We start from the raw sequence: 55,348 nt of genomic DNA on the forward strand, positions 1-55,348 counted from the left end.
TGGCAGACGCTTTTGTCCAAAGCGACTTACAATAGTTGAGTACAATGTAAAATAAGTTTAAAGGTAAAACATCTTTGGATAGGGATAAAAGGAGGACAAAGGGGAATAATAGGATAGAGGAGTGAAGGAGAGGAAGAAGGAAATGAGGATAGAAGTAGTTAGTGTGTTAGAGGTGTTTAAGAGAGTAAGTGCTCTTTGAAGAGCTCGGTCTTCAGGAGTTTCTTAAAGATAGCGAGAGATTCTCCTGATCTGGTAGTGGAAGGTCAGGAGAATCTCTCGCTATCTTTAAGAAACTCCTGAAGACAGAGCTCTTCAAAGAGCACTTACTCTCTTAAACACCTCTAACACACTAACTACTTCTATCCTCATTTCCTTCTTCCTCTCCTTCACTCCTCTATCCTATTATTCCCCTTTATTTATCCTAAGGAAAGCAAGCCACACCCCCACCAGTGACACTTTTACATCAGGGGTTCTCAAACCTTTTGCCGCTGAAAAAATCTACCTAAGGTTAAATAAATATTAATACATTCCAGCTGTTAAACACTCCAGTAATTAAAATGTGTGGGCCAAGGACTGCTGGACCCAATTTAATACCACACCTGGTCCATACAAATTTAAGCTGTTCTCAGTACAAAATAAGAAAATGAAACCCTCACACATGGCAGTCCATTAGTATTGAATTCAGTGTGTAAAACAGCATTAATATTGAAAACTTGAGGTTTTAATTTTAAAGCGTGAATAGTCATTTAGGGACAATAAACACATCTGACTCCTATTAAAACTTTTTGAAACAATTATGACCCAAGGACTGAGTCAAGAACTACATATTTCACATTAAACAACTTTGGTTTTGTTTAATTATGCAGACATTCTATATTCCTATTCAATATTGAACTTTGGTAACAACATTAGTGCAAAAACACAGACGTAAAGCAAGATCTAATTTGATATAACATTTTGGTGCTTTTATTAAAGACTGGAACAGAGAAACAGGATATTACTGTCCTGATTTAAGGACAAAATGCAGCTTTATAGTAACATTGATGGCAAGATTAACAAAATCCATACATTCAACAACAAATGCTAATATGGGTAACACTAAACATGTTACCCAGTGTTTCCTTGGTGATGGAACAAATTACATTTCACTTGCTTAAAGAGGGATTAAATTTACAGAAGTTATGAATATCAGAATATTAGAAAACAAATGATACATGCAGTCAACACTACTGCACTTCCATGTTAGTAGTGCTTAGAGCTGAGTTACAAATATTAGACTAATAAATAAAAAAACATTAAATTAACATAAGTATTCAGCAGTCTAAAATACAAATGTAGGTTTAAAAAATTATTAGCAACAATTCCTTTATAAAAAAATACACATTGGTTCCTTTTATGACTTATACCACATTTGAGGTAATAAAATTAAACATGAAAATCTCAATAAGAAACAAAATTATACAACTTTGGAATGTGTGCCAGTAGATTTTCAACCACCTGCATATTTGTTGACAGTAATGTGAGCTGAAATCACGTTTCATGCTTTACTGCTCCAAACCATGCCTTGAGTATTTCACCACTTACAGTGCCGTAAAAAGAGTCAAAGACTACTCTTTTATTTAATTTCCTTTCAAAACAGCAAGTAAGTGCCTCTTATTTAATTTCAATGTCAACAAAAAAGATAAAGACACCAAAACAACTAAATATAAATTAAATGATTCTGTAATTAAAATGCCCAACTTTTAGCAAAGTGTCCCTTCTATTACAGTGGCTTGCATTTAGTAATAAAAATTTTAAATTCCTAGCACATGGAGTTCTTGGCTGTTTGTTGTGAGAACATAAGCAGGTTCTACAGTGTTAATTTAATCATAAACACCTTCAAAGAAATGAATGAACTTGAATGTTAATGCACGACTAGAAATTAAATAATTCCAGGGTGGTCTCTGACTTTTGCAGAGCCATAAAAAAACCTCTTAATATCTCTCACAAATTCAGGAGTACACAGAGTTAATACATCATTTAGGTTCGTGTTTAAGTGCACAAAAATATTTATTTATAATGACCATGTTTTGTATTTCTTCAGATCTAAAAATTGTGTGCTCTGATTTAAAGAAACCTGGGAGTAAAGTGCTTTTTGCCAGCACTACTTTGTGCTTTCATTTGTTAAATGTCTTTGTCCTGCTGCAGAGTTTGTATTTGCTGCTACATACTGTAATCATTGTCATTATTCTCAGTCTCAGTCATGTTGTCTCCTGATTTCTCATAAAACACAATCCAATATGATTATTTATTATACTAAAAGTGTTCAATGGCAAAACATCCTTAAAATGATGACCGTTTTTGTGCCCCATAAATCAAAAATAAATACATAATCTTGCGAGTAAGGCTGGGTCTCAAAATTATAAACTTTTATAGCATTGCCTCACACACAGGTACTACAATACTACTGATTATAATGATGCAATTTCAATACCTACACAGCAAAAATTAAATGACGTAATGACTACCATTAAAGCTACATGCTTTATAGAAGAATTAAATAATCTTGATTATAAAAATAAATACCTAGATCAGGGTTCTTTAATTCTCGCAATTTTGTGAGTTCTCCCCTGAACCTGTTTTGTTTAGCATGGTTTAAACTACATGGTTAGTCACTGAGTTAGTACAGCTAATGTCATTATGTGATGTAAGTACTCAAAAAAAATTAAGTTTATTAGCAAAATGGAACAAAGCAATCAAACAAAAACAATTTGAACAGCTTAACATACAGAACTAGTGGTTTCTCCAAATTCGACACAAAATGATACTTTTATTGATTACTACAGACTCAGAATTGTCTGAGTGCTGTGCAGAGCACACATTTGCTTGGGGACCTGCTCCTTACATTGTGTAAAGCCAGACACTTGCTTCAGGTAACACTGTTTGACTATATCTTCTTGGGTTCTTGGCCAATTGTCATCTTTAAATCTCAACAGTTTGTTTCACGGCTTTACAGCACATCATTACCTCAGTGGAGTGATAAAATTTAACTGAATGTTCTGGGTATGTATGGATCAGTGTGTTATGTCTGGAAGAAGAAGAAAAATGAAGCATATACTGAAAGGAATAGACTGCTTTCTTAGGAACACTGCCTGAAGTTGGTATCTGCCTGTGCATCACATTTGCAGCAGATTCAGAAGGGTGCTAGATTACATACTAAAGACATGAAGAGGTAAGTAATTCTGAGAATGTAGCAGTCGTTAAAAGTGTTGAATTTGGAGGAACCTTTATTTAAATGTTACATTGTTTGTGTTGAGCTATTTAAACTGCTCTTGTTTGATATATTTACTCCCAAAAGTTCAAAGTTTGGTAAAAACATTTGAGAGCCAGTAAACGCACCCATTACAGCACCTAAGACACATACGCTGCATCACTTTTCAGTTTCTAATTTTCACTTTAGAAAGCCTAGAATCAGTATATGTTTAAAAAAATTATTGATACCCAGCCCTACATATGAGTATACACTACATTGACAAAAATATTCGCTCACCAATCTAAATCATTGAGCTCAGGTTCCAACATCTTCCATGGCCCCAGGTGTATAAAACCAAGCACCTAGCATAGCTGCTTCAACAAATATTAGTGTAGGGATGGGTCGCGCTCAGGAGCTCAGTAAATTCCAGCATGGTACTGTGATAGGCTGCAGCACCTGTACAACAAGTCCAGTTGTAAAATTTCCTCACAACTAAATATTTCACAGTCAAATTTCAGTGATATTATAACAAAGTGTAAGTTACTGGGCACAAAAGCAGCTCTGAAAGCAGGCCTTCAGACTTTATGTGGCCTTTAGATTAGCTTAAGAACAGTGGAGCATAGAGAGCTTTATGGACTGGGTTTCCATGGCCAAGCTGCTCCATCCAAGCCTCAAATCACCAAACACAATGCAGGTGAGGGGATACTTTTGGCAATTTAGTGCACACTGACTGTTAACACTAATTCTCAAACTATCAAAATATTACAACAGGTATGCCCACTATGTACACTATCAGCCTTAAGACACTGTAAAATAAAATTAATATATTAGTTAAAATAAGACTTAGCTATCTATGTAAACTGAACACTCTGCAGAAACTTTTGAACGCATAGTTCCAGTGTATGCGCTAATTTTAAATCCTAGGTTCGGTCCACAAAAAAAATCACAAATCATAGTACAGATTTTCTCTCCTGTCAGCTGTAATATTTCACTGTCCAAACAAGGTTTTGAACAAATTTGACTTCTTATATACATTAGTACTCTACATACTAATGTTCACAGTGTTGTAAACCTTTGTGAGCTAACTGCAATGACTAGTGAATCATTTAACCTATAAATTGTACAGAATGTAGTGTCCAACATCATTATGGGAGTACTGCAATGTGTTGTAAATGTAATTAGCATGTTAATGCAAGGCGGGTTGTCTGCTGATCTAAAAAAAAATGTGTTGAACTTTACTAAGATGTTAACTTCATTATGGGTGTCTTTAAAAACATAGCATGTGCTGAAACCTCATGAATGTCTTATGAAATTACAGTACAGCAAGAAAAATAAATAAAAAGAAACAATTTCAAGTAACCTCAGGAAAGCTTGTGATGGTAGAGGGCTCCTTGCAGTTGTGCTGCAGAGTCACTGCTGTTTAAGTGGGCTTACAGTGATGTCTCACGTGATAAACTTGACGAGGACTCCACCCTTACCCCATTGGTTACCTTCTCAGAAGGGCACTCTGTTGGAACCTTAAAGAGCAAAATTCAAATTATTATTTTTTGTTAAGATCTTACACTCACAAGGTTAAAAGAAGTGTAAATCTAGTGTATAAATATGAACATTTTTAATACTAGGTTACATGAACAGGAGCTGTTACATTCTTATTCCACTAGATGGTGCTAAAAGCCTTAATTTTCCTTTCTGGAGAGACCAATGGATTCTCAAAAAGAACAAAATTGTACTTCTGTGCACATTCATACAAGTGCTTAAAAGTGACATTACTTAAAGAGGCAATGGTTCAACAACATTACATATACAAAATTTATCATGATAGGCCTAAATGTAAAATAGCAAATGAAACAATTAAACACACTCCTTTTCAAATACCACAACAAGGCAATTTTTGGCAAGTATATATACAATAGTTCAATAAGCTGGCAGCCTGCTGTAAACTGTAGACATCAGAGGAGAACGTTAATATTCCAACACCTGCAACTGCCACATTAAACAAACACTCAGGTCTCAATGAGTGTGTGTGTCCTTTTGATTACTAAAGAAAAAGGTCCGTTAAATAATAAAAAAACCTAACCCTGGTGGGACAGACAGTAAGGCTTTAGAACTATTGTATTTGTGGTTTGATAGTGCAACATTTCTGCTATAACTTACAATTAGTTGCCACTGTAAATCATTTTAGAAGAGAGCAATATCATTTGTGGGTATAATACAATTTGCATATGCATGGTAGAATAAGGTTGCTTTGCATACTTTGCAGTTCAATTTTATGAATGTGATATCATAATGCTTAGCATACTATAAATCTTGAAACATTTACAAATTACAACTAAATATAGTTCTGTCATCCTGATTATATTGTATATGTTTGTGATTCTTACAGCAATCAGCTTTCCTGTATTGTTAGGCAGGCTGCTATAGTCTGTTTAAGTAAACTATTCCTCGATCACACTCTACGTGTGTGAATGTCCATGTTACATACATTGGTGTGAACAAATGTTTGCCCTCTTCATGATTTCTTATTTTATTGCATATTTGTCACTCTTAAATGTTTCAGATCATCAAGCTAATTTAAAAATTAGTCAAAGACTAAAACACTTTTTCAAACAGGGCCATGTAGGTATGTTTTTTCTCCCTTAATAATAAAAACCTTTAAAACAGCAGTTTGTGTTTATTTGTGTTGTTTTTTGCTAATATTTACATTTGTTTGATGATCTGAAACATTTAAGAGTGACAAACATGCAAAAAATATAGAAATCATGAAGGGGCAAACACTTTCACACCACTTTATATTACACACACATTTGAGAGCTGAGACATCCTCAATAATGGACAGGGAGCAATTGCAGCATAATAGTGAGTGAGTTTACTTAAACTGCCAACACACTATACATTTGAAAGTGATATCTCTAAAAAAAACTATGATAAATCAAAAGACTTGATGAGATTTTTGTGAAAATATGCATCCTTCATAGAAAAAGAAGAAAAATCACAGAAGAAAAAAAAATATGATTACAGTAATCCTGTTTAGGCAAAGTTATGAATGTAAAGTACCATACGGTTTTTGTTTTAATATAAATGTTATTTACCTTTTAAATATGATTGTTAAAGAAAATTGTAAGTAAATATGGTACTTTTATAAGAAAAAATACCAAATTTGTAACTTTTGAATTTGTGATTTTTGTTGTGTGCCAGTCAGCATACCACAAACACTTTAAAAAAATGGCCTCCCAAATCCAACAAAATATATACTACTGCATTAACCTAAATGTAAGGACTATTCTTACCGGTTGACTTTTGCTGCCCATATTGGCTCCATGTCTTTTAAGCTCTGACTTTATTAATGCTGAAAACAAAAATATAAAGAGTTTATCATACAAAAGTTACATCAGTGTGTGATATATGCTCAACATAATATATTGTACACACAAAAATTGTTTATAGTAGTGAAGGGCATGATGACATTAGGCAACCCGTAGCATTAGGCATTATCACACTCTAAAAAACAGAGGTACGATACGAGTACTTTTTTGTACTCGAAGGTACACTCTTTATAATTGTACCCTCAAAGGTACAATATTGGTCTTTACGGGGTCAGATTTGTTCCCTCTGAAGTACAAAGTCATTTCTAACAGCAATAAGTACAAATTTGTACCATTTAACCAGCCAAAGGGTACATTCAGTATTCTGCATCACTGTACTAATGAACAATATATATTTAAATAGCACATTTTTTATTTGAAAGCCAGACAATTTTGTATCATCAAGTTTTTGAGCCATATTTAGTTGATGATAATGTTTATAATCTTTATAATCTATACTGGCACAAAAACCATGGGTACAAAAAAGGACTTTCACTGAAAGGTACTTTTTTGTGCCTCAATATAAGGTACAGCCCCAGCGACAAGCTTTGTACTCTTTTAAGTACAAATCTGTACTTATATTTCTTACAGTGCACCATAGACTACAGCCCTTGTATTTTCAATTGTCAATGATTCTATATAAGCTTGTGCATTAAAAAAGTTTAATTGTATATTGTATATATTGTATTATAATACATGATCTACAAAAAGGACCAAAAATGCCACAGTAAAGATGAATATTGTCGCATTACCCAGCTATAGTTTAGTTACCTTAAAATATAACAATTTCTCATGAAAAACAAAGAAAAAGTACCTGTTAGAATGATGCCACCAAATATCCAGGCACATATGAAGATGTTTCCAACTAGCGGCTTGTAGTCTGAGGTAAGCTTTCCTTGAATTAAAGTAAAAACAATTCCAAATACCTAAAGTTTGTACAATCAAAAAAACAAACAAACAGTTTAATCCAGCACAGACATCAGTGGCCAATAGAAATCCAGAATCTCTTTATTAAAATAAATGCAAAAACATGCTGCCTAAGAGAGCCATGGCTGTCGGGTACCTGGGTGTGTATGAAAATTTTCCCAGCCAGTTTAAAAAAAAAGTGTGACAGCAACAGATAGGTTGAGTATTTACATAAAGCTACTAAAGGTGCTGTTCATCTTACCTGAGCAAATGCATTAAGAAGACCAGATGAAGTGCCCTCTGATTCAGGATACGTTATTTCCACACCAAATTCAAAGCCAATTGGCAGGTAGCCAGTCATAAAAAAACTTTAAAACAGAATAAAACATTATGATGTCTTCTTCTACAACAAACAGGAATAACAACAGGACAGTGAGTTCAATATATTAGAGATTATTTGTAACATAGATGTGTATATGCATGCGTGTTTGTTAGAAGGGTATTGTTTAAAGTCACCTTTTAAATGTTCTATGCTTATTTAAATAACAACATTTCTCACAGATATAATGACTTTGTTCTCAATCGTGTTTTTGGTGTAGGCTTCATGATTTCTCCTCCATACATACCAATAATCCCTAGGCCCACACAGTTCCAGTTTTTGGTCATCGCTCCACAGAACTGAATTTAAAACCTCTGTGGAGCGATGAATAAAAACTGGAATTTTTATGGTATATTTGGATCTGAGTATGTAATGAAGCTAAGAAAAGTATACAATACAAGTTTTATCATGATTTATCTGATATTTGAACTCTAAAATACAATAAATTTCCTTTAATAACAATGAAAGAATATTTACAAACAATTAATTCAACTCATTGTTTTAAAGTGCTTACAAAAACCAACAACAACATACCCCAGTGCTCCAGCAGTAAAGAAAACCACAAGCAGGTATCCTGAATCTAAAGTGAATGTGAACACCAACATTCCAATAAAGGACAGGACATACACGACCAGCGTAGTCACTCTAAACAGGAAAAAAAAACGCTTATTACCATACATTCCACTGGTACTGATGTCAATACCTAAACTCTTTGACTTCACTTCACTAATTAACATACCACACAAACTAACATTAAAGAAAAAATACAATACTCATTACTATTAATACATCTGAATGGAACCCTTTTAATGGTATTAACTGTAACATAAGTAATCCTCTTTGTGAAGTTAATGAATGCATCATTGGCTTTCTATTCTAACTGGCAAACACTGTGGTCTAATTTGTGTCACCTGCTTAAGATCATTTTTGTAACATATGTAAGATTAACTTGTGATTAGAGACTGCCCAAATGTTACATGAACAAAAAATAGGTTGTACATAAACCTCAATACATATGCATGAAAAAACAGTTCTCGCCAAAATTAAGAATAATAAATAAAAACAACTTATGCACATGATAATGTACCTATTTATTTAATGCAAATTTTAAAATCTATCAATTTTCTTCTGTGAGGAACACAAACATACTTGTAGGTTTTGGTATGATCCAGCCACAGTCCACAAAGAATGGAGCCCACCATTCCAGCCACTACCAGGGTTAGACCTATTCTACCAGCATTCAACTCCTCTCCCTGAAAGAAGAAATTTAGTACTTTATGGGTGATATCTGTTAACATTCGGTTTTACTAATCTAGAGAATCTGGATTTTTATAGATATGCTGGTTTAAAGTAATCTGACTATGCAATATGGTAACAGTATGTAATAGGTATGTGGGTATGTGATGTCACACGGTAAGCACACTTAAGGGTTTTAGGTATGGTGGCATAGCCCTTAAATTTCAGTGTCAGTAAGTCACTTAGTCCAGCAAGACTGTCTGGCCTGCAGATTGCACACAGAGAGCTGTTTGTCTATCAGCTTCTCAACAAACTCTGCCTCTCTCATGAGTACCAGGCATGCGTGAAAAAGTGGCTATTGAACTACAAGTTCAGACAACTGAGTTCAGACAATAAATCTGTGCCCAGACTCATCTACTAATGCCAGCATATATCCCTCAAACAGGACTTCATATCTGAGCTTCTTTAACATGTGTGCATTTACATTTACATTTGCATGATTAGGCACTGAGGTAAGCAAATGTTTACTCACTTCATAATGTGCAATAATCATCTGATTGAGGAGTGTAGACACTGAATAAAATGATCCTGTCATGATGCCTGAAAAAAATAGTCTTCAACATTAATCTTCCAGATGATAGTAAACCACAAGTAAACAACAGCATAGAATTAGTAATAAATATAGTATAACCTAAAGGCATTAATGTCAAGTATCCCATGCAGTGATACTCTTAAAAATCTGTACAATAGTTAGCAAGCACGGCAGCTGATATCTCACCATAACTTAGCAGGAGCAAAATAAAGGGCTTGTTCCTGAAGAGGTTAATGATGGACTTCTTGTATGAATAGTCTTCTGTTGGGCTTGTGGGGAGAATGGCTTGTGCCTGACTGGGTGGCAGTGGAGGTCTGTCCTGAATAACTGAGACAGAGGAAGAACATTATAGAATAGAGCTTGAATATTGCTTAATGGTTTGTCTGTCTGTTAGATCTATGTTACATTTAGAATCACCTGTCAAACCGAGTTTTACTTGAATTATTTATTCAACACCTTGAGAAACAACAAAATGTTTTATTCAGTATTTTGAAAAATGCTGGACGGGTCTATAGTAAATACATTGTAATTATTGTAAATGTTTGTTTTGTCACTACTACAGGATAAGACTGCTTTTTAAATGCCTTGTGGACAGTCATTTCTAAAGAAAGCATTGTTTATCATTCTGGACATTCTGGATACGTTTCATTGTACAAGGATCGTATTGTATGTAATGTCTTTTATAACGTGACAATATGCAAAATGTTATAATATGTTCAGGTGAACCCCATAAATTATGACAGTCTTACTGTCTATAGCTGCTGTCACACAACATTCTCTGAAAGTGTTTGGAATACATCATTTTATATTGACTTCCATTAAAAGTTAAGAATTGTCTGTATCCTTTTGTTGGACATGTTTATCAACACCAATCATATACTTATCTGCAGCCAAATTTGATTTATACAATACCAGTCAAAAGTTTGGACACACCCCTCTCATTTAATATTAATTAATACTGAAGACATGAAAACTACAACACATATGACATTATGAAGTAAACAAAAAAAAATGTTAAACAAGCCACAATATGTTTAATACTTTAGATTCTTTAAAGTAGAACCTATTGCTTTTATGCCAACTTTGCCCAAACTTGACATTAATCTCTGTCAACTTCATAAGGTAGAACCTGGAATGGTTCTCCAACTGTCTTAAAGGTGTTCTAGAGGTGTTATTGATTTTAGTTTTTTAAGCAGTAGTGCACACAGATGTCTCTGCAGCAAGTTAGTTATATTGTTCTCTCCAACAGGTCAGGGCAAATTAAACAGCTCATTTTACAGATTTTAAAACAGGTTTTAAAGAACAGGAAATGATTAGACTGAACTGGGCAAGGTTCCCAATACACTTTCTATCTCACACTGTAACTCCTTGGACTAGAAATGCAACTCACTTCATCATGTTGATATCTATATCTACATGCTTCTGCTACAAATGTTTACATGTTATTACACAAACAGTGCAGGCCTTGGCAAATGTATAATTTTCACATGGTTCTGCAATATCGAATTGCCTCTGCTATTTTGACTACTATTTTAATCACTCTTGCAACATATCGTTACAACTTGTTCAATCTTTAAAGAGCCCTTACCGATGACTGTTAAAATAAAGAGCAGAGTTGAGACAGCTGCTGTTCCATAAAACATGATGCTTATGTTGTGGCTCATGAGCTGTTTATCTTCTGGAGTGTTTGGAACCAGCACAGGTGGAAGCAGGAACCCAATGGCAACACCCAGCTGAGAGAGAGGAAGAGAGAGAGTTTATAAAAGTTCTTAAACTGTGGGAGCTGTCAAGCAGACTCTTATTTACACACACATTACATATCACTGTATCTAACAAAATAACTTCTTATTATCTTCATAACAGTTACAAAGTGATGCATATTAGCTACATGGTGTAGTGAACACATCTTAAGTAATAAGTCTCAACAATACAATAATCAGATTGTGTCAATACTTACAGTTCTTCCATGTTGAAGATGTACTAATCCACTACTGAAGTCTGAAGCAGATGATGTTACTCAGAACAAACATGCTGAGACTTTGAGCACAATAAAAATGCTCCTATTTATTTAAATACGAACTGACATTTTAACATTTTAATTCTTCTATACTAATGAATATGCATTTTTGTCTTGCATGTGGTTTGTGAATGATTCAGCTATTAGTGGTGAGTGCAAGCATTACAACTAAGCCCATAGATTGTGTTTATTCTATCAAATCGGGAGCTTGATTCTATACAATTCAGCAAACATAATTAGGTCAACCAAAATAAATAAAAAAATAATTTTAGTTGACTTAATTATGAAAAAACAGGTGGGAGAATGTTGTGTTAGGAATTTTGCCCAGGACACAGTGGTGTGTTTGACTGGCTGGGAAATTAAACTGTAGTTTGCTTTAAAGTAGGAGGTGTTGTTACCTGACTGTTATACCACAAATAAATGGCCTGAGCTGAGTGATAACATGATTTGCCCTCATACTGCCTAAGAACATGTGTTTCCGTCTGCAGTAAATATAGGACACTGTGTGCATTTTAACTTGATCATGAAATCACATAGGTTCAAAGTCTGTCTAAAGATAACACATTGAATATGACAAGGACATGTGCCCACACGTGTGTTAATTTTCACTGATGAATGATAAATGATCTACAAGCCATCCCAGGTGGCACACAACCGACCTTCAACGTTGAAATGTGTTTGAAATATGGTTAAAGTAATGTTTGTTGTTGTGAAACAAAGTTTAATGTTAAATGGTTGTGTAAACATTAAACTTTTAAATGAATCAACATAATGTCCTTAATATTCAGCCTTTTGAATTAGCACTAAACATTTCATCAGCATACAATTTCAAAAAGACGGTTGGATGGAAGGACGAAGTGGTTTTCCTTCCAAAGTAAACGATTTTTAATTTGGCACCAATTCTTCACCATACCAGGGGAAATGTTCATGTTCTATTGATTTTTCTGTTTTAGTGTTTTTTAAGATCAGATGTTGAATCAGATTGGTAGTGGTGGGTAACTTTCTTTATACTCAGCTTTACTACAGTGATGTAAGTTTATTGTTAACACTCTGTTATCCAGAGGATTTTCTAGTTTTAGCGAGCTATGGTTATTAAAGGTTGAACGTATAACGTTGAAATAACGTTGTCATATCAACGTTGATTTACATTTCAAAAACACCAACTCTAACGCTGATTTAACCATAACATCAACGTTGATTCAACGTTAGGATGCCAGCTGGGATCCTGGATTTCTCGGACAGGTGGGGCCTGGATGGAGTGCAGGAGTGCTGGGAGTGCACCGGGAGGGTCTGCAACCTACCTGGTTTCCCAGCACGGCTGTGGCACAGGCGGTGGACACTTCTTTGGGCCCAAACCACACGGAGGCGATCCTAGAGGGCAGGCCGAGGATGAACACCTGCGCCACGGAGCACACGACCTGGGCCAGCATGGTGACCCAGAAGAGGTGCGGCCCGACGCTGGCGCATTTCATCCAGGCGCCCACGCAGTTCAGTCCGGCACCCAGGAGCGCCGTCACCCGCAGCCCCTTCCAGTCCAGCAGCCAGGTGGCGGGGAAGATGAGCGGCACGTAGGCCACCATGTAGACCACGGACAGCCAGTCGATCATCACGTTGGTCACGCCGTAGTACTGCGCGAAAATGTTGGCGATGATGCTGTACTGGATCCACTGGAAGGCGTTGACGAGGGAGTACAGGCTGAAGATGGTCAGCACGGCGAACCGCCGGTAGTACAGCTTGGTTGTGGGGGGCTCGCCGCGCTCGCTGGGCAGCATCGCCTCCTCCTCGTCCGGCGGGAGCTCACTGTCCGCTGCCCGCTGCCTCGAGTCCGGCGCGGTCACATGGATCACCGCGGTGTTTGTGTCTGAGAGCTCCGTGTAGTGCGTGTCTGCGGTTTTAAGAGCTGAAGCCGCCTCGCAGGCAGCAGCAGGAGCGTGCTCCTGAAGCAGCTCTCCCGCCACCATGATGCAATCAGCCTTCCCTCCCCAACATCCACACGAGGTTCATTCACCAGAAACAGCCTCCTCCTCTAACCCCCTCACACACAGCCGATCCGCTTAAGGTGCTCACTGAGACCCGCGCGCATGATCTTATCCCTGGTGAGTGTCTGCAGTGGAGCAGCGCGGCCCGAAACACCGTGTTTCACAGCGCTTCTCTTAAAATTACACTAACAAAGAGAGCACAGTGTACAGTGTAGGAGTGGCGCCACGGCGTTCAGCGGCACGCTGCTTCCGCGGGCACGACTCAACACTTCAACATCCGACTTCTCGAAGAAGGAGGTGGCGAGGCCGCAGCATCTCAGGCATTTATAGCCCAGCTCACACACACGGCCCAGCTCAGACAGGGGCGGAGCATGTCTGTAAACGAGTGGGGAAAAAAGAAAAACGATACCATGCGCGAGATAACACACTCCCTATCCCCTGACCAGCATAGGGTGCGATCTCTCGGAATGGTCAATTAAAACTGATCTGGATTTTTTAGGGTAGCAAGGACTTATTAAATGTGTTTCAATATCTTGATGAATCAAATAAACAAATGATAATTTTCTTTATTTTCACACGGCTCTGTTCAGCCAGGGGCGGACACGATACGATGCGCTGTCAATGCCTTCCGATACGGACGAGACCAAAAGAGGAAGCAGGAGGGAGGGTTACTTAGATAAATGAATACTGTATATCAGGCTCAGGTTTATGTTTTAATCAGCTATTTCATATATATACATATACATATTTACAGTTATACATATCCAAAATATAACTGATCCACATTCTATAATAGATAAAAAAAATCAATTTAATGAAATCAGCAATACAATCAGTTTAGTCCAACTTAACCTGCAGCTATAGTCATTCTATAGTCAATATAAATGGATTGAGTTGAGCTGTACACACGACCATATGGTACTTCCCTGACACTAATCCTTTTAGACCCACAGATCTCAGGCCTCTGTAAGCCAACTGCTGTTGTTGCTGCTCATGGAAATAAATGATTGTATTGCTTTCTTGAAGTCAAACATTTGTCACACCACTCACATAAATCAGAAATATCTTAACAGCTTAATAGTATTAATAGCTGACTATGCAGCAGCAAGTGTCTTGGAAATAAAACAGTGTGAAGGTTGTGATGTTAATGATATGAAGGCCTCTGAGGATGTCAGGCCTGCTTAAAAATCCAGCTCAGCTGATCATCCAGAGAAAACACACCCAATGCTGGTAGCCTGTTAACTAGCACTTGACCAGTACGTTTTTTCAGAATGACCAGCTGATCTTGAGCTGGATTTGTTAAGTGGACAAGGAATTCTTGGATCTGTTTTAATGAATTGAAAAAAAGAAAAATTGAAATGACTCCTCTTTTTTGTGGACTGAAGTGTAAACTATATAAACTCTAAAAAAAAAAAGCTTCTTTAAAGTGACGGTCCACATTCCTCTCTATGTGTAATGATGTGTTCACTCAGAGAGTGGAGTCTGGAGGAGTACTGTTACTCAGAGTGTGTAGGTTACAGTGAGCCGGTATGAAGGTGGTGTTGGGTTTCAGGGAGCTGAGGTAACCCTGGAGCTGAATGAAGAGTCGGTGTGAGAGCTGGTGGTCTTGGGCAGAGGCTGGATGTCGGGGCGCAGAGCAGGGGAGCTGTATGAGCTGAACATGCGGAGAGAGACGTGGTGCCGTGTGGAGCAAGCGGGCAGCAGCATCGGGGAGCTGCCTCACAGGAGACACTTCAGCTGTCACCTCCGAAACACCTGCGACTTCAGCGCCCTGCTCACCGCCCGGCCCGAGCAGCGGAGCGCCTGGACCGGGACTCCGGACAGATACCGCGAGAGGAGACATTTTGAGGAGAGCTGTAAGTCTGATATAGCCTTCATCTCTTTACCTTCAACAACCTGTCTTCCTCTAAATACTGTCACCATCTGTTTGATAGTGATACCGATAGTTTTACATATGCGGTAACGTTAGATTCCCGCAACTTCCGGGAGACTTGGGACATCGGGTTTTAGTAACAGCTGCACATTAATCCCACATTTAGCTACAGTGGTGTGAAAGTGTTTGCACCCTTCATGGTTTCTGATTTTTGTTTTTTGCATATTTGTCACTCCTAAATGTTTTGGATCATTAAGGAAATGTAAACATTTGTAAAATACAACACAAGTAAACACAAAATACAGTTTTAAATGAAGGTTTTTATTTATAAGGGAGAAAAAAAAAAAACCTAAATGGCCCTGTGTGAAACATGTTTGCCTCTTAAACCAAATAACTGGTTGTTTCACCCTTAGCAGCAACAACTGCAATCAAGCATTTGCTGTAACTAAGTCTTTTACAGCGTTGTGGAGTAATTTGTTTCACTCTTCTTTACAGAATTGTTTCCGGGCCCCAAACTCACAAACCGAATGACGGGCCGATTCTGGCCAAACTCACTTTTGCTGTTCTCTAGGCAAAGGTCACCCAGAATATGGCAGAATAAGCCCCAAAAATTAGCACAAATCGGCCAGATTAGAAACATGTTTATTTAATGTGTACACATTTAAATGAACATGCATCTAGACTCATGTAAATGTGGTCAAGTCTAAACTTAACTGTAAAAGAATACATTAATATGATGTGTCTAAAATGACAACTGTCAAAAAATTTTAAATAAGTACAATATATGTATAAAACAAGAACAATCACATTCAGATAAGATTTTTAATAAATAAATAAAACTAGTATAATATAATAATACTATAGCAATAAAAAAAATATAAAGTTATTGCTAGATTACACCACATTTAGTTCTGACCCTGCAATTTGATTGGCTGAGAGGCGGTCTGAGTGACACTATCAGCTGGTAATGCACTGTAACCAAAGCTCTCTATGTATTACTCTGCCACATACAGGTAACCTAGCAACGATGCAGCTCTTACCAGACAAACAGCACAGCTACAAACAGAAAAACAATGGAATGATTGTAACGCGCAGAGTGTTTATAACCAAAAATTTTCTCTTTTGCTCAAAATCTTTCAATAAACAGTGATAATGGAACTGTGGTATAACCGCAATAATACACTCGAGCTTCGTGCTATAATGTGTAATATATTTAAGCAATAATACACTCGAGCTTCGTGCTATAACGTGTAATATATTACACGTTGTAGCACTCCCTCTCATTTACATTTAGCAACCATTTTGTTCATAACCATGAATTAAAACACTACTATATTTTCACTAGTTCAGGATGAAAATATAAAAGTAATACTTTAAGTAATACATTAAGTACATATTTATACATTTATACAAGTACCCAAAACAGCAAAAGGCAGATTACTACATTAGGGAACAGTGAAGTAATGTTGCAAATCATTATTAAGTTTGTCTTAAATAATGTTAATGAATGAAATCTGAATAAAACATGAAAGCTTTACCATATAACATATTTGCAAATAAAAAAATGTGCATCACAGCAATTTCTCACTGCATAGACACAGATATGTAAAAAAATATATATAAATAGAAATAAATGTGATAGAAAACTGCTGCATTTGGCCCAGTATTGTATGCTATCTGGGTTGTAGTTCCACCACACTGGAGGGTTTTCTAGCATGATCGTTTTTAAATTCATTCCACAGCGTCTCAATAAGATTCAGGTCAGGACTTTGTCTAGGCCACTTCACTTTGTTTTTATTCAGCCATTCAGAGGTGGACTTGCTGCTGTGTTTTGGGCTTTGTCCTGCTGCAGAACCCAAGTTCGTTTCAGCTTGAGGTCACAAACAGATGGTCAGACATTCTCCTTCAGAACTTTTTGGTAGACAGCAGAATTCGTATTTCCATTAATCACAGCAAGTCTTTTAGGTCCTGAAGCAGTAAATCACTCCCACTATCACTCAATCACACTACCACCACCATGTTTTACTGAAGGTATGATTTTATTTTTCTGAAATGCGGTGTTACTTTTACTCCAGATGTAATGGGACACACATTTCAAAAAGTTACAAGTTTGTCTCGTCAGTCCACAGAGTATTTTTTCCCAAAAGTCATAAATGCTGACCTTAACTGAGGACAATAAGGCCTGCAGTTTTCTGGATGTTGTTGTGGGGTCTTTTGTGACCTCTTGGATAAAATGTTGCGGTGCATTTGGTGTTATTTTGGTCGGCTGGCCACTCCTGGGAAGGTTCATCTCTGGTCCACACTTTCGCCATTTGTGGATAATGGCTCTCACTGTGGTTTACTGGAGTCCCAAAACTTAAAATTGGCTTTATAACCTTTTTCAGACTGATAGATCTCAATTACTTTCTTTTAATTTTGTTCCTGATTTCTTTGAATGTTGGCATGATGTGTAGCTTTTGAGTATCTTTTGTTCTGCTAAGCTTTTGTGTGGCTAAAGAAATTGAACTCAGGTGTGATAAACAACATTTAAAGCTATAACTCAAGGGGTTCTCCCTTAATAAAGAAAACTTTTAAAACTTTTGTTTTGTGTTTACTTGTGTTGTCTTTTACTAAAAAATTACTTTAAATTAGTTTGATGATCTAAAACATTTAAGACCAATAAACATGCAAAAAATCAATCACGAAGAGGGCAAACACTTCTTTCCTGTACATGCTGTATTTTTTGTGTACTGCCCTTATTGTCACTAATAATGTATAACAGTGTTTCACTGTAATCACAGTGAAACACTGTTAGCCTTCTATTATAGTATAAAGTAGAGCTAAACAAAAATCGTAAGTCCTTTAAAGTGGTTTGATGTGGAAAAAACGTACATTAAGGGCCCAGTTTCTCAAAAGCATCTTATCTGGTAAAGACAGTATACAGTGTGGTGCTCACTTTACCATTTAAAAGTCACCTTTTGCTAAGATGCTTTGGGGAAATACAGCCCAGCTGATGAGGAAATATTACCCAAATTATTAGGTTCACTGATGTTTATATTAGTATATAAGTAACAATATGTCCAAACCCTGGTTTATATCGCCACTGTTGTAAAGAATTTAAAAGTAAAGTGTAAAGTTTTACTTTTACACTTTTGAATAACAGCTATTCCCTTTTAAATATATATTTTCTTTTGAAAAAGCTCTGGTTGTAGTTTTTTAAGTAGGTCATTACCTGATACATGGAAAAGTTTATTGGTAGTCTTATGGTAAAAAGCCATCAGATAATATTGCAGTTATGGGTACAACTGCACAATTCTATAATCCTCTTGCCTAGATGCAGATTAAATCTAGTCTCATACATTTAAATGTCATTAATGATTGACTTTGTAAACATACAAAATCCACCTTTTGATTTTTCCAAAGTGTCAATCCATAGCAATTGTATATGATTCTGGTAAGTTTAAAACTTTTCACATTAAATCAACCCACTACCTAGTAAAACATTACTTTTTTTTTTTTTTTTTTACTTTTTTTTACAGATAAAGTTCATCTCATGTGAACAGCAGCAATCAAGGTCCAGAAAGCATGCTGAACCATGTGGATAAGCACCATTAAACTGTGTGATTTTAAAATGGTTGTACATTGTTTCTTTTAAAATGCTTTGTCAAAGAACACAAATACAAAAATATCTGTACATTGAGCTCCCAGTTTCATTGACATTATAGTTAAAAAGTAACAGAAATCAAAAACTACAAGTTTAACCTAGAAAATAAACATAGGGCATTTTTTGTGGTGATCTCAGCAACAATCTCTGTAGATATTCCCTTTACTTTTGCAATGTGCTCCAAAGAAATGGTGATATTTTTAGGCTCATTCCTCACCTAGAGGAGTGAACAGAGAATATACACTGTAAATAACAACAATCTAACTAATGAAACATCAAATGATAATGAGGTGATGATAATGTAGTCATGTTATACTTGTTTTTCGGGTCCCAGGGCTGGTGAGTCTGTCTCCAGGCAGATACGTTCCAGTGGAATCTGTTTGATTAGTTTGTCTCTCTGCAGTGATAAAAAACAGCATATAACTCAGCTTTAAGTCAAACATCTTCATATGGCAGTACTTGACTGTGTGTACCTAGTAGGCCTGACCTAGGCCTAGGCCTGATCATTAGCAGAAGAACCACAACATACAGCACTTTTAAAGCACCCTGAGCACAAATTATTCTTTAAAAATGTCTGGGCCAATGACTATACATAAGCATGAACAATGGTTCTATTTCTCCCCGTTCTATAGACATCAGCAAAACAATATCTGCCAGGCTTGCCTATTCATTGAGAAACCCCACCCCACCAGATAGCCTTCACTGGGTTTACAGCACAGCCAAAAGCACCAGAGGTAAAGCAGATTTTTCTGGAAATTCATCAAAGTTTGTCCAGTAAATGTAATATTCCAACAGTAGAAAAAGAAGTTAATGGATTTTATTGTAAAAAAGATAAAATAAAGCTAATCAGTCAAGTTTCTCCACCATGCAAGAGTCAGCATGCACTGGTGATTAATAAAAAAAGAAAGGGTATTTGGACTCAAATAAGACCAGTAAAATTGTATTGCTGTAACAAGCATACAAACAGAGTCCAGCATGTCCCAATACACTAACCTAAAACCAAAAAGTTAAAACAAAAAAAAAATGATCAGTATTACCACAGGAAAAAAAATAGTTGAAACCTGACACTGTCAATAAAAAGATGACAAATGACATTAAAATTGGACTCCTTTTTATTGAAATATGCAGATGAGCAACACATCACACTAACCTGCCAGCAAAGGCACAAGACCTGTGGTGGCTTTACATTTAAGAGCTTTAATAAGTTCCATGCTTATATATAATCACTGATTTGGGCAATGGCACACTTATTAACCAAACCAAGTGATACAAATAACTGGGCTGTCAGGAATCTTGATACAATAGCATTGAATAGAAGGGTTGGTTTATACATGGTAGGCAGCAGTTGAACTGTCAGTTTTTGAAACTGATGTATTAGAAGCAGGAAAAATTGGCAAGCAGAAGAATCTGAAACACTATGACAAGCCAAACTGTCAAACCAAAGGTAGTCAGAGGAAGGACAAAAAGTGAACCAGTGACAGAGTCATGGACACCAATGCTTATCTATGTGATTTATGGGGACCCAAACTGACAGCTTACAGGACTTACAGGGTCTGCTGCTAACTTCTTGTTGCCTGATGCAATAGCATACCTTACAAAGCTTTGTGAAGTCTATGCCTCGACAGATCAGATTTGTTTTGTCAGCAAAGACAAATACATGTTATGGCTGATCGAAGTGAACTACTACTTTTGATATCACAGTTTCAATAAACAAACTTCCTGATTTTTGATCATGATTACACACATATTTGTTTATGTTATTACAGCAATAAAATGATAAAATATAATTTAGAAGCACTGATTTTGGCTTGATAAATTAGTCTCCTAGCCACATAAACAGGCATAGCAGCAGAGGCATTGTCAGTATCAGTACCATATACCTTATATGTCCAAAGGTTTAAAAACACCTGCTGAAACAGTGTTTCTTTGGACTAATAATAATATATAATGGAATGGAATGGAATAATGGCCACCCCCCTACCTATTGTTATAGTAACAGCCTTTACATGGAGGTTTAGCACTGCTGACACAACTGAGAGTGCATTTCTCTATAGAATAATTAGTGAGATTTCATAATTAGGTTTGGATCCCAAACTCAAACTCCATTTAGATGGATTGCAATCAGTTCAAGGAAAACACTTCAACAGTGTTTGTTGGGGGGCTATATACTCCTCTAGGCTGACGCTTGACACTGGGCAAGGTCACTTTAGGTTGTGCACCCTATTCAGAGGCTTTCAATGTAATAGTAAAGGTTTTTTTTTTATTGAAGCTGATGGATGTACACCTAGGCCCAATCCCATTTCACCCTTTGGTCCTACCACCTACACCTAGTTTTCAAGTGTAACCCTTCCCCGTGGAACAGAGTTACAAGGGGAAGGGGTGAAATCCTCCTCCATAAAATACTGTCATCAGGAGCGCTAAAGTTCAGTTACCTAGCTGCTGGTTAACTAGTTAACTTTAGGGCATTGTATGTCTGTAGAAAGAGAGGAGATGGTGCAGAAATTAATTATTATTGTCCATTTCTTAATTTATCTGTGATGGTGAGCTGAAATTAGCTTTGATTGGCTTATATTTAATTTTTTTGTTCCGCCTTGAATGCAGTCAGTTGCACCATTTAAGGTAGAATGGGAAAGTTAGCTAGCTAGCTTTTGAGACAAACTCCTAGTGATATTTTATGCTTGTTATGAAGAATTTGGCCATAAAACATTGGAACTACACATTAAACTATGGTAATATTATGATAATCGTCACTTTTAACAAGGAAAATTCTTATATTTGTTGGTTTCTTACCAGGGATTCTCATACCCCTTCGCTTAAACTGTGCATCTGAAAAATCTTCATTTTTGAAGGGCTAACAAGCCCTATCCCTTCCCCTAACCTACCCCTCCAGCCTAATAAGAATCGGGACACCCGATTCTACCCCACGCACAAAACAGAGGGGTAGGAATAAGGGGTAGGGCCAAGGGGTGAAATGGGATTGGGCCTAAAGTGGCCAAATTCAGCAATTACATGAGATGACTGGATGATTATGGACAAACAGTGCGGGTACACTATGTTGATATAAGAGTAATGACCCATCTGCCACACACATGTAACATATTTTACCTAATTCCTCAACGCATAGTCTATACAACATTTGTATATCAATTGGGTGTACCTAATAAAGTGGCCAGTAAATGAACCTGCAAGGTAACTTAATAAAGTTATACATTTATTAGTGTATATAAGCATATGCTTGCCAGATGAAGCAGTTAAAAAATAAAGCAGTTAAAACATGAAACATACTTCTAACCTGATCATTTCTGCTGACTGCAGGGGGAAAGGAAAAGTAGTATCCAGCCTGAAGCCCCTCCATTGCCACCGATGGCCTCCCGGCAAAATTATGTAACAGTGCATGTCTAATTCCTAAATGTGAAAAAGGCCACAGAAGACTGAACATTGATTTGCAGATGTGCAAATGAAGACACAAAGACACTTGGCTTGTAGTGCTTACCTTGCTCCTTCATTGTGGTCATGGTGACCTTGGCAGCGGAGCGAGAATGCACATTCCTTATAAGATAAGGCAGGAGAAGTTTTATTACACAGCGAACTGTCAAGGTTTAAACAGGCAACAGCAATCTCAAGCTCTCAGCTCTCAACACTGCAGTTACACATTACAGTCTTTTCTACCTAATCAAATTGTTTAAAACTATTTATAATGACAAGATTTTTCTTGTAAAAACTTTATAAGACGCTAAATGCAAACAAACATTAATGATATATATTTATTCTACTTTTACTTAACAGACACTCCTTTTAATTCAATAAAAGTCCAAAAGTTCCACAACTTGACCATTTAGTTAAAAGACTCCAGTAATTTGAGGTAGGTTAATTGGTATCATCAAGTAATATTCAAAACCATGATTAAAAGTAATTTTGGAAAAGCAAGAAAGTTGCACAATTATATTAGCCTGAAAATAATCTAACTCTCTGGGAACCCAGACGACCATACTGAGAGAAGCATAAAGGCTCATCACATATAGTAGGAACATCATACTAACAGTCAAACATGGCAGTAATGGTGGGAATGCTTTGATGTTCTAGCTGTTGAGCAGCATAACTGACAGAACCATGAATTCTGCTCTCTACCAGAAAATCCTGAACGTTTCCTCATGAGTCCTAATGTGAAGATCATGCTTATTTGGATTATGAAGAAAGACAATGATCTAAGGCACAAGCTCACCTCTAAATTGATGAAAAAGAAAAGGTTCTAAAAAGCCTTATTAACAGGCCTGTATTAATAGTCCTGTCTTTCCAAGGTCATATGAATGACTGATGTAAACTTACAAAAAGCTTTTGGCTGCAGTTGCTACCACCATTAATTATATATTCAGTATTTGTTTGCTCTTGTTTTCGTTGGTTCATTTTGTATGATGATCTGAAACCTTAAGTGTGACAAATATGCAAAGAAGGACAACTCAGATAGGGTAAATACTGTATAATAACTCTGTATGCGACATATCAGGGCCAGTCATTTTTTTCAATCCTTAACTTAAATCTGTATGATGACTGAATATTAATGGCTTTCAAACAGGAACACACTCACACAGGTAAATCCAGCTCTTTGGATACTTCCAGTTGCTTTTTAAAGACCGTTAACTGCTCATTGCGTTCCTGAACAGTGGGTGCATACCATGGGGTAAAGTCAAGTCCAATCTGGATAAAGAAAAGATGAAGAAATTGCAACTTGTTATAAAGTTTTGGCTTATTAGAACCCAAACATCCATGTATTTCTACCTACAATAAAGTTCTATGAGATCATTAGAGTTTTGAGAATAAGCATTTTCATATCAACCACTTATCACCTACCACCATACTGTACAAAGTTACTGTGACAGATAAGAGGAGGCACTCATTACTTACTGTGGGTCATAACTTCCCACGTATTATATATTTTTACTAAACAACTTTTTTAGTAAAGGCCACAACAACTCCTCAGTAATTCATATGGGGACACTGTGTACACAACACTGCAGAGTATCCAATTAAATCCTTTCTTACTCACAATGGGCAGGTTCTGCCCAAAACAGGGGTATTCATAATTCTTATCTTTGATGATTCAATTTATGAGTTTATGGTGATTCTGTGTACTCATAAATGGATCTGCCTCAGTGTTTTAGCTAGTAGCTGATCCTACAGTGGGTACGAAAAGTATTCAGACCCTCTTTAAAATGTTCACTCTTTGTTTCACTGCAGCCATTTGCTTAAATAAAAAAAAATAAAAAAAGATTTTCTTTCTCATAAATGTACACTCAGTACCCCATCTTGACAGGAAAAAAACAGAAATGTAGAATTTTTTTGTAGAAAAAAAACACATGATCATAAGTATTCAGACCCTTTGCTGACACTCACATGCTGTTCATTTCTTCTTATCCTTCCTGATCCTGAGATGGATCTACTTCCTCATTGGAGTCCAGCTGTGTTTAATTAACTGATTGGACTTGATTAGGAAAGGCACACACCTGTCTATAAGACATATAGACACATAAAGGACTCACAGAATATGAGAATCAAGATTCTCTGGCTTGATGAGACAACAATTGAACTTCTAAGGGGGATGTGTGGAGAAAACCAGGCACTGCTCATCACCTGTCCAATACAAACCGAACAGTGAAACATGGTGGTGGCAGCATCATGCTATGGGGTGCATCAGCTGCTGGGACAGGACGATTGTTGCAATTGAAGGAAGGATGAATGTGGCCACAGTACAGAGATATCCTCAGACTGGTCCGAAGGTTCAGCTTCCAACAAGACAATGACCCAAAGCACACAGCTAAAATAACAAATGAGGGGCTTTGAAACAACTATGTGATTATTCTTGACTGGCCCATCCAACCCTGACCTATAAACTCAATTTAGCTTCTCTGGAGAGAAATGGCTGTCCACCACCGTTCACCATCCAACCTGACGGATCTGGAGAGGATCTGCAGGGAATTATGGCAGAGGGTCCCTAAATCCAGGTGTAAAAAACGTGTTGCACATTTCCTTAAATGACTCGCACAAAAGGGTGCTTCTACTTAATACTGAGCAAAGGTTCTGAATACTTATGACTTATTTCAGTTTTTTTTTTTATTATACATTTGCAAAAAGTTCTACTTGTTGACATAATGAACCAAGCATAATTAACCAACCAATCCAAAATATGGAGTAACTGCATAGTAAACCTGTTCAAGCACCAGAGCAGTTGGATATTGTAGTTGTAGACAGTCATATGAAAAAGTTTGGGCACCCCTTTTAATCTTAATCATTTTTAGTTCTAAATATTTGTGTGTTTGCAACAGCCATTTCAGTTTGATATATCTAATAACTGATGGACACAGTAATATTTCAGGATTGTAATGAGGTTTATTGTACTAACAGACAATGTGCAATATGCATTAAACCAAAATTTGACTGGTGCAAAGGTTTGGGCACCCTTATCATTTTATTGATTTGAATACTCCTAACTACTTTTTACTGACTTACTGAAGCACAAAATTGGTTTGGTAACCTCACTGAGCTTTGAACTTCATAGCCAAGTGTATCCAATCATGAGAAAAGGTATTTAAGGTGGCCAATTGCAAGTTGTTCTCCTATTTGAATCTCCTCTGAAGAGTGGCATCATGGGCTCATCTAAACAACTCTCAAATGATCTAAAAACAAAGATTGTTCCACATAGTTGTTCAGGGGAAGGATACAAAAAGTTGTCTCAGAGATTTACCTGTCAGTTTCCACTGTGAGGAACATAGTAAGGAAATGGAAGACCACAGGGACAGTTCTTGTTAAGCCCAGAAGTGGCAGGCCAAGAAAAATATCAGAAAGGCAGAGAAGCTGTATGGGAGAGTGATGCGAAAGAAGCCATTTCTGCAAGCACGCCACAAACAGAGTCGCCTGAGGTATGCAAAAGCAAAAGCACACCTCAGGTGACTCTGTTTGTGGTGTGCTATTTTCGCATCACTCACCCATACAGCTTATCCTTGTGCAAAGTGCGCTGTATTGTTGACCGATGCAGCAAAATGATGCTGCAGTTCTTTGGAGGTGGTCTGTGGATTGTCCTTGACTGTTTTCACCATTCTTCTTCTCAGCCTTTCTGATATTTTTCTTGGCCTGCCACTTCTGGGCTTAACAAGAACTGTCCCTGTGGTCTTCCATTTCCTTACTATGTTCCTCACAGTGGAAACTGACAGGTAAATCTCTGAGACAACTTTTTGTATCATTCTCCTGAACAACTATGTTAAACAATCTTTGTTTTTAGATCATTTGAGAGTTGTTTAGATGAGCCCATGATTCAAATAGGAGAACTTGCAATTGGCCACCTTAAATACCTTTTCTCATGATAGGATACACCTGACTATAAAGTTCAAAGCTCAATGAGGTTACCAAACCAATTTTGTGCTTCAGTAAGTCAGTAAAAAGTAGTTAGGAGTATTCAAATCAACAAAATGATAAGGGTGCCCATACTTTTGCATCGGTCAAATTTTGGTTTAATGCATATTGCACATTTTCTGTTAGTACAATAAACCTCATTTAAATCCTGAAATATTACTGTGTCCATCAGTTACTAGATATATCAAACTGAAATGGCTGTTGCAAACACCCAAATATTTAGAACTAAAATGATTAAGATTAATAGAGGTGCCCAAACTTTTTCATATGACTGTATCACCATTATCCTATTTCTAAAATTATTTTACAGAAATTCATTACTATTTGTAAAATAGTTTCTTATTGTAAATTCATGAGTATAAAGTATTTTAAAATGTATCTCTCTTAGAGTAATTTCAACCCTTTTTTATTTTCTTTTTTATTGTAATTCCAGTATTTGACCTGAGTATCTGTGTTTTTCTATGTATAGCCCATGCACCTCCACTGGTCAGAAAATAAAATAAATTTTAACATTATAATTCCAATGCTCAGTTATCTTACACCATTCAGTCTATTTTTTAATGTCTTTTACATGTATACACCCTTGCTTGTTACTTACATCCGGATGTACCGCAGAGCACAGACCCAACTTTTAAATTAACAATAAACAGAATAAAAATTTAAATAATGCTGCTGTTCCCATAAATTAGCTGCTCACGCATATTTTCTGCATGAACTAGGAGTTCAATTTCCTCAGCTCAGAGGAACACAAATAAGAATACAAATCCACTAAAGTCAGAGCACATCTGTCTCTTAATGGGAATTACAAGTGGCACGCTCATTGGTTTATTTGACAGTACACCCAAAACACACCCCTGATTATTTAAGAGAATTAGTACATGCCTTTTGCGTGCTTCAAGCTGCGCAAGTTGGGCTTTAAGATTGTTTTAAAAGCCCAATAACAAAAGATAAGTGAAAACAACATGATCCCTTAACCTTATCTGTATATAATTAATACATTACAGACATTTCAAAACCTGCTATTCCATTTACTGTTCTATTCTGTACTTTAATCACCAGTACAGGCTGAGTGTAGATACAGAATAGTGATACTTAAAACTAGGTGTGGTTGGCTGGAAATCTTTAACAATATGCTGTTGTTATTCATTTCCAGACTTTCCATGTGCCTACTGGGAGAATAAGGGTATTAAGACATAGACACACACTATTGGCAGAGTGCCTCTTACTTGACTGTTTCTTTAGGAACTCTTAATAGTTCTTTAATTGAAAAAACTGTGGAGAAACCATGTAAATTGCCTTTTTTTGTTTACTTCAAAGGAAAAAAAGCTTTTCTTAAAGGTCCAATAAAGCACCTTAAGAAGAAACTTATACTTCTAACAGTGTAATCTAGTTCGCAATTATTTAAAACTACTGCATATATCAACTGAGGAAAAAATGTAATACTGAGCAAAATTCTTCTGAGAAAATGACCTGTTTTAAGGCATCCCCTAGAGTTTTTTTGAGGTTTGTGGCTTTTTTGTGCACTCAGTGATTTCAGTGACAACTCAATGATACTGATATTGACTCTATTTAAAAAAAAAACTACATGAAGTATGTGAAAAAGGTTTGAATAATATTGTCAAAGTAAGAAAGATGAACTAATATTTTACCTCACCCACAGCAACTAGGTCGCCTCTAAACACTTGGAATAAAGGAAGAACTGGCTCCAAATCCTATAAAAAACAAAATCCAATGAGGATAGAAACACTACAGCGGACAGAATTGGTAAGCAACATCTATAAAAATAATACTTTACCTGAATTCTCACACTGTGTAGGTCCTGCTGACAACCTTGAAGTGGGTGAATCCCAAAACATGGAAATATAAGGCCTTGGTAGCTATTATATTAAAAAAAAGTAAAAATGTGCAATTCTCAACATGTCCAACATATATATTGCTATCACACATCCTTTCCTGAGAGTAATGAACTACCAAAAGATTGAGGCACTCATGACAGTCCAGAAATGATCAGGTTCAATACCAAGTGTTGAATTAAGAGGTATAAAGCCCCCCCAGCACTGGATTGTGGAGCAGTGGAACTGTAAAGTGACTAAAGCAATCCAACATGCCTTCCTGACCTCACTAATATTCTCTTAGCAAGTAATGTGGTTTTAGTCACGGTTTTAGTGCTGCAAAGGGAGTTTGTTTCTATAAATTATAAAATGTTTAATGCCCTTGATTTTAAAGGATTCTGTCATTCTATACATTTCCCATCCAATATTGTTCAGTGTTTTGATGCACATCACCTGTTTCTCTCAGTATTAAACTATTACTTAGTGAATTATGAGAATTTTTCAATTCTGTTTATGAGCCATGTTGCCCTCTAGTTGACCCTTGCTTATATGTTCACTTCTCTGTGCCATGCATTGGGTTTTGCCATTTCTTTAAGACCTGGTCTGGCTTTGACTTTCTTTTGGATTACCCTTTCAATAATAAAGCTGCTATTTGCTTTTACTTTCACCAGTGTGTGATTAGTTTACCGAGAGTTATAGAATTAAGTATCGATAAACTGTTGGACAAAAGAGTGAACACAGGTTTGTAATATAAATATCTTTACTTCTGTGGTATACTTACGCCTTTGATAACTGAATTACACTTTCAAACTCACTGGCTCCTTCTGTAACCGCAATAAGTGCTTTCACCCCAGCCTGTGAATTACAGAAGCAACTGTAGATTGCATCATTAGGGAGTTTTAATACATAACTAAATGCCAATTGAGGTCATTTGGGACTTACCTGTTTTGCTCTTTCAACAACATCATTCATGTCCTAAAAATACAGTAAAAATTAAGGATTAACGGGTAGTAACTGATTAGTAGTGCAGCTGGTTATTAAACTCTACTTCATTATATTAAAAAAAGACAATACCATCAATGCATTATGACCAAAGGGAACCCAAATAATATTAGGAGGGTGGTTGTAATGTTACAGTTACAAGGGTAATGCAGGATTTAGACCATTTCACAAGTGTTTGAGGAGGTAGCCATACAGTTTGAAAAGCTTCTGTTACTTGTTAACTACATAAGCCCTGAAGCTCCAGTGCCAGGTAAACATACCAAACATGGCTTGGCTATCTGACTCACTACACTTAAATAAAAGGACGTGTTTCACAAGTGTTCCTTAATATCAGGGGTGGCTAGTTCCAATATACCCGGATCTAACATTCAGATATTGCTTAATCCACTGAATCAGTTGATTTAAGTAAGAATTTAGTCATCTATAATCCATTAGAGATGTTAGGAAGGCCATGAGCAGTGCCAAAAAACATAGGTCTGACATCTTTGTGGTGACCTGGCAACACCTACCAAACATCTGCGACACACCAGACAATTTTGGGGAAGCAGTGCAGAGCTGTGTTTAAAAATGAGTGTAGAACTGTAGTGCTGGTTGACTAGCATTCATTGAAAACACGTTATAATTTGGTGTTAACCCATAAAAGCCCGGACCTATTTCTGAATATTGATACCAAATTCTAAACTGAATCAGATAAATTTAGGGAGCAGCTTTTTTTTATGTTTTTCTTCTTATTGTGGGCACATTACTTTATATTTAGGAAAATCATGTCCGAATTAGTTATATAAAATGTAAAGCATCTAAATGGTTAAATGGTTGGAACATTTAACACTTTTAAAAGGAGTTAGTTTTAGCTCCAGCACATTAACATTCTGTAAATAAGGGTCTGATGAAAGAACACAAGAAAGATGAAAGATTCAAACTGTCCAGTGATGCTCCTAGGATGTTCCATATGTGTCACTATGTGTCACTAATAATGTTCTTCATGAGTTAAAATAAAGCAGAGACTGCTGTAAGGAACTTTACACAGATTTTAAATGGTCTTTTAAACACATATGTCACTGTAGGCTCTTTGGGGTTAATCTGGTGGTTTTGGATGATACTATTGCTAAGAAATTTTAAACACAGATTTATATATTAATCTGTATAACACATGGTGAACAGAGAGAGTTTAGCAGACCTCTAGTTATTATCAATGCTGTTTTTTTTCTACACCGTTTCACTATAAACCGGGTTCACACCGAGCCTGAATAAACAGCTGACAGTCTGAGTTAACTCCACACTGAGCGCAGTGTGAGTCTCCTGTTTACCTGGAGGAACTCGTTAGCTGACAGGTGGCAGTGGCAGTCTACCAGAGGTTCATCCATCTCACTACTCACAGCGTAATAAACTCAGAGCAGAGCTACACATAAGACCACTGTTATTCAGTGATCTTCGTGTCTGTCACGCCGTGGTTAGAGCAGTAATCTGACGGTATAGCGTCTCTGCGACGGCTGGTGGGGTCTCAGTGAATGGAGCCCGGGCGGAACGACGTACACGGTATTCTGTTGTTCCGCCCGGCTATATGTTGGTGGGACGCGTGGTTTTGAAGAGTTGGCGGTAGAAATGGAGGGCAGGGTTTCTGTTTCAGACCCGGAGAAAGAGCCGGACCCCAGAGTGTCCGTCAGCTCGAGGAGACGCGTTACAGAGCAGATAGCGCGGTACCAGGAGCTGCTGAAGACGCTGCTGGAGAAGCAGCCTGAGCTTAGCGAGCAGAACCGGGACAAGCTGAGTCAGGAGGCGCTGAGGGTGAGACTCCCGAGACCCCCCCTGTTCCCCCTCCGCCCAGCGCGGACAGTCCGCCGCAGCGCCGCTCTTTACTGCGGGGCACCATCACCCGCCCGCCCGCGGCTCCCTCACACACGCACAGCGACAGCGTTTAATTAACCAGTAACACCAGAACCGACCCGAAAACCAGCTCAATATTTAAACTAGTGTAAAATTAGGACATTTAACCAGCCCGCATGTTTTATTAATTTTTGACTGTTTGTTTGATTGTTTACAGCAACACAATAACACTGTACCAATTTTATTGTCTTACTCTCATCCGTACGTGTATACAGACATTATCCATTGCTCAAACGTTTACCTTCGTTTTGTAACAGCAAGGCCAAGCACACCTACACACGGCTAGTAACAGAATAACTAAAGAAAAAAGCATTTTTCTAGCCACTTCAACAGACGAGGGTCAGTGTAACGCTTATCAGTTTGACTTTGTTGACCATTTGTGGCTAAATTTAAAATGTAAAGATGTTTTATTTTCAGACTGAAATTCCCTATTGGGTGTAGCTAAAAGACAGCAGGTAGTAAAGGAGATTCTGAGGACTGAGCACAGTGAGGCAGATGCACAGTGATGTAACAGTAATGTAATAAGTAATTCCAGAAGTAGCAGCAGTTATTTAGGATTAGCCTGAATCTAAATTTATACAGGAATTCATAAGTAAATCTCAGATTGTTAAGCATGAAACATAAATGATTGGTTAAAACGAGTGTGAATAGTCAATGCCAATAAAGTGTCACTTGTTGCTCTTTAGAATTTTGAACTTGTGGTGCAAGAAAACATCGTTGTTGATGGTTTACCATGGGAGGAGGCAGCAGAAGAAGATGGGGCAGGTATGTAAACCAAATGATTGATGCTGCATTACTTTTTGTACTGGTTGCACTGGTACAACATGTGCTTTTTTCTTTAGGTTTCACAGAAATCAATTCGTCATCACTGGGAACTTTTATTGCTCTTATTAAAAGAGAGCATAATTTCAACAATGAGAAGAGAGCTTTGAACCCTTTGAACTAATCACCTGTATTGGGAATAATTTAATAATTGTTTTTTAATGATGTTTTATAGATAGCTGTTATACGTGCACTGGGATATATACACATGATTTTGGTCACAACTTGTATATTCAAGTATAATGTTGTAAAGTTTGTGAGTTTTTTTTATTTTTTCTGATGGGAAAGTCTGACCGAACATGCCTGGAAACACCTCAGTTCAGTCTCTGGTGGTTCAAGTCAGTGGTTCAGACAACTGTGGTACTAACAAAGTACTGTGTTTCGGAGAAACGGTATTACTTCAGAAGTTAATAAGCTGTTTTCACACTGAATGCTATATATGAAGCCCTCGCCCCTCACAGCCAGACAACACTGTTTGCTGACGAAACTTCACCAAATATACGCGGGCCCTTCCACCGAAATGTTTGGCTGTATGTTTGTTATGACAAAAAAATACTATATATCCATGCAAAAACTGGATTACATTTACTAAAATTCACATTAATAAATCAATAAACCAGGGGACAGTACTCACTCCTGTTTTTGGCACATGCTAATAGCATGAGGACACTGATCACTTTCTAGTGATTTTAGTCACTTCCTGTTGTAGATGTTGTGACTTGTAGAATGTTCCAGTTGATTTAGACGGTAGGAATGTGTTACAGTAACAGGAATGAGTGAAACCCAGGGACACAACCAAAATGTATATTTTAACTTAAATATTATGGATTTTATTATGGAAATATTTTTAAAGCATAGATGGGATTTGAAGTCCCACAACAATGCAATACAATACATCTCTGAAGGAGTTTAATAATTATATGTGATTTATAGTTAGGTTTTTAATTAGAGAGTGGGGACTCTTTCTAGCACTCTCAGGTTTTTTTTTTCTTCCACCCCCCGTTTTTTTCTCGGTGCACAGAAACTTTTCTCTCCTCCAATGGCTGGTTGGCCGATGATAGTAACCTAGTTGTTACCTTTACTGGTTAAACAGTTGTATAAGCATAATAATGTTCATGTATTGAATTTAACAAATAACATGTTATTTTGTGCTCCTCTAGATTGTGAGGTCAGTACATTGGATGACATGTTGGATGAAAAGATTGTAGAGGCTACCAGGAAGCGAAGCATTTACCCAAAGAAAATTCTCCCATACGTTGTGCGGTCTTTAAAAGCTGAGCGAAAACTCATGGTTAGTTGTTTTCCTTTAATAAAACTGCATGAAAAAAAGTGTTGTGTTTGCAGTGATGTGTACCAGCTGAACCCAGCCACAAGATGTCGTCAGAAAGATTTAAATTTAACTCTAAGTTTAAGTTGTGTTTAAAACGATTTGAATTTGGTTTAGGGTTTGTTGGAAAACACCATTGTGCCACAAGAAATAAAACGAGACCCTGCTCAAGGTTAGCCTTCATATACTTATCTATCACATTTTGTGTAGTTTGATTGCTATAGAATTTAACAGTCCCTCTGTTTTTATTTTGTTTTGTTTTTATTTAAGATGCCATCATGAATAACGTGTCAGCTGCTGCTCCCGGGATGTTCGGCCAAGCATCTACAGTAATAAAGGTAGGAGTCAGTGCTGCTCACTGATTTTATCCAGAAAACTGATTATTTTGTTAATTTTGTAGACTTGCATTTAATTAATATAATTAATAAAATAGTAATTAAATTTAAATGTTCAGTATGAATAAAGGGGCAATAAGTTGCCTTGTCATTTGTAAGATATTTTTAAAAAATAGTTTTTATTAGCCCTGTGTGAAATTGGAAGATTATGGAATCGTAAAATCAAGTCCGTCAAGACTAGTTGGGCTAGTTTGCCAGATATTTTTTGGACAGACGAATCTTAAGTCTTGCTCTAATATCATAATTTATCCTTAGTGTATTTACAGGCTACATTAATAACAGCATGTTTGGTTTAATAGACTAAAAAACAGAATGTTTTTTTTTTTATAAACAATGTTACTTGATCTTTTATTTGCAGTCATTGAAAGCCTTGAAGCAGACAGCGGAGGGTCTATACCAGGTGATGAACATGCAACCCTCAGATGAGACATTGGATGTCTACAGGGAGATATTTGGCAGCTCTAATGGTGAAGCCTGCCCAGTCCTGTGCAACAGGGGACCTGCTAGTAAACAGGCCATCAAAAGAGCTGTATCTGAGACAGTATACAGCCTGGACTATGTCCCTATGATGAAGACTCCAACACTGGCTAAAAAAGACTGAGTCAACCTTTTTTTTTTTTTTTTGGATAATTCTGCATGGAAGAACTGCAACCAGTTGTTATAAGAGAATCAGTGTTGATTTAATTTCCCAAGATAATACTGTATAAAGATTGTACACAGTGTAATAATATATCATCAGTATGTGACAGTGATTGGCTATATAGGCTATAGGTTGGCTATTTGGCTATTTTTTAAGCATTAAAGTACCTAATACTATTAAAAATAGCTGACATGGCTTACAATTCATAATTGACATTATATGGATAAAAGTTTATTTGTGCATTCACTGTTTCTTTTGGAATTAATTTAAGACTTTGCAGTGCTTTTGTTGGAATACCTGTCTCTACTGTCCATGCAAAGTATCCAGAGCTTTCCTAGACTTAAAAGCATTGCTGTGAGTATTTGATAGCATTTAGGGACAGGAGTGGTAGTGAGGTCAGGATGTTGCATGATCAACACCTCACCTTACCCCCATTTCCTAAGCTCCTCCCCAAATTATTGAATGTAACACCATCATTTTAGAGAACACAGTTCCACTGCTCGTGGGCTTTTAAACAAAAGAGATGGATGATGACAACTTACTGCCTTTAAACACTTTAAGAGGTGTTTGCAGAAGAATGGAAAACATAACACCTAAGACACTAAATCACTTGGTACCCTCTGTGCCTAAAAGTATTTTTAAGTGTTTTGAAAAGTGTTGCAGGCATAATGCAGATATCAATGTTTGTTAATTAATTAAATACATAGAATGCATACTGTGTGAAGTCAAATATTTTAGTTTTGTGAATAGTCATCTGTGACATCTGAAATCTTTGTCCATTGTTGCATAAATATTGAAAGAAACATAGGGAACCATTAGTCATCTATCAATGTTAGTAAAGTGTTGTTGATCTTCATTTATGAAACTGTAACCCTGTTGCTAATCTGTGTAAGATGTTTTAAAGAGTACAATTCACTAATTGACAAATATTAATACATTTTATGCCACACTGCTAACATCTTCTAAAAGCTAAGGCTAAGTAGTGCTCTTATTATGATCTGTTTACAGTGGCCTGAAATAACTAAACAAATTAATTTTTTTTTATTGTTTAGAATTTGTGTAGATTAAACATGTTTTTTTCTACTAATATATATCTAATTATTACATAATTATTATTAGGAATTTGATCCCCTATATTTTAATGAATATATAAGACCTTAGAGTTTCAAAGTATAGCTAAACACATTAACACAAAGCAATGTCTTCATCCCAAAACCCCCCATCAGTTACATATTATACATGTCTGTACTACACAATACATACAGTGCCTGTTCCAAAATTGGAACAGTGAGGCTAATCCTTCTAATAGTGCTTTGATCTTCTGGTGAAGCCTCTGTACTTTTGTAATGAACTATTCTGTCAACAGTAGATTGTGAGATCTTCACTCCCTCTGGAGGAGGTTGTTGATGTTACTAACAGTTTTAGGATTATTTTACAGCACTCACAATGTTTCTGTCATCAACTGCTGTAGTTTACCTCTGTCTACCTGTTCGACATCTTTTGCTTAGTACACCAGTGACGACCAAACGGTTGTACTGCCTTTTGCCAATATTTGTGCAATGGCTCTGATTGATTTTCCATCTTTTCTCGGCTTCACAGTTGCTTGTAACTATAAATGCACAATCTGCACAGGAAAACCCCAAATCTGAAACTGAGTGTAGATATTCAGTACTGTTAATTGTTTGAATAATCACACACCTGGGCAACAAAACCCACTTGACAGTCACATGTTCCAATACCTTTGCTCACAAGAAAATGGGTGGGTTCAGACATCTTCTAAACTGTTATCTAAACAGCTATCTTCTAAACTGTGTATTAGATACAGATATAAATAAAATAAATAAAAGCTGAAATGTTTATCAGATTCATATTTTAATGTCAAACCCAAATGTTTGTTTAGTCTACAGCAGAAATAATTGACCTCACTGTTCCAATGCTTTTGAAGAAAAATATAATACATATAATAGCCTATGTTGTAAGAGTATATCTGTTTAACATTGTCAGTGGTATCAGCGTGCCATAGTTCCTCCACCGAGATTAAATATTCTATAATATTTCTGGCTTCTATTAATGAGTTACACTTAATTATTTAAATATTTGTTTTCTTTTTATACAAATTGCACGGACATTAAAATGTACTTTACAGGATCTGCACCTGTTCTGAAAAAGGTAATTCAGCATGTTTTAAAATTCTTGAATTCAGCTTAAACAGAGAAGGGCGAATGCTGAGTTTTTTAAAGGTATCCTGTTGGATTAGATGATGGAGAGCTGACAGGATAGGGAAAGATGGCGGGAAATGTGTCTCTGAAAGTCTTTTTATTCAGCATCACAACTTTACTAAGGCCATTATTAGAGCAGTAGATTTTAAACACAGCTGACCTGATCTAGATTGTGGTTCTTGGTAGATCTGAAATGTTGCAAATCTTTTTTTTTTATTCAACCAAACAAGTATACAAACATCAGACAGATAAAAAATGTTATTGGTAGGACTTAATTATTGATGGATACAACATGCTCATGGAACAGGAAAACTCACAGAATTAGAGAACACATAACAATATGAGAGATAACAAAATTATAAATAAAAACAAGCAACAATACACGAGAGCGAGTGCTCTACCATGTTATAGTGACCGAGTAACATAGAACAGCACAGCAGTGACAATATTACCATACTATATAAATGTTATAGCATGAGCCTCAAGTGCATATTGCAATTATTTAACTCTGTAAGTTAAAATAGTACCATTGCTGTGCTGTTTGGTTTGTAAGCGCTGCATCATTGACAGGTTACCTGTATGTGGTGGAGTAATACATGGAGAGCTTCTGTTACAGTGCATTACCGGCTAATAACGACACTCATAGAACGCCTCTCAGCCAATCACATTGCAGGGTCAGAACTAACTGTGGTATAATAAGACATTAATTGAGGAAGGCTAATCGATATACATTGAATCATCATTATTAAACAAATCATAATAACAGAACAACTTTCTTCTTTTTTTATTGATTATGCTTAAAGATCGGAGAAGTGGATTAAACCATACCTGTCAAGTCTCCCGTTTTGGCCGGGAAACTACCGTATTTTACTCCTCTTTCCCGCCGTCCTCCCGTATTAGTATTTTCCCGTAAATTTCCCGTATTATATTAAATTAAAAAATATATATTATTGAGGAGACAGGGCACTTACCGCTCTGTGTCTCTTAACCAATCGTGGAGCCGGTTCAAGGAGAAAGTCCCGCCTTTTAGGAGAAACAGCCAATCAGCTTGCAAAGGAGGGTCAGCGTGGGGAAGCCCCCCCCCGTCGCTGTGAGTTCAGGCAGCTAGTCGGAGCTGCTGATGTTAAAACATATCTGGATATTCAGCGATTTTTCTAAAAGAAAGGTAACGGTAGGCTAATCATGTAAACTGTGATGAGATTTTTCTGATGGCTGCTTAAAAATACTCGTCTCCGAAATAAAACACACAGATTAAACCTTTTAAAATAAAAAAATTACAGCTTGTGACTCAGCTTAACTAGAAATGTGGAGAGGACCGAAATGATCTGAACTGATCAGGGGTGGAGTGATCAAAAGAAAGAAGTATTAATTAAAAATTATTAATTGTGTAGGCCCCTTAGGACTATTTTTTACTGATGGAATATATCTGGTCTATGTCCTTTTAGTAAAAGCTCATGATACTATTTTTAGGTCACCTACAGTCATTTTGCAGAATTTGTGCACCCTTTGTTCAATTTTAAATCTATTACATAAATAAAAAATATATTATATAAAAGAGTGCATTTATGCCAAAAAGAGATGAAATCTTAACTTTTTTTTAAATATCTAGAAAAGGGTTTTTAATTTGGCTGTATTAAAAGAATGACATATGTAGGAATGTCCACAACATTTCAGATTCTGATAATCTAATTGTAGTGTGTAAGCGGTTTACATGTGGTTATTTTAGATTTTTTGTAAACATGTCTTAAAATGTAAGAGATACTGAACCTTCGTTGGGCTGGTGGGACAACTTTAAGCGTACAGAGGAAAATATCCCTTATTTTTAAATCTAAAACTTGACAGGTATGGATTAAACTGAAATACATAGAAAAGCTCTTTTGGTCTGAACATTTTTGGTTGTGAATAAAATATTTTGCGAGTAGATTATGGAAGTTTACAGTTCTGATGGTATTTTATTTGATGTAATGTCGCTAATCCTCCTCAGTCCTCCTCGCTTGGTGAGTTCTCTGAAGCTGTAGCTGGTTCTGTGAATGAGCTGCGCTGTGAGGTTACTGGAGGTCTCTGGGTTACTGTGTTAGAGGCGCCCTCGCCCGGCCGCTGCGGGTACTGCAGCCCTGAACAAGTGCACCACGTGACTTAGAAGAAAGTGAGTGATGGGTAGAGTACCGGTAAGAGCTGTGAGCGGCAGGCCGCTGGTCCACTGCTCCGGATGAGCTCCGGGAGGAGAGATGCGCTGAGTTGAGGAGCAGCTGCTGTTTTCTGTGTGAGAAGTGTTACTGCCATGTCCTCTGCTCCAGACTACTGCCCCCCCAGCCATGCACCATCCGCGCGCTCGTGCCTCCGGAGCGAGGTAGGAACACTTCACTCAGTCCAGCTGTAACTCACTGTTGTGTGTGTGTGTGTGTGTGTGTGTGTGTGTGTGTGTGTGTGTGTGTGTGTGAGCACTCTCCTGAAGTGTTTCTAAAGTTACCTTTTAATTTCACCTTATAAAAGCCACTCCCTACAGAGTGTAGCCGATTCAGTTCTTTTTCATATCAGCTCTGCTCTGTATGTCCAAAAGTGAGCAGACAGGCAAAGTCAGGATGTTAATGGGGCAGATTCTGTAGTCTTTGCTGCAGCTTTCAATTGTATATTCTAAATATTCTAAAACTGCTGTCAGGGATTGATTGCATTTGAAGCATTTCTGACGTCAGGTAACCTACTGGTGGCTACTTATCACCCCAAGCAGAGGTACTGGATAAAGCTCAATCACTGGAGAGAGAAATGTACCAAAACGTGTAGTCCAGTTTTTATAAACCTTCAACAGATGCCTGGCATCAAATGCAGTTGGCATTACCTTTCTATTTTAACTTTGAATCAACGTTAATGTTGGTGCTGATTTTGAAAAGTGGATCAACGTTAATGCAGCATCATATGTTCAACCTTTAATAAACCCTAGATCACATTCAGGATGCTGAAAATTGTATGGAAGAGGGGAAAAAATTGATGCCATGCTAAAAAATTAACAATTTTATTTTTATTCTTTCTCTCTCTGAATATGCATTTTTAAGAAGTAGGAACTTTACAACTCCAAACAAATTCAAAAGGTTGAAGGTGAGGACATTTTGATTCAATGTTAAAATTTCAATGTTGTTTCGACATTGAAATAACAAGACATTACTTCAACCATATTCAAATTTCAAACATTAAAGGTCAGTGTGTGCCACCTAGGTATTTTTATGCAGAGCTACTTTTGGACAGAGTTTACACTAACTGCAACTTATAAATAAATTGCATGTCGTTGCTGTCCAATGAAAAACAAGAAACTCCATTTTTGATTATTTTTTTACCGAATTAGAACACACAAACTCACCCTTACACTTTTTACGTAGTTTTACAAAATGGCATGAAATAAACTCTTTTTACATTGACTTTTATTAAAAGTTAAGAAGGTTTAATTTTTCTCTCCTAAAGTTGCTGTTTTTGGAGATACATGTATTTCATTGCACAGGGAAGATGTACAATTTCTACACACTCCTCTTGTATTGTGCGTGGGCTTATGTGGTGTCTTAATGAATGATGAATTAGAGCTCTGATGATGATGAGAGGAGGCTGAAGAGAAGAGAGAAGAACCGAGTGGCGGCGCAGAGGAGTCGTAAAAGACAGACCCAGAGAGCTGATGAGCTGCACGAGGTGCGTTCACACAGCACGCATATACTAATCACATTTTTGACGCAGCCTGGTTTCTAAAGTGTAAACACTGAGACCTTACCCTGAGAACAGTCATCTTACAGGTCTCATGATGACTAAACCAGGATTCGGACCGAGGAAGCATTTTGTACTTCACTTTTAAGAAGGACAAGCACAGGCTGTGTTAAATGTATTACTGGTCTACACACAATTAATAAATTAATTAACACACTGAAAGTTGCCAAAGCAAAAAGACACAAAGTTCTTACAGCTAAGTCAGGCTCAGAATTTTGCAGGAAGGTATAGCAGACAGAGACTAGAAAAAAGGTCTAATGATCAGCAACTGGAAGTGGGGAGAAGAAGTGGATTGATCAGTAGACTGGACTGGACGAGTAGGGGTGGACAAAGATGGACAGTAAGGCTGATAGTTAAAGAAATAACTTTGAGATTGCAAGTAAGCTATGCTTTAAAAAAAATGTGCCACGTGAGTTGTTAAGTGTTGTAATATTAGAACCACCTAAACAACCATGTTTAATAAAGAATGTGTGATTAACTCAGGGTGAGGAAGTCTGGTTCTGGAGGGCCTATTGCAGCTCACCCACTGCCTGCCAGGCTTAACATATGTTTTTATCTGCAGTCCTGCCATTCCCCACCGCTGTTTTGTAAGTTTAAAGAAACTTCACAGACCGTGCACTTTATGATGTTTTAATGATTATGCATTTCATTAAAAAAGAACAAACACTACATAGAAGTTTGTTTTTAAAATCTCTTAGGCCAGTGCATACCTGCTGTTTACATCTGTCATGAGTGATCTGATCATATGTTTACTATAAAAAAGAACAGTAAAATTCACTTTTGCAGTTTTACTCATGAATATGAGTTCAGTATTCTTGATTGTCCATTTCAGTTACTAAATCTGAATCCAAAAGAACATCTTTAAGATATAATATTGCTTTCACAATTGCAGTGTTTTACACAGACTTTACTCTTGCATATAGTGGGACTTGCTCTTTACTCTCCACTGTCTGCAAATTTCTTGCAGGGAAAATCTTTGTGGTTTAAAACTGTGTATCTCTCTGGGTTTAATTGCCAGATCATTCTGCTTGCTTAATAATAATAAGAACAGACATAACTGTGTATGTTTTAAACAGTGTTTCTATTGCCGGTGACCCACTGCCCTAAACAGGATGATTCATTCTTGGCCCCAAAACACATGATTCAGCTCATAAATAGCACAACAGTTTGACCAGGAGTTTTGAGTTAAAATGATGTACTTAAAATGATGTACCTGATTTACCAGGAGCAATATTAAGAAATAATGGGTTTAAATGTTTTCTTCAGCAATTATACTGTGACTGATAGTTACAGTTTGTTTTTACAAACGCTAATAAGTATTTACCAGTACTTTAGATACGTTTTCTGAACGTTTCTTATGTGTCCATGTCAGTGACAGCACCTGGCTATATGTCTCATGCTAAGATCCAGAACCAGCTGTGGTTGTCTTATCATAGTCTTTTAATTATTAGTAATGTTCTGTAAAGCTATACACCTGCTATTGTTGCAGAAGTAACTGTTTTGTCTTACATTTAGAGTTTGGAACATGAGATATTTATTTTTGGCATGCTATAGGCAAGAAATTGTAAATAAAATCAGAACGATCAGGAATTGTATTTAGTGGGTAATCTTGTTTGTTCATAAAATGTAAGCATGTTGAAATACGCTAATTGAATACATATTGTGTAATACCAACATGAATTGTATCAAGAGTATAGTCCATAACAGACAGGTGTATGTAGAGTTTTGAAAATGTGAATAAAGATTGGACAAAAGGATGTTAGCACCTGAAAAAAAAAACTGAAAAGATGTGCACTGGCACTACAAGGCAAATGAAGCTAGTGCAGAAACAGAGAATTGTGTATGATAAACTAAAATAGTAAATCAAATGTGTAAACCACATTGAGTTGACAAATAATGGCAAATTAGATATGGATTGAGTTTGCTGATATTGTCTATTATTCCTGAAAAAAACAGTTTTTAAAAACTTGATGTTTGACGCTTCAATGTAAAATACGGGGGAATTATTACATGTCACATTCTAAATAGAAGCTGCTAAATGTTTTAGTTATGTGATGTATTTTTGTTCATTTTTATATGTAACACTCTCATGCAACTTACATACTAAAGATTGTTTAACATGTGTCAGTTAATGAAACCAGAAGTACAGATACAAAATGATTTAAGTTTTTCCTGTGAAAAAAACATAGAAGTAAACTATTTTGTCACTAGGCATGTGTGATTGAGATATGTGGAGAAAATGTGTCCATCACATTTAACTTTACATCGGTGAATGTAACCTCCTTAAATGTATTGTCTGACGTGTTCTTTTAACGGTTCTGATTAAAAATGTTTCCACACAGGCGTATGAGTGCTTGGAGCAGCAGAACAGCTTGCTTAAGAAGGAGGTTCAGCTGTTGCTTGAGGAACAGAAATGTCTGTCAGAGGCCCTCCAGTCCCATGAGCCCCTGTGCCCTATTCTAAACAGCAGTGCTCTTCCAGCAGCTAGGACCAATGATGCAATTCCTCCCTGAGTTTACAAACAAATTACTGATGGTATTTACTGTATTCATTCTCAAAATGTTTTTTTGTAATTTAAGTTTGTATTAAATGTGTTAATGTTGTGCCTTTTTGATGTGTTGCTGCTTGAAAATGAGTGTTGCAGTTTGACACGTATCAAAATATTCTCTAGAAGTTTTTGTTTCTAGAAAAGCGTGTTCAATAACAAGATTTCAGTTTCATTTTTATGCTGTGGGAACATCATTGTGTCAGATAGTATTCCAGCTCACGTGAAATAAATTATTACTTCAGGACTGTATTTCACTATGTAACCGCAAACCAGTCTATTTGGTGCACCGCTGTAGTTTAAGTGCCACAAGAAGGAACACTTCTGCTTTACTGAAAGTGCTTGACCAAAATATCCTTTCTTTGTTTCAGGATGTCATGCTCTACTATTAACCATGTTCACTAGTTCTTCATTATATATGTGACAGTTACTTGTGAATAGAATGTACAGAATTTTTTTAATTAATTATTTTTTTCACATGCTTGTGATGTGCAGTGTGTTTGCCCTCATGTGAATCTATTTTTACAGATACTTGAATTTTAAAGTGGTTGTATTTTTCAAGAAGAATTCCCAAATTTTATGTCATTGAGGTCTAAATAAAGTTATTCAGAGTTGCTTAGTGTGGAAAGGTTCATTGTATCAAAACTCTCTTTAACAGAATAAGCCCTAAACTACAACAGAAAATGGCCATTTAATTGAGCACAGGTTCTTGCTAAACACTGTACTTTGACCACACTGCTGTGTTTTTAAATGTTTCTACAGTATATTACAATCTGAGAACACTGAGAAGACTCTGACAAGCTGTACTGTTTCATATTGTCCCTCTCTCTCCCCAATCTGTCACTAAAGGGCAGGCATTTGGTAATTGCTTTACCCAGTGATTGTAGAAAATGTAAACACTGTGGTTCCATTCCCTTGAATTCTATAGAATTTCTATAGAAACAGATTTATCATCATGTTAAATACACTAGAGACATCCCTGATGAGGAAAGGAAGTAATTTGGGAGTTCACACTGTGCTGATTTGTAGAAAAGTAAAAGCAGAATGAAAAACCTTTATGAGAGCAGGTTAACTGAATCTGAACGGTTTTTAATCTTATCTTGGAAACACAGTCCCACATGTTCATACACAAGGAGGTTTAATACAGTTTTTTTTGTCAGTAGTCATTCCCCAAAGGGTATTGGTGGGAAGGTGGGGTCAGCATGGTCTGCACAGACTGCAGAAGAGTTTGGAGATGAGCAGCACGGCACATATTGGAGAATACATAGGCTGCAGATGCTTGCTTTTTCTGTGATTTTCTGTTACATATTTAATGGTGCCGCTGCATCGGACACGTACTAGTACATATTAAACGAAATATCAAATATAATTATTAATGAGATTTCAAAAACAACAGGTGTGTTTTAAAGGACAGATGGATTTAGTGACATGTATTTCAACTTTATGTGTGAACTCCCCTCACTCTGAATGTTTACTGTGAATGTTTACACACTTGCTCATTTTCAAAATACAGTGAACAGTTTAATCTGACTATACTTGTTGTACAGTTAAGATAATATTTGGATAGTGGCACAATCATGATGATTTGGGCTCTGCATGCCACATTTGATTTGCGATGAAACAACTGAGAATCAGTTAAAGTGCAGATGGCCAAGTGTCCAAGTGCAGATGTCCAAGGGGTTGAACAAAAATATTCTATGAAACATTTAGGAATTACAACCATTTTTTCTACCGCTTCCTCATTTTAGGGGATTAAAAGTAATTGGACTAATGACCTTTGTCATAAATAAAACGTTATTTTTATATATATTTTAGTTTATAATATTTGTTGAGAATCCTTTGCAGGCAATGACTGCCTGAAGTCTGAAACCTATGGACATCTTCAAACACAGGGTTTCCTCCTTTATGAATACCTTGTCAAGGCTTTACTGCGGCTGTCTTCAGTTGTTTCTGGTTTGTGGATTTTTCTGCCTTTAGTTTTGTATTAAGTGAGTGAAATGCTGCTCAATTAGGTTCAGATCTGGTGATTGACTTGGTCACTGCAGAATATTCCACTTCTGTGCCTGAAAAAATTGTGTGCTGCTTTTGCAGTATGTTTTGCATCATTGTCTTCATAGACTGTTAAGCATCGTTCAATTATCGTTTCTGAATTTGAGCAGAGAGTAAATCCCTGTAAACTTCAGAATTCTTTCTGTCTGTCACATCTTCAATAAGCACTAGTGATCCAATGCCATTAGAAGCCATGCACACCCATAGCATCACACTGCCACCACCATGTTTTACAGAGGATGTGGAGAGCTTTGCGTTGAGCTGTTCCAAACCATACTTTCTCCTTCCCATCCTTTCAGTACAGTTGGATCTTAGTTTCCCCTGCCAAAGTCAAGTCAATTCAAGTAGTTTTATAGTCAATACTGCATATGTATAGGACATACAGAGAATTGAAATTATGTTACTCTACTTCCCAAAGCAAGTATAGAAAAAAAAATGGGAGACACTATATTTACAAAACAACAAGGACACAGATAAACATATGTGGGAAAAGTGACACAAGACAATAGTCCAATAGTGATGGTGGGGTAATTAAGATGGAATGACAGCGCAAGTATAATCAGAACGTGTATAACAGTAGTGCAGATATGGTATAATAGATTAAGGCTGGTAAAGTGAATGAGTGCATAAAGTTCTTAAAGTTCACAGTTTAAGGGCAGTTAAAGTGAGTAATGCAGTACGAGTATTAGCAGTAGCGCAAGTATGGGATGTATAATGCAGGTCCGTTTTGAAAAGATCTCCTGAAGTCCACAACAATCTCCTTGGTCTTCTCTGTGTTCAGAGAGAGATTGTTGTGTTTGCACCAGGAGGCCAGCCGGCTCACCTCGCTCCTGTAGTGTGACTCATCGTTGTTGCTGATGAGACCCACCACCGTCGTGTCATCCGCAAACTTGACGAAGAGGTTGGAGGTGTGTGCTGGTGTGCAGTCGTGGGTCAGCAGAGTGAACAGAAGGGGGCTCAGCAAACATCCTTGGGGAGCCCCTGTGTTCAGTGTGGTGATGCTGGATGTGTGATCTTCCGTAGACGCCCAGGCTTTTTGATTTCCTAAGCTGATTTGGCCACTCTTTACACTATTTTCTTCTTTTTATAGGGTAATAATGAGCAGGTTCTCCTCCATTGAGAGCTCCTTTGACCGCATGTTGTTCAGAGCAACAGCATCCAAATGCAAATTCCACACCTGGAATCAGCTCCAGGTCTTTTACCTGCTTAAATGATGATAGATTACTAAGGGAATAGCCCTTGTAGCCCATAAAATAGCTTTAAAGATAATTAGTCCAATCACTTTTGAGCCCCTAAACACTTATATGACATACTATAACATTTGTTCAACCTGTTGAATTAAACCTGAACGTCTACACTGTAATACAGGTGTTTCAAATCCAGTTTTGTGGCATGCAGAGACCAAATTATAAAGATTTTTTCACTGTCCAAATATTTCTGGGCCTAACTGTATATGCTGTATTTATGTTTAATAGAGCTGTTTACTATAATGCTGTGGGTTTGCTTACATGCTTGAAAATAATGTTTACTTTTTGAACATACATACATAATATCCTTCCTAAATCTTTAAAAGACATTCTGGGTATCATACTCTCTTTTATCCTCTGCTATTGGGTATTTTATGCCACGTTCACACTACACGACTTTTATCAAACAATTTACCTGTCAGATTTAACAACTAGTTGCTCGCATACTACACAACTAATCACTGACATGGGTCAGGAATTATCTGACTATTCATCAGGAGGAAACCTCTGTAAGTCTGTACACAGTAATTGAATTAGCACCAAACGTACACTACAGGTCAAAAGTTTGGACACACCTCCTCATTTAATGCGTTTTCTTTATTTTCATGACTATTTACATTGTAGATTCTCACTGAAGGCATCAAAACTATGAATGAACACATGTGGAGTTTTATGTACTTAACAAAAAAAAGGTGAAATAACTGAAAACATGTTTTAAATTCTAGTTTCTTCAAAATAGCCACTCTGCTCTGATTACTGCTTTGTACACTCTTGGCATTCTCTCAATGAGCTTCAATAGGTGGTCACTTGAAATTGTTTTCAGATGTGCCTTATCAGGGTTAATTAGTGGAATTTCTTGCTTTATCAGTGGGGTTGGGATTATCAGTTGTGTTATGAGGAGTCAGGTTACTACACAGCCCAAAGCCCTATTGGCTGTTAAACTGTTACAATTCATATTATGGCAAGAACCAATCAGCTGACTAAAGAAAAATGAGTGGCCATCGTTACTTTAAGAAATGAAGGTCAGTCAGTCCAAAAAATTGCAAAAACTTTAAATGTGTCCCCAAGTGGAGTCGCAGAAACAATCAAGCGCTACAACGTAACTGGCACACATGAGAACTGACCCAGGAAAGGAAGACCAAGAGTCAACACTGCTTCTCAGGACAAGTTTATCCGAGTCACCAGCAGTTAACAGCAGCTCAGATCAGAGACCAGTTGAATGCCACGCAGAGTTCTAGCAGCAGACCCATCTCTAAAACAACTGTTAGGAGGAGACTGCACAAATCAGGCCTTTATGATCAAATATCTGCTAGGAAAGCACTGCTAAGGAGAGGCAACAAGCAGAAGAGATTTGTTTGAGCCGAAAAACACAAGGAATGGACATTAGACCAGTGGAAATCTGTGCTTTGGTCTGATGAGTGTGAATTTGAGATCTTTGGTTCCAACCGCCGTGTCTTTGTGAGACGCAGAAAAGGTGAACGGATGGATTCCACATGCCTGGTTCCCACTGTGAAGCATGGTGGAGGAGGAGCTGTGATGGTGTGGAGGTGTTTGGCTGGTGACACTGTTGGGGATTTATTCAAAATTGAAGGCACACTGAACCAGCATGGCTACTACAGCATCCTGCAGCGACATGCCATCCCATCTGGTTTGCGTTTAGTTGGACGATCATTTAAATTTTCATCAGGACAACGACCCCAAACACACCTCCATGCTGTGTAAGGGCTATCTGACCAAGAAGGAGAGTGATGGAGTGCTGCAGCAGATGACCTGGCCTTTACAGTTACCGGACCTGAACCCAATTCAGATGGTTTGGGGTGAGCTGGGTCACAGAGTGAATGGTCAACACCTCTGGGAAGACTGTTGGAAAACCATTTCAGGTGACCACCTCTTGAAGCTCATTGAGAGAATGCCAAGAGTGTGCAAAGCAGTAATCAGAGCAAAGAGTGGCTATTTTGAAGAAACTAGAAAATAAAACATGTTTTCAGTTATTTCACCTTTTTTTGTTAAGTGTATAAAACTCAACATGTGTTCATTTTTTAGTTTTGATGTCTTCAGTGAGAATCTACAATGTAAATAGTCATCAAAATAAAGAAAACACTTTGAATAAGAAGGTGTGTCCAAACTTTTGGCCTGTACTGTATATCAACTTTTCTCTAATCCGAGTATTTTGTTATTTCTTTTGCCTAAAATCGATTAGTTTATACCCAGCCTTAAGTGGCTTCTTTTTCCTCCCCGACAAGCTGGCTCTCCATCAGTTTCTAAGGCACAGAGAAAATGAGGAGGATTGTCAGGAAAAATCAGCCCACTTAGGACTAGGGTCTCCAATAACTAATCCTGGAGGTTTCAAATTCAGCACAAATATATACAAATACATGCTATTTAGCCTGTTAAGGACTTCGGGGGAATAATTTATTTCGGATCAGGTAAGGTGGACATCTGGATGGAATCTGCATTCTGCAGGATGGTAGCTCTCCTGAAGCGGGGTTGGAGACCCATTTCTGGGGGTTTTTTGGAAGTAGATTTCAGTCAATCATAATAATAATAAATTCAGTCAGCCAATATAATAAACATCTCTATTAAACTAAAATAGTTAAAATAAGAACAAAAATAAAAAGAATGACTAATTGATTAAAAGCATCTATTTAACTGTACGTTTGTCACTGATTACATTTCAGTGTGGCACAAACACCACACTGCACTTAATGAAATACAGCACCACACAGTGGAATACAATGCATTTGATCTTTCATTTATTTTAACAGAGGTTTGAGCTTAATTTCAAATATGCATAACCCTTATATATAGTCTGTGGCCAGGTAAAGTGAAAAGAATGTGTTATTAGCTTCATTTTTCACTTAAGGTAAAGTGGTAAAATACGGAGGGATTTTTAGATTCCCAATAGATTTGTAGATCTATGCACTTCTCACACAATGCTAAGCACACACACAAGATCTACAATATCTGTGATTCACACAAAAAAGTCTCCCTCTTCCCAAATCTCTTTTGAATTATAATGACCATTGTACATTTTTAAACCATGAATGTACACAGCAAATTTATGGAGCTCTAAAGTTTGGAGTCATAGTAAAATGTGTTAAATTGTTAGATTTTAATTTCTTTAAATAAGACTACAACTTTCAGTTCAGGAGTATTATTTGCCAGTGTGGCATTTCAGAGTTTATTCACAAGGTGTTTAGGAACTTGATTTAGCTCTCCTGATTTTGATGCAAGCAACAATTTGCAATCAGTTTATATGGTCAAAATGTTTTTAGTAAATATTACCTATACTGAACAACTGACACTAAATAAGGTAAAGTCTATCTAACATTCCTTATTACAATACAGTGCATGCTTGCATGATTTATTTTATATGTCCTAAGAAATGCAGTTGACATTATAAGCAGTTTATAGGACCCACATTTCATAGTGCGCATCCATCACAAGGAGAAAAAAGAAAAGCAGCACCATGAAAATTGGACAAATCTGGGGGAAACAAAGATTCAGTCTGAAAAGATGAATTGGAGGTAGCATTTAGTATAATAACCAGCAGGTGGTTAAAATCAGTGTATGTCATGCATGTGAGCACTGCTAGTGTGGAAAGAATTACAGTCTTACAGGGTCATGTAATAAGTAGCAAAGCTAAAGGTGTAGTTGTGGGCATTTTTGTGTTCAGGATGTTTCCTCAGTGCTTCTATGTTTGGGAGGAGACCTGTTCACAGCGTATCGCTTCTCCAAACTTACATGGATGCATGCACACTGAAAGAGTGTACAGCAGACACTTCTTTGTTTCTCTTCCAGTTTTCTCTTCTCATTTGAAAAGTTCTTGAGTGGGACTTTGCTGAAGGTTGCTTTCACTTTAAATTCTAAGAACAAAGAGACAGAAATCGTGGAGGGTGAACTTGTATAAAATCCATCAGGTTTTCTTTAGACCTCCACAGATATTCATTTTCCAATGAAGTTTACAAAACCGTGTAACTGGAGAAACACACCAGAATAGTTCAAGTCTCTTCAGTCAAGTCTCTATGAAGAAGACTGCAGAATTCTTATGTTGCTTTGCCCTCTAGTGGACATCATTAGCAAGTATTTCAGACTGCATGAAGAAGATCATATACTTTTTAGTTGAAAGCATTTATTATATTATATACAAAACATTTTGGCATTTCCATGCAAAACATTGTACCTCCAGTTTATGTGTAGTATGTGAACCTTTGAATTTAATAACTGGTTGACCCACTTTTGGCAGTAAAACCTTTAAGTTAAAACACGCATATTACACTGTCTCAACACATGGGTGGCATGTAATACATTCTTTTTAGAATACAAAAAAAGACTGTATTACATGCCACCCATGTGTTGAGACAGTGTAATATGCGAGACAGTAATATTAAGTAATATTGTATAAATTAAGTAATTTTAATCAGGTAATGTTGTATGCAGAAATTAAGTATAAGTATTACATAATACATATTTAAGTAATACATACATTTTACCAAAAGAAAGGATTGACTAAAGTTCAGTTAACTTATTTACTCTATGTAACATTTAAGTCTTGAAACCGAGTTGAAGATACTTAAATTTATCTGAAATTAAATTAACTTAAAAAAAAAGCAAATGCAGAAAGTTGTGAAACTTTTTTTTATTAAATTCACATACTCCCCAAACTCCCCCTGTTTCTCCTGTTCAAAAATATTTAAAGTGTTACTTAACATTTACAGTGTGCAGGGTTCAGTCTGAGGAAGGGCTGTATGCATCCACATCCACCTCCACCCCATGACCCAAATCAATGTCAAAAGTATTTCTACACTTATAAAACTACTATCCTCCCCTGTTGTCTTTAGATTAAAATGTAATGTGACTAATGTTTAATAGCAGTTTTGAAATGTTAATTCATCTGTATTTGAAACATTGGAGGGATATTTTATGGACAGTGTTTATACTCTAGTTATAAATTACAGATTGCAAGGACAGGCAGAGGAGTTAAATATAACTTAAATATAATTAGCTTTAGTTTAGAACAACTGCACTGAACTATCACTGAACTGCCTTATTATATCAGTGATGGCCAATAGAATATACTGATCTAAAACAAGGGAATTAGACACTCTAATTCTGTGACTTAACTGCAAAAGAGTAAAATGAATTATTGATTATTAATTGTGGTACATGAATTGTGGTACATGAACACGTTAGTGTTATTATTGGTAAAATATTTTGTGAATGTAACTTGTAGGTGGATTATTATTTACATGAGAATTCTATGATTGATGTTAGCAATAATGATGTTTATTGTTACATATTGTAAAAGAAAAAGTAAGGACAATTTTTTAGTTATTTAATTTAGTCAAAGTTTTAGTTCTTTGTATGACCTTGTAAACAATATAGTTTAATCTTAAATCTAAACTCAGTGAACTATAAATGTGGTAGCTTTCTTAAGATGAAATTAATTTGTATGTTTGTTGAACTGTGTTCCCCTCTTCTCCACAATTTCCCAAAACATGCCATAAAACTTCCCCTATTACACACTGCTCCGAGCCTTGTGGTCAATGTGTGCTTCCTACTCTCAAATCACATCAACTTTCTGTTGAACTGGCAACTAAATTTCCTATTTTTTAAATCTTTTTAAAGTTAATGTAAAACAAAATTGCTGACCTAACTATAGTGGCAGAAGAACTTCAGATTTTTACTTTAACTATAAAGTTAGAACTGCTGTAGTGGAGCTTTGTTTAGTTAAAGTATAATGTTTACCTGTCTTTTAATTATTTACAGTCAAAAAATGATGTCAGAGAAAATACCCTGAAATGGACTGGCAACCTGTCCAATGGAAATTCTTACTTTGCTTTAAATAATACCAGGTATTTTCCTAACTTGCTGAAATCCTGCCCAGGATAATGTGGATAAGAAAATGGATAAAACTTTTTTGATTTACTTCCTCTTTAGGCATTCAGACTTTGATCAATTTTGTGATTCGTTTATTCTGTTGACTTTTTGATTTGTTTGCATTTTGTTAAACATAATTATTTTTATTAAAACCTTATTTTAAGTGATGTTACTTCAATATTATCATGCTTGTCATAAGTTTTGGTTGGCAACAGATGGGTTCAATGCTTACTGGTATGCAGGTAGATGCAACTAACTGACCTTTCCTGTTGGATTGGAATTTACTCATCGACCATAAGGCTAAACATAACATTAACTACCGTCATAGTCCAAAACTGACTGAAGAATTAAGCAGTCATGTTGCTTTAGGATGAGTGAGACTGATATCTTAAAAATGCTTTTGTGGAAGTCCTTAACACATCATTTACTGGTAATGTAAGCGAGCACGTAGTTTACCATTAATTCAGTCAGTTTTGAAAAAATAAAAAGCTGCTGCTCTGTGCTATACAATATAAAATATATGTTATATGTTTATGTCTGTTATAAATTTCAGATCAAACATACATTTCTGATACTTTATTTCTGATGTATTTATGTTTAATCTAGAATGTCTGTGAGTTTAGTGCATAACATATTAATAAAGGTTGATAGATATGAGGATTGTTCAGGTGGAGTTTTTAAATCAGTTTGGACTTTTTTATCCTGAACTAATGGATAATTGTGGTTTGCTTCTAGTTTTAATGTTTTACACACAGAACTCTGTACATTTAAAAATTAACGAAGGCTTTACACTAAGTAGCACTATACTGCATACAGGCTGTAACACATGACACATGTTCCACCTCCTTTCACTGCAGCTCTTACCCACAATGGAGTGGTTTAGTTTGAGTGGGAGGTTAATAAACCAGCAGGAAGGTAGAAGACTAGAAGTATTGGTGAGCACTGGCTAGAATCTGGCAGTGACCACGTGTCTGTCTTGCTTCCAAAAAACATTCTCCTATTTAAAATATCCTGTATCTTACTCACTGCAAATGCACACGAGGAAAGAAAAGTGCTTAAAAACACAAGCCGGAGAATTTCCTTAACACTGGCTGTCACGTTGTGCTGTAAATGAAACCAGTACTGAACGCTGTGCTTTATGCAGATGCACTTGTTTGACTGGAGAGGAGGGGAATATCGGTTCTCTCCCACACTTTTCAGAGCGTTTCTTCTCAGCACAACCTATGCTGTAATAATGTGGCTACTTCCTGCTCTGTATGTTCTTTGTAATAAGTGTAGGTGTTGCCCCCACGTTTCCGGAAGCCTTTGGGACCTCTGGGGACTTTTACAGGAAATAAAGTAAGAATGTGGATCGTGATGTTTTTTTTTTTGCAGAGCAGTGAACACTTCCTGGAGCTCATTCATAACATAAGGAGAAAGAGGTTGTTCAACTGGTCAGTTGTCTAGACGATCTTTTACATGATAAGAAGAGCTATTATGCTTCCTAAAGTTGCCATGGACTAGCTGCACATGCTTATGACACTTCATGCTACATTGACAAACACTGAAACTTCTTCAGTTAGATTTTCATTTTATTATATCAGCACTAAAATTAAGCATGCCTCTGCCTTATCCTCATAATAGTTCTAAACAATAAAAAACAAAACAAAATAAACATACAGATATATATTATAATTTTATTTTACAATAGCACAATGCTTATTACTATGTCAAAGAACAATCCTTGACCCCTAAGTTTATTACAACATAGCAAGCAAATTACAACTCTAACCGGCTGCTAGTTTATTTAAATAAAAAACCTACTTTTATTGAATATACTGACAGATGGAATAATGATCTGTGCTTAATATTTCAGTGATAGAGAGTACTACACTTCCAATCAAAAATAGATTGATTGTTCAGTTTACTTAAAAGTGTTGGTACCAAGTGTACCAAGCAGCAGTAGGGTTGATTATAATGCTCTTATGGACAGCAAGGACACTGAGAATTTACCATTATTATTATTATTATTATTATTATTATTATTATTATTATTATTAAGTTTACTGTAAGCAGTACCTTTTCAATAAATACCTCATCACCTATTGCAACATCGAGCAATTGCTGCCTCTAAACTTTATTACAAATCATTACATCAGGGGTAAGAAGTTTCCAGTGATATGTGATATGCCTTGAAACTGGGGCAGTGGCCAAGTTGACCAATATCCTGAAAAGGGCGAAGTACAGCTACAGTGTGATGAAATACATTGTAAAGTAACAACATTTGGATCCTTCATACCTAAAATACTGGGAGTTTGGGGAAGCTGGGAGTTTTGTTGTAAGTTAAAATATACAATATTGGACAAATCTTTAGTCAGAAACTGCAAAGTAAAGTCCCCAGTGTGTAAGATTATTTCTTTGGGCAGAATGTTCAGAACCAGAGTGGAAGTAGAGGGTACTGACACACACACCCACACACACACATCAGCACATTATTTACAAATCTCTCATTTGATGCTCTTATGACATGTCTCTTACCATCAGCTGTTATGGTGCAACATGTGGCACCACTCATTTGATTACATCATAAATGTGTTTCCTGTAATAAAGAATACAAATAAATTAAAAGAACAAGTTCAATGGAAACAACAGCCTGAAAAAAGATAATCACATACGTAAGTGTTTTGGACCAGATGAGATAAGGTAGTGGACTATTATTAGAAACTAGTATGACAGTACACTTTAATGCTTAGTTACACATGTTAAAAACACACCCTGTTACACAACTTCATTTCTCAGACTGGGCGGCATGGTGGTGCAGCAGGTAGTTTAAGCTCTGCTTCTGTTCTGTTCCTATTCCCAACTCACAAAAACAAATATTGCATTGTGAATTGGCTTTGCTAAATTGGCCTTAGGTATAGGTTTTTTGTGTTTAAAGGTGTGTTATACCCTGCACCCAATTACAGGTAGGTTCTGGAATGAGCTAAGTAAGACATAGGTAATAAATGACTGGAAGTCCCTGGCTTATTGAGCTTTAATATAATGTATCTGGGTGCAATTCAAAATTATTAGTATTATATCACACATTTTCACGTATTGTTTATAAAGATCTTAAAACATTACATAAATCATTTTGTTGAATTTCAGTGAGTATTAGATC

The 55,348-nt window shown here is 36.6% G+C and overlaps 5 protein-coding genes across 7 annotated transcripts; 3 read left to right on the forward strand and 2 right to left on the reverse strand.

Moving 5' to 3' along the window:
• Nucleotides 1-940: 940 nt before the first annotated feature.
• On the reverse strand, nucleotides 941-14,081 carry flvcr1 (FLVCR heme transporter 1). The gene is made up of 10 exons (XM_007245478.4): nucleotides 13,026-14,081; nucleotides 11,296-11,440; nucleotides 9,894-10,034; nucleotides 9,648-9,715; nucleotides 9,029-9,132; nucleotides 8,414-8,524; nucleotides 7,763-7,868; nucleotides 7,409-7,520; nucleotides 6,520-6,578; nucleotides 941-4,749 (listed from the first exon to the last, which is right to left on the reverse strand). Exons 1-10 carry the CDS (start codon nucleotides 13,683-13,685, stop codon nucleotides 4,663-4,665), a joined length of 1,593 nt encoding a protein of 530 aa, XP_007245540.3. The 5' UTR covers nucleotides 13,686-14,081; the 3' UTR covers nucleotides 941-4,662.
• Nucleotides 14,082-14,836: 755 nt separating this feature from the next.
• Nucleotides 14,837-19,178, forward strand: LOC103024744 (spermatogenesis-associated protein 45). The gene is made up of 2 exons (XM_007245475.4): nucleotides 14,837-15,559; nucleotides 19,095-19,178. Exons 1-2 carry the CDS (start codon nucleotides 15,325-15,327, stop codon nucleotides 19,112-19,114), a joined length of 255 nt encoding a protein of 84 aa, XP_007245537.3. The 5' UTR covers nucleotides 14,837-15,324; the 3' UTR covers nucleotides 19,115-19,178.
• Nucleotides 17,597-30,980, reverse strand: tatdn3 (TatD DNase domain containing 3). Of its 3 annotated transcripts, none has more exons than XM_007245499.4 (10): nucleotides 30,765-30,976; nucleotides 29,398-29,430; nucleotides 29,237-29,310; nucleotides 28,419-28,500; nucleotides 28,273-28,335; nucleotides 23,805-23,914; nucleotides 22,713-22,768; nucleotides 22,512-22,624; nucleotides 19,536-19,616; nucleotides 17,597-19,436 (listed from the first exon to the last, which is right to left on the reverse strand). In XM_007245499.4, the coding sequence occupies exons 1-10, from the start codon at nucleotides 30,819-30,821 to the stop codon at nucleotides 19,305-19,307; spliced, it is 801 nt and encodes a 266-aa protein (XP_007245561.1). In that variant the 5' UTR covers nucleotides 30,822-30,976; the 3' UTR covers nucleotides 17,597-19,304. The 3 variants fall into 3 exon arrangements, with proteins under 3 accessions (XP_007245561.1, XP_049336444.1, XP_022521899.1); XM_022666178.2 differs by having other exon boundaries at nucleotides 19,246-19,436; nucleotides 22,505-22,624; nucleotides 30,765-30,980; XM_049480487.1 differs by lacking the exon at nucleotides 29,398-29,430 and having other exon boundaries at nucleotides 30,765-30,978.
• On the forward strand, nucleotides 30,934-35,604 carry nsl1 (NSL1 component of MIS12 kinetochore complex; the record flags this gene model as incomplete). The annotated part of the gene is made up of 6 exons (XM_007245474.4): nucleotides 30,934-31,242; nucleotides 32,028-32,106; nucleotides 33,324-33,454; nucleotides 33,608-33,662; nucleotides 33,761-33,828; nucleotides 34,244-35,604. Coding segments are annotated over 6 exons (885 nt in total), but the record flags the coding sequence as incomplete, so codon positions are not given.
• Nucleotides 35,605-38,809: 3,205 nt separating this feature from the next.
• On the forward strand, nucleotides 38,810-43,648 carry batf3 (basic leucine zipper transcription factor, ATF-like 3). Its single transcript, XM_007245473.4, has 3 exons — nucleotides 38,810-39,094; nucleotides 40,312-40,416; nucleotides 42,831-43,648. The coding sequence occupies exons 1-3, from the start codon at nucleotides 39,026-39,028 to the stop codon at nucleotides 42,999-43,001; spliced, it is 345 nt and encodes a 114-aa protein (XP_007245535.1). The 5' UTR covers nucleotides 38,810-39,025; the 3' UTR covers nucleotides 43,002-43,648.
• Nucleotides 43,649-55,348: the final 11,700 nt, after the last annotated feature.

Source organism: Astyanax mexicanus, chromosome 1 (assembly GCF_023375975.1).
Source record: "Astyanax mexicanus isolate ESR-SI-001 chromosome 1, AstMex3_surface, whole genome shotgun sequence".
Taxonomy (NCBI): domain Eukaryota; kingdom Metazoa; phylum Chordata; class Actinopteri; order Characiformes; family Acestrorhamphidae; genus Astyanax; species Astyanax mexicanus.

What these genes read in the sequence shown, in the direction of transcription:
- LOC103024744 (XM_007245475.4), top strand. Translation starts at nt 15,325, where the DNA reads ATGTCGGGGCGCAGAGCAGGGGAGCTGTATGAGCTGAACATGCGGAGA. An exon ending in GAGACATTTTGAGGAGAGCT is followed by an intron (nt 15,560 to 19,094) that starts GTAAGTCTGATA and finishes TTTTTTTTACAG; the next exon opens with ATAAAGTTCATCTCATGTGA.
- flvcr1 (XM_007245478.4), bottom strand. Translation starts at nt 13,685, where the DNA reads ATGGTGGCGGGAGAGCTGCTTCAGGAGCACGCTCCTGCTGCTGCCTGC. An exon ending in CAGCCGTGCTGGGAAACCAG is followed by an intron (nt 11,441 to 13,025) that starts GTAGGTTGCAGA and finishes CCTCTCTCTCAG; the next exon opens with CTGGGTGTTGCCATTGGGTT. An exon ending in TGATTATTGCACATTATGAA is followed by an intron (nt 9,133 to 9,647) that starts GTGAGTAAACAT and finishes TTCTTCTTTCAG; the next exon opens with GGAGAGGAGTTGAATGCTGG.
- batf3 (XM_007245473.4), top strand. Translation starts at nt 39,026, where the DNA reads ATGTCCTCTGCTCCAGACTACTGCCCCCCCAGCCATGCACCATCCGCG. An exon ending in GCTCGTGCCTCCGGAGCGAG is followed by an intron (nt 39,095 to 40,311) that starts GTAGGAACACTT and finishes ATGATGAATTAG; the next exon opens with AGCTCTGATGATGATGAGAG. An exon ending in GAGCTGATGAGCTGCACGAG is followed by an intron (nt 40,417 to 42,830) that starts GTGCGTTCACAC and finishes GTTTCCACACAG; the next exon opens with GCGTATGAGTGCTTGGAGCA.
- tatdn3 (XM_007245499.4), bottom strand. Translation starts at nt 30,821, where the DNA reads ATGGATGAACCTCTGGTAGACTGCCACTGCCACCTGTCAGCTAACGAG. An exon ending in AAAGAGCTGGATTTACCTGT is followed by an intron (nt 22,769 to 23,804) that starts GTGAGTGTGTTC and finishes TTATCTTATAAG; the next exon opens with GAATGTGCATTCTCGCTCCG. An exon ending in CCCTGGGACCCGAAAAACAA is followed by an intron (nt 19,437 to 19,535) that starts GTATAACATGAC and finishes TCACTCCTCTAG; the next exon opens with GTGAGGAATGAGCCTAAAAA.